Below are 72,089 nucleotides of genomic sequence, written 5' to 3'. Positions count from 1 at the left end.
GTGCCTTTATGATTAATGAAAATGCAATGCATGATTGCGTATCTAAAACCTTCTCGCATGCATGTATTTATTACTACATATAGTAACACATTTCCATTGGATCATACTTCCTCCGTTCCATATTAGTTATCCACGTTTCTAAGATTAATTATTTTAATATATAAAATCAAGATAGAAATTGATTATATTTTACCCATTTTACCCTTAGAGAACGTTAATTCTTTTTGAAAGTGTAAGCAAGTTTATAAAATTTCAAAAAAAATAATCTTAAAAGATAAATTAGTAAAATCATTTTTCTTATTTATGATTTCTAAAGTGGCGTGTCAAGGAGAAAATGAACAACATAATAATAAGAAACGAAAGGAGTATATTTGAAACACTCTTTCTTTTCATCCGCCGCAAGTATAACGTTATATATATTGATAGTGTAATTTTTTTCTCGGCATGCTAATTTAATTTCACCTATACGACAGCGGGTTAATACAATTTTAATTAAGAATGCTTATCATAAGAGGTTTATACATATACATAATTTTATAAGTGATCTGATTAAACGTAAATATTTTTTACACTGTCAATACATATAAATTAGAATTATTTTTATTGTAGTTTGTTGGAAGATGAGTTAGGTTTTGGTGAAGGGGGGTAAGTGATGGTGATGATGAGTGCGTCTGGCTTAGCACGCCATTTATCATCTTTTGAGCAACTCATGAATAACTATGAATGATGTTTCTCATTGCACGCCAAGATTTTCTTGCACAAGTTTTATTTTCTCAAAGTAATTTATTTGTTTCACTTCAATTTTTTTAAAGATAAAAAAACCCCTAATTTTGGGTATTTGTCTCCACTACACCTATGTGTTCAATCATCTTCTTTTATTCCTTTTTTAAATCTCTCTTTCCCCAAAGAAATATCCTATTTCACGTACGTATGATGACATTTTATAGTTATTTCATTTGTTGCTACTTAGTGCTTTTGACATCATCATGTCTTCTTTTCACAAAAAAAAAAAAATGTCACTACACTTGCTTTGCTAATTGCATTATATTATCCCTAAGTTTTATTATTTATTCGTGTATTCTTCTAACTAATGAAAGTGATACCATAAGACATGTGACGTAGTTTCTTCATTTTAATTTATTTATTTTAGTTATATCATAAAAATAAAGGATTTTTTATAATTATTTAGCGACAATAATATAATTATTGCTATACACAAAACACAACTTAAAAATTAATCGTTCACATACTCGCTTATATAATCATTTTTCGACCATCATGTTATATTGCATCGTTGCATTACCACTCCAACATATCATTATTACTCCACTATTCTTCTCACTTGTTATTACCATGATTTTGCAGAAAATAAAATGTGTTAAAGATAAAGGTCTCTAAAGCAAAAGCAGATGATGATCTATAAGTAGAACCAATAAAAATTCATATAATTACTATGTGGACAAGAATCAGTTGTATATATACTATGGTCATCTAACCACTATCGACAAATGTTATGATGAAATGGTAAGTATCTTATCACTATACGTAAAAACTAATAATTAATTTGCCTTCTAAGTATGTAATCGTCTATAGAAAAAAGTGTACCAAGTTAAATAAAAGTTAATGACGTGAATTCATATTCGTTTGACTTTAAAATAAGTACTAGACAACAAGCTAAAAATATATCAAAAAAAATCATTTAACAATCAAATAAAGGGTTTTAATCTGATAGCGTTGAGAGTACTAACGCCATAATAAATAGAGAATTTTGTGGCCATTGTATATAATTGTCGCTATATTATATTTAGTGACAATAATAAATATAAATATTTATAATCAACATTGTATATAAATATCACTAAAGATTTTAGAGACTCCGAATTCAATGACATTAATATAATTGCTGCTAAATGGAAAGTCTATAGTCACTTGTGACTTTTTTTTCTTTCTTAAACTATGTGTCAAGTCAAACAACATCAGATAAATTGGAACGAAGAAAGTACAAGTAATCTAAACGTTAGAAAATGAATAGTACGTAACAATACGAATAAAATAAATATAAAATAATAAATTATCTCCTAATTTTTTTAATTGAATAAATAAAAATAGACGGAGAAAATATTAAGAGAGTTAAAGAACTAGAGCCCCATAACATTGGTAAAAAGGAGTATATATTATTTTATATTCCAAATATACATAACACTTAGAGAACGCACGCGAGGAAATCAACCTAAAAATTCTCACTTATTATGATATTTTTTTGTATTCCATTTATATTGTTTTTTGGAATGTGTGTCTCGAAAATCCATGAGGATTTTATGTAACTTAAATGATTACTTTCTTCTTCTTTTTCCTCTTTATATTCTTCACTTACACTTCCAATTTTTTTCATCTTTCAACTTATTTGTCACTTAGCTTGTATCCTTTTCTTTGAGGTCTCATCACATTAAATTGTCCAATTAGTGTGTTTGAAGAAAAAAAATGGGTGAAATATCAGCAATCTCTAATGGTTTGAATAATGAAAATGGTCATGTAGTTGGAGGTCCAAGAAAGAGTTGTTGGTATGAAGAAGAGATTGATAATGACTTGAGATGGTGTTTTGCTCTCAATAGGTAACTTAATTAACTTATGAATAATGCTAATTCGATTTCATTAGACATATTATTTATTCAGTTTATTAAAAATAATTGTCCAACTTACTTGTTTAGTTTGAAAAGTATTCTAGAAATAATTTTTCATTTTGTGTCTATTTTATTCTTGCTGTTAAATTCTATTCATTTTTCTATATTTAAATTATTTATAATTAATAGTAGTGTTAAATCAAACATGGATAAGTAGAGATGAGTAGAGGGAGTTATTTGTGTCAATATTCAATCATATAACTTTTTTGTTTTACAATAGTCTGACTTGACATAAAATTTTAAAACTATATATTTTTAATAAATTTATAATCTTAAATATGTCATAAAAAAAGTTGTAATGCAAGACCCAAAAATACTTAAATTACTTGAATCCGAAATAAATGTATTCTTTTTTATTTGATTTTTTTTGTGCAGCATTTTGCACACTGGTGCTACTCAATATCAAGACATTCAACTCTTGGACACAAAGCCCTTTGGAAAGGTATTTACTAATTAGTACTTCATCACTACTTTATTTTCTGATACCAAAAAAGATCGAAACAAAATCATCGGTAACATAAAAATGTGACAAAAAAATTATCATATTTATTCAGCTTTTTTAATTTGAAAATTTGTCATTTTATTGTTTGAGAGTATTAAAATGAATTTTTGGCTAATGCAACAGGCTTTAGTGATCGACGGAAAGCTTCAAAGTGCAGAGATAGATGAATTTATCTACCATGAATGTCTTGTCCATCCACCTCTCCTTCATCATTCCAAGTAACAACTTTTTGATCACTCCCAAATAATTATTTCATTTTAATCGTATAAAAATTTGAAGGAGAATCTTGACCCATCTCACAGAAAATAGTTATAAAGCTCGCGCTCCACTAAGTGTATAGATTGAGATCCAGTAGAAGTGGGAGTGCCGCAAGGCTCTTGTAACTGATAAAGTTATTGTCATGTGATTAAGATTTCACAAATCCAAACAATGAAAATAACCTCTTGCACAAATGGAGTATAAGATTACATATAATAGGCTTTTGAAGTCCGGCCTTTCTTCTCTCTTTTTTTTGCGAAATACTCATTATGACTCTGTATTTTAACATTAAGTTCTTAAGCTTTTGAATAGTCTGCAAAATTAATTACATTTAATATTCACTTTAATTATCAGTCCTAGAAGCATATTCATTATGGGAGGAGGTGAAGGTTCTACAGCCAGAGAGTTATTAAGGCACAAAACAGTCGATAAAGTTGTAATGTGTGACATTGATGAAGTAAGTCTCTTATTTTCCCTCCTTTTTCGATCTTTCGATTGTGTAAATACATTTTACTCCGCTAATTAATGGAAAATTTAAATTCACACAAAAAAAAAAACAAATACTAATGTCAAAAAAATTATTGTAGGAGGTGGTGGAATTTTGCAAGTCATACTTGGAGGTTAACAAAGAAGCATTTTCCGATCCTAGACTTGACCTTATTATTAATGATGCCAGGTTCAATCCCCTAACTTTATGAACATGTTAAATTGACCCTTGATTAATATATATATTTGATAATTAATGAATCTTGATTAATAAAAATTGTTGTAATTTTGCAGGGCTGAGCTAGAAAGGAGGGAGGAACATTATGATATAATTGTAGGGGATTTAGCTGATCCTATAGAAGGAGGACCATGTTACCAACTTTATACAAAATCCTTTTATGAATTTATTGTTAAACCTAGGCTTAATCAAAATGGCATCTTTGTCACTCAGGTACATTATACTAATTATCTCTTAAATTTCATCGAAAACGCAACACTTCTAAGTATCGTTTAAATTAAATTAGCATAATACATTGTATTAGTGATTTGTAAGTACTAATTAATGCTGAAATATTGTGGATTAACACTTAACAGGCAGGACCAGCAGGAATTTTCAGCCATACAGAAGTCTTTTCTTGCATTTTCAATACTCTGAAACAAGTTTTCAAATGTAAGTTTCTTGACAGAAAAAGAAAAAAATAATCAAATGTCTGCTAATAATTTATTATATTATGTTATAATTAATTCTTGAAAACTTGATATATCTCAAAATGATATTTAACATTTATTAATTCTTTTGTCTTACAGATGTTGTGCCTTATTCAGCTCATATTCCATCCTATGCTGACACATGGGGATGGGTCATGGTATTATAACTATATTGTTTCAATAAGTCGGTCAAAATAACTATATTTGCTAGTTAAATATATTTTTAAAAAATTATTTTATATATATAAAATGTATATCTTATGTATATTAATACGATAAAAAAAATATACATTTATTGACTGTTATTTTTATGGGCGACTATACAATATAATTTTTTATTAAATTATGTATTATTTGGTATAGGCATCAGATACTCCTTTTGTTGCAAGTGTGGATGAATTGGACCAAAGAATCAAGCAAAGGATCAAGGGAGAAAATAGATATCTTGATGGGAAAACATTCACTTCAGCCTCTACATTGAGCAAAGCTGTTAGAAAATCGTAAGGAATATTCCAATTTTATTAATTATTGGTTTAGTAATTTAATTGTGTTATACACTCATAATTTAGCTTTAACTTAATTACCACAATAACAGTCAATAGGTAACTTTTCGTATACAATTAAAATTACGTATATTATAGTTCGTTTTTCGCGACTATCTCGATGATTATTGCTAAGATGAATATTTGAACAATGACAGATTGAACAATGAGACTCATGTTTACACAGAAGGGAATGCAAGATTTATTTATGGACATGGAAGACACAATCAAGCATGAGATTATGGAACAAAAATTGAAAGGGGAGCTACAAGATTATTGTAGCACATAAAAAAAAAAAACTTGGAAACTTTTCTAATTTTTTTGTTTTTGTTTTTGTTTTGTTTTCTCCTTATGGTTTTAACTCAAAAGTTATCTAGGATCTTATGTTTCTTATATATGTATTTTTGTTGGAAGTGGTGGGGTGCTATGTAGTTAGTCTTTCTTGTTGTTTTTGAATTACTATATGGTTTAATATGGAATATTATCTTTTAATTTTGAATCCCCAATTTTTTGTCACATTATAAAGTTTGTTTATTTTTTCGTACATTAAAAAAGACCAAATAAATATTTTTATATCTTTCATAAGCTACACAATTTAAATATGCCAAGAGAAAGAAACTTCATATCCTTGAACACATTTTCGTCAAACGAGAGCCAATGGGGTCAATTAGAATGTCCTTATTTCACAGAAAATTAGCATATTGATATATGCATCTACTTAATTTATCCCTTGTTTCTTCTTTTTCCTGTTGTTATTACTTGAGAATTGTACAAATAAAAGGTAGGCCATATTCCATTAAGCTTCTTCATAGCATATGACCACTCAAAAATACCTTAATTATGTTTTATAGTTGTAGTTTGTTAATTACAATTCCTAGCTATAGTTATAGCAGCGTTTGTATAATTCGCACAATATTTATATACGTTTGTATAATTCGCATTTTTTGTATAACGTTTGTATATTTCACTATAAAATTCATGCACAATGTTTGTACGATTCGCTATACAATTTGAAGTGTTTGTAAATTTCGCTATACAATTTAATTCGCGCACAACGTTTGTATAAATCACATGAATTATACAGAACTCAACTGTATAATCACGCGAATTATAGAAAACTCAAACTATAATTACAGCTAGATATTTACTGCGAGCCATAATTAATTCAAACTATATAGCTAATTAATTAATATATGCTTACTTATCCGCGTAATTTTTCCAAACCAAATAGGGATTAATTGGGCCAAGAAAATGTTAAAAGGAGACTCTATTGGACATGCAAAAATCCAAAACTAATCCTTAAGTGGTGATTGATAAAACACCCATTTTGGGTAGCTATGCTTGTGGGCTTGTGGCCACTCAAAGCAAAGATATATAACAAAATATCTCCAAATGATTTAGTGATGTATGTGTCATTTCTTGATACAAAATAATACATAAACTCACTAATTAAATTAGGTCTAGTGGTATATGTCGTGGAGCCTCACTTTCCATGCTGCTCTCCTTGCCTGCCAGTGTGTTGGCGTCGATGAAGGTTTAGTGATACTTGGGGAAGTCATTCAAAAAGATTGTTTTTTTTTTCAACTTTCTAATTGCAATTAAACTTTCTGCATATTATGTTCAATATTATAAGATTAAAGGACATATTTTAATATATTTGATATATATTTAATTTAAAATTATAAATATTTAAAAATTTTCTTTATTTTTTTGAGTTTCGCGTCAAATCAAAACAAGCTAAATAAATTGAAACATACGAAGTGCTCCATATACACAAAAATATAAAAATAAAAATAAAAATAGCAAAAGGAAAAACACTCTTTGGAATCATTTGCTTGTGTTTCATGTGGTGTGCCATATATATTCAATGATTATGCGTGCTGTGGTGGACTCTACTTGTATCGTCACCTTATAATAGTAATAATTAATAATATAAATAAGACGCCAAATCAGTCCTCTCAATTAGTAGTAGTACTAATAATTCATGGTTTTTTCATCCATCAGCATCAATCATTTAGGAAATATGAAATTTATCGATAATTTTTAGTTAATTCGTTGTTAATATATTCTTAGTTAATTGTATCTTTTTAAAATTCATCGTTAATTCATAACTAAATGAGATATATAAAATTTTTGTTATTTAGCTATAAAATTTTATTTGTCGCTAATTTTTTATTTTCTACAAATGAATATATAACTTTATTATATATGCACACCTAAATTCAGCCACTTCATTCATCTACTTGATGATGATGATATTTCTAATTGTTTTGAGTTTAGTGAGAAAGATATTATAGTAATATGCTAGTTCGGATACTTATGGATTTCTCCGTAGCATATGCGGATTTGCAGCAATCATGATTTGTATTATTTATCTTTGAAAATTCTCACAAAGCAAATGAACTTTTTTTTCCATATAGCATATATATCCTTTAGGAGATACATAATGTTTTTCTCTATTGGAAATCGTTATCTAATGTGGAAAAAAGATATTCATTTTTCCTACATTCATAATAATATATTTATACACTAATAAGTAGGGGTGTACATGGACCGGGTTGGTTCGGATTTTTTACAAACCAAACCAAACCATTTGTGTTGGATTATTAAATCTACAAACCAAACCAAACCAATAAAAGTCGGGTTTTACGATATCAATTTTTCTTGGATTTTTTGGGTTTTTTCGGATTTCTCAGGTTTTTCATAGTATCTAATAAAAAACACAAAGGAGTGCTTCTTAAAAAGAGTTCTAATACAAAATATCAACATATAAGATGGAGGCAGAACATTGTTTAAAGTTTTAACTTTATAATATAACTTTATAAGATGATTTTTTTTGTATATTATTTAGATGGGCTTCTCAAGTCCAAATCTAAATGTAAGAAAGAAAACAAAAATTATGAAATTTTTTTAAAAAATATTTATAAATTACATTTTATTTTAATAAATATTTTTATGTATAACATAATTTAAAAGTAGTATATCTATAATCGGGTCGGTTTGAGTTCGGTTTGATTTTTTTTAGTTAAAATCAAACCACCTTATAATGGTCGGATTTTTTTTCCAAACACCAAACCAAGTCAAACCAAACCACTAGTTGGGTTTTTTAACGGTTTGGTTCGGTTTGTCGATTTGGTGCGATTTATCAGTTTACCCTGTACAGCCCTACTAATAAGGACTAAAATTAAGAAAGACGACAAATGAATGAACTATCAGGTTAATTAAAAACTCTTATGACTGATCCGACTCAATAAATATTTCCAACAGATATACTAAAGCAAAATGAAATATCTTCTAGATTGGTCCCGGTAATTATCTCATCCCTTATGGTGCAATATGAAAAATCAGATCACATTCCTGGGTTAGCATCATTAATTTGTAGAACATAAATAGGTAGATTGGATATGACGCGGGAAGCGAGATTTAGATGATTTAGACATGTGAAGAAGAATTAATTATAGATAATTATAAGAGAGATATAAATAGATTGAAGAAGTCAGATATGACCTTGTATAGAAGTTTATGGAGGACACATGATGGAGGATTAATTAGCTAGTAATTGAGGGTTGCCACACTTAGTCTTTTAAACTAGCAGTCGTTGTATTCCTCTGGGAGTTTCTTGTTACTCCATCTCTGTTATTATTTATTATTTCTATTATTTCAATAATTATCGTGTTATTTTGTTATAGTGACTATTCCATATTTAGGTGGGGATGGGGGGTGATGGAGTTGGTATAAACAAGAGTAAATAGATTGGAATCTTTTAAAATCCATTGTTTCAAAGCTTAAATGGTCTAGCAAAAGTTATTTAAGTCCTGATGTACTATGAATATTATTTACCAGACAATTCATATGTACGGTATCAGCGTGAAGGACTGGGGTTGCAATTCCATTAATTTTCATGAATTTATGGACATGAATGGTAATAAAATGATTGAGATAAATTCCTTCGCTCTTAATAAGAGGCATCAAATTTGAACTCCTGAGGGCTGAGAATGAAAAAATCTTGTTAGAAGTGTCGTCGTTATAAATGAGTTCTACAATTCGTGAATTTGAATTTAATCAGATTTCAATATGTGGATGAATTTTTTTTTTAAAAAAACTTCTATGAATTATTGATTTTAAATTAACACACCTTTCACATGGATATTGAAAGTTCAAGGAAAGCTACTGGACAAGAGGCATCATAATTACTTCGTGCTTTCCCTCAAAATATTTTTTTTTGGTTAATTTAAATCATTGTTTTTGTTAATGTGAAACCGCGGTTTTTTTTTTTATTATTTTATTTTGACCTTAACTTTAGGTAAACATTCTATTAGTTCTAGATTGGGGAATTCTGATGAAATAATGAAGAACTTGTGAAATTTTTTTCTTGTATTTTCTGCTTTTCATCTTTACAATCTACTCTAAAATTTATATATATTTGTATGGAATCTAATCTTGTAACAGAATGGACAAGTGTCCCAATTTCTGTTGTAACCTCCTAACAACTTAAAAAATAAATAAATGCTGAAATTATAAATACACAAATAAAATAAACATTATATATGTACAGGTCATATAGTTATTGGGCCTTCATCTACTATCCATATAATATTTCCTGTCAGCCCAACTCAAAACTGAAATCCAAAATCTGGAAGCCCAAATATAAGCCCAATTAAAACCATATCCTCAGTTCATATCCTCTTGCCCTAACATGTAAAAATATCTGAAGAGGATCTAGACACTTTTATTTGTACGAAGTGGTCTCGAGCCTCTTCATCTTCTTATCTTCCTCCTTCAACATATCTCTGAGAGAGATAAATCACAATACCCCCCCCCCCTCAAGTTGGAGGGGAGGATGAAACACCCAACTTGTCTAATAATCGATGATGAAGCGGGCCAGTGAGCGATTTGGTAAACAGATCGGCAAGTTGTGAGTTCGATTTGACAAAAGAGAGGGAAATCAGACTAGCAAGGTATTGTTGACGGACGAAGTGACAGTCAAGTTCAACATGCTTCGTCCGTTCATGAAAAACTAGGTTCTTTGCTATGTGGATGACAACGAGGCTATCGGAATGTAAAGGAATAGGCAACGAAAGCGGAACAGACAGATCGTCAAATAGGCGGACTAACCAGGTAAGCTCAGCTACAACTCGTCGCATGGAACGATACTCAGCTTCAGCTGAGCTAAGAGAAATAGAAGCTTGCTTTTTAGATTTCCATGAAATAGGTGAAGAACCAAGTGAAATATAAAAATCACTAACAGATCGGCATGAATCTGGACAGGTCCCCCAATCAGAGTCACAAAAAGCGAGGAGTTTGTAGCAGGAGGAAGAAGTCATGTACAAACCAAGTCCTGGGTCCTTCAAAAGATAGCGCAACACCCGAAAGGCAGCAGTAAGATGTGGTTCACGAAGATCTTGCATAAACCGGCTCAAATGATGCACAGTGAAAGACAAATCAGGCCTGGTGTGAGTAAGGTAATTCAACTTACCCAATAAATGCCTATAGAGAGTGGGATCTGTGATGGGTGTGCCTGTTTGAGCTTGTAACTTGATGGTAGAATCCAAAGGAGCAGAAACAGGTTGAAGATTTAATGAATCAAACTCATGGAGTAGATCAAAAGTAAACTTCCTTTGAGATAGAACACGACCATGAGATTCTCGAACAACTTTCATACCAAGAAAAAAATACAAATTTCCCAAATCTTTGATGCGAAACTCCTTATCCAGAAACATCTTAAGGGAATGTAATTCGGCTGGATTGTTCCCAGTCATGATAATGTCATCCACTTAAACCGCAACAATAGAAATGAAATCACCTTCCTTCTTTATAAATAGAGAATAGTCATTTAAGGAGTTTTTGAATCCTTTGAAACTGAGAGCAGAGGTCAGCTTTGAATACCACTGTCTGGAAGCCTGTTTAAGTCCATAAATGGACTTTTGCAGCAAATAGACATGGTTAGGTGAAGGAGGTGAGATACCTGGTGGAAACTTCATGTAGACTTTCTCATCCAAATCCCCATGTAAAAAAGCGTTGTTAACATCTAGTTGAAAAAGACCCCATCCTTTCTTAATTGCCAAAGCCAAAATACACCTTATAGTCATCATTTTAACCACAGGTGAAAATGTCTCATTATAATCCACACCTTTTCGTTGAATATCTCCTCTAATCACCAATCTAGCTTTAAGTCTTTCAATACTCCCATCTGAATGCTGTTTGACCTTGTAAACCCATTTACAAGGTAAGGCTAGGCAGAACAACGACATCCTAGGTATTATTTAACTGTAAAGCTTCAATTTCCTTGTTCATAGCTTTTTGCCAACCAGGATGATAAGAAGCCTGTGCATAGCTAATAGGTTCTTGGATAGTAGATATAGATTTAAGCATGTCTTGATTAACAGAAGATAAGTGACTAAAAGAAAAACATGCAACATTAACTGGACTAAAAAAATTGTTGGAAGTCATGTATGTGTGTGTGATAGCATTGTAGATATAATCCTTGAGATAGGAAGGAGTTTTTGGAATCCTAGAGGACTGTCTAACTATGGTTTCAATAAGAGGTTCAGGAGAAATATGAAGAGGGAGTGAGAGATAGCAGAAGAGGTAGGACTAGTAAAAGGGGATATAAGATCTGTAGTGACATTACAATCATCAAAAGTAGTATCAGGACCTGGAGACATAAAATTATCAGTTGAAATGGTTTCTGGATCCTCATGAGAAAACAAATTTGGAGGATGGTGGGGAGTAGGAGAAGAGAAAGGATAAAATTCCTCATAAAAAACAACATTTCTAGATACTGAAATTTGCATAGTCTTAAGATTCAGAACCTTGTAGACTTTCTTATTGAAAAGGTATCCTATAAAGATACATGGCAGAGCCCTCGGATCAAATTTGAATCTGTGACTTGGTAGAGTAGACACAAAACACAAACAACCAAAGCACTTTAAATGAGAATACAAAGGCTTTGTGTTAAACAAAAATTCATAAGGTGTTTTATAGTGTAAAACTTTAGAAGGAAATCTGTTTATAAGATAAGTGGCTGTTAAAAGACATTCTCCCCAGTAGGTGATAGGTAAGTGAGATTGAAATAGCAAAGCCCTGGAGGTTTCAAGAAGATGCTTGTGTTTCCTCTCCACTACTCCATTTTGTTGTGGGGAAGATACATATGTGGTTTGGTGTATAATGCCTTTAGAAGATAGAAAATCTGATTGGATTTTACCACTTCCAAATTCAAAAACATTGTCTGATCTTATTATCTTTACATGAGAATGGAACTGCCTTTCCACCATACTTAAGAACGATTGCAATATTGAAAATGTATTTGACTTTGTGCTTAACAAATGAGTCCAAGTAGCTCTTGTAAAGTCATCTACAATAGTGATAAAATATTTAAAACCATCATGAGTAAGAGTTTTGTATAGTCCCCAAGTGTCTATGTGTATCAAGTCAAAAGCAGATTTGGATGTGATAGTGCTTAAAGGAAAAGGCTGCCTGATTTGTCTAGCCATAGGACAGATAATACAAGGCGAAGTAAATTTAGAACAAAGAGAAATTGGAACAATATTTTTCATATTACTCAAAGGAAGGTGACCCAACCTGTAATGCCACAGTTTCTCTTTTACACTTGGATCAAAAACACTAGAAAAGACAGAAAGCACAGACACTGAATTGGAAATACAAATGGACTGATCCTTAGGTAAGTTAAAACTAGAGCTAGACAAACAACTAGATACAGCCTTAGGAAAACTACTAGAAATTGCTAGCTGATTGGGCTTTAAGATGTAGAGTCCTCCTTGTTCTTTACCAAACGCCTGAGGGTTCCTCAGTGAAAGGTCCTGCAAAAGAAAACAGGCACTAGGTGTGAAGAGAAGAAATTTTTTGAGTTGTTTGCATAATTTATGTGCAGACAGCAGATTAAACCTGAAAGAGGGTATATAGAGTAGATCATGTAGAATAAACTTAGAGGAAAGGTAGACAGATCCTGAATAGGTTACTTTGACCCTTTGAGAATTTGGAAGATTTACCACAATAGGCTCAGAAAATGCTTTCAAATTAGTGAACAAACTTCTGTTAAAAGTCATATGCTCAGTTCCTCCACTATCTATTATCCAAGATCTACTATCAACATTGAATATGCAAGCATTGGAGTTAAAAAATTTAGTCATACCAGCACAAGTTAGATTTGTAGCATTTTCAGTGGAACCTGCAGTTTGTTGGTTCATTTTGACTTGTTCCAAAAATTGCAATAGCTGAGAAATATTGTCTTGACTCAAGGACTTTTCCTCACTATTCCCTCCTGATTGTTGTGGATCATCTGCTGAACTGAATGCATTGTTAGATTGAATACTATTTTGAAATTTTCTTTGCTTTGTAAATTTGAAATCAGCTGGAAAACCATGAATCTTGCAGTAGTTGCAGTAAACTGTGGTTTTCTTAATGTCATAGGCAAGTTTTTGATTCTTATAATCATTAAACCTCCTGGGTTGTTGGTTAGCTGCCATAAAAGAGGATGATTCCCCTGGATAATTAGGGGTTGCATGAATTTCTCTCTGTTTTTCATCTTGAATAACCAAAGAGTAATCCTGCCCAATACTAGGAAGGGGTGAAGACAACAAAATATTACTCCTTACTCCAATGAAAGTCTCATTCAAACCCATCAAAAATTGCAAGAGTCTCTCATCCTGATGTTCCTTCACAGTCTTCTATTTTGCACCACACTTACACTCACATACACATACTGAAAAAGTATTCATTGCATCTAGTTCATCCCATAAACTTTTCATTTTTGTGAAATAGGTAGAGATGCTAAGGTTTCCTTGTGTCAGTGCATTTAATTCCTTTTGAAGTTGAAATAATTTTTCCCTATTTGCCTGACCAAATCTATCTTCCAGGTCAGACCAGAGTACTTGTGCACTGTGGGAGTACAGCACACTTTCAGCAATTTCTTTTGATAAAGAGTTCAGCAACCAAGAGAGTACCATATTGTTGCATCTTTCCCAAGCTTTCTGGAGTATAAGATCAACAGCTGGAACAGTTAGGGATCCATCAATGAATCCTAACTTGTTCTTAGCTAAAAGGGCTATGATGACAACCCTTCTCCATCCTCCATAGCTTCTACCATCAAAGAGAGCACCCACCAAGTTCATTCCTGGATAATCTGATGGGTGTATGTAGTAAGGATGAGATGAATCCACAACATTAGTTGTAGTGGATCCTTCATTTCTTTCATCAGAAGAAAAAATATCTCTAGGCATTGTAAATTAGTTTATGGACTTATGAAAAAAAATGATTGACAGCAGAATGATTGAAATCAGACCTGCTCTGATACCATGATGAAATAATGAAGAACTTGTGAAATTTTCTTCTTGTATTTTCTACTCTTCATCTTTACAATCTACTCTAGAATTTATATCCATTTGTATGGAATCTAATCTTGTAACAGAATGGACAAGTGTCCCAATTTCTGTTGTAACCTCCTAACAACTTAAAAAATAAATAAATGCTGAAATTACAAATACACAAATAAAATAAACATTATGTATGTACAAGTCATATAGTTATTGGGCCTTCATCTACTATCCATATAATATTTCCTGTCAGCCCAACTCAAAACTGAAATCCAAAATCTGGAAGCCCAAATATAAGCCCAATTAAAACCATATCCTCAGTCCATATCCTCTTGCCCTAACATGTAAAAATATCTGAAGAGGATCTAGACACTTCTATTTGTACGAAGTGGTCTTGAGCCTCTTCATCTTCTTATCTTCATCCTTCAACATATCTCTGAGAGAGATAAATCACAACAAATTCTTCTTTTATTATTATTTATTTATTTAAATAAAAGGTTTCCTTTCAGTTTAGTTATTCATCTCTTTTATTTTCAATGCAAACAACTCAACGATAAAGGAAGACAAAATAAAATAATTGTTTGGGAGAAAAAAAATGGAACATTTTACTTCCTTCATCGAAATTATTCCAAGTATTTATGTTTTGGTACGATGGAAAATACCACAATTAATAACATGTTTGGCTAAGTTTTTAAAATTAATTTATTTTGAAAAGCATTTTTTTCAAAGGTTTACGTAAAATTATTTATAATAAGAACGAATTTGTCTTCGACTAATAAATATAAAAAAATAATTAAACAACAACTAATATTTTATCAAACTTTTAGGAAGTGCTTCTAAATATATTTTTCTCAAAAACTTTTTTAAGACGAATATTTTGTGGATTTAGCTTCTGAAAAATAACTTTTGCTACTCCTTATATTTATTTTTTCTCAAATGATCAAACGCTTTTTTTAAAAAAACATTTCTTTTTAAAAAAATTAACTTATCAAAATCTTGATCAAACGGGCTATAAATTCAAATCAAGAAAATGAAAGAAGGTTTATTTATTTGGTTTTCATTTTCTCTCTTTTGCACACAAGCTAAGCAAGAGCAACACGGAGATTTTGCTTTTCCTACTTTTTCAAAAGGTTGTTTAAGTCTTTGGTCGAAAAGAGAGCTTGAACCTTCTATTTTTCTTGTTTCTTGTTCTAATTGAATTCTTAATTAATTTAGAATCACGTTAGGTAAGATCCATTTAAAGAAGAAACAATCTCTAACAATTTTTCTCCTTCATATTTAGCTCAAATTCGAGACTTTTGATTAATGATTCTTATCAGTAAGACTTTGTAAAAATATGGCACTTGAGCCTAATTAACTTAACCTCAAAAGTTAGCCCATAAGGAGAGGTTTGTCCAAGTTCATATAAGAAGATCAATATCCCATCCCTCTATCGATGTGGACTTCTTAACACTCCCCGCACGCCCAAACCTCAACTGCAGCATAAACACTTATAAATGGGGGCCCAACATGGATTAACAACAATTGGGAGGAGTTTGACTCTTATACCATATAAAATTAGGTCTTGACCTAACTCACACCTCAAAAGATAGCTCATGAAGGGAGGATTGTCCAAGTCCATATAAAGAGTCAAATTTTCCATTCCTCTACCGATATGAGAATTCTTAACACTCCCTCGCGTGTCCAAATCTCAACTGGAGCGTGAACACTATAATATGAGGGGCCAATATTGGTGAACAAAGAATTAGAATAGACCTGATTCTTTTCATTAGTCTCATTAGACAGAGATGAAATTTGCAAGAGATTTGGGGAAGTTCTAATTAAGAAGAGAATGAAAAGAAAAACAGGGTAACCTAGTTAAATTAGTGAAAAGTTATCTTAGGCCAATTTCTTAATAAAATTTATTGGAGTTGCAAGGAAGATTTTATTCCTATTAATTTAAAAAGTAAAGCATCTTATTCTTAATCTTCAAAACGCGTAGAACGGTTAGGCAATAAACTATTAAAGGACGCAGTAAAATACTTCCCACGTCTTTTTTTATGTGAAACTGCTGGGAGTAAAAAATATAAAAGAAATACCAACTAAAAAAATTGACTTATGTCTGTAAGAGGAAAAACTATTTTTCTTGTTTAAGTGGAAAACCTTTTTAATGAATTTTTTTTTACTCATTTAAGTTAACAAAATCCGAAAATATTTTTCATACTTTCCCCCACACCAAAATCTCTTCTTATTGTTTTTTCATTCCCCTTTGGCCCTCATTTTATAAGGAACACACACATGACATTCAATAATTGATCTACTTTTTTTTTAAAAAAATAATTCATTATTTAATTTATATGATCTGAAATTCGTAGTTTTAAATATTTGATAACATCTGGTTCACCTTAAATGTTTCTCTTAAATTTATTATTTTTAACTTTTACAAATATCTTTTTTAATGGATTAAAAACTATCATTAAGCATTTGAGCTGATGATTTTTCGAAAATAACTTTTTATCTCCATGAGCTAGTGATAAGTTCTACGTACATTATACTCTCCCAAACCTCACTTATAGATTTCACTAAATATATTATTATTATTGTAAAAATTACCATTAAGGTGCATGAATGTAGTTACTCCTCCTTTAATTACAAATTTGAATTTTGAGTCCTGAATAAAATGTTTTTGATAAAGAACACTTGGAATGAATCCTAAGCGACTCAAAAATCTGAATTAATTGGGTTGCTAGGTGAATTTCGAAAAAAAAAGAGGCCAAAAAACAAAAAGGTATTCTCCCGAAATGCAGAGAGTATTAAAATAATCATAAGCAACGTGTTAATAATGGAAGCAGGGGCATTATTGTCCTTACCTTAATGTTTACATATCGCTTTTAATTGGACAACGTGTGGGTCCCACTTCCATCGTTACATCAGTTGTCAAATTACACACGTTGTCATCTGATGAGTCATCAAAAATATTTTATATTCCCATTCTTGTCCTTATCTTCTTCTACGGCCCTTCTTAACTCCTATAAATACCGGCTTTCCCTCCCTGTTTAAAAGCCTCCTCTTGTCTACTAATCGTCTCATAAAAAAATATTTTCAGCTAACATTTCCATATTTGCATTTATAATTTGTTCAATTTGTCCTTCTCTACTTATGGATTCTTGCTCCCCTTTTGACTCTATTATTTTCGGTAAGTTTGTTTCTTCAATTAGTTACTTTTCGTATTTCGAGACTTAAATATTTTAATGTAGAATATTTAAGTTTTTTTTTTTAATATTTTGAAATAATTTTTGTTTAGATTTGGATGATACTCTGTACTCATCTAAGACTGGAATTGGGCAATCCTTGAAGAAGAACATTGACGGTTTGAATTCTGTTTTTTCTTTCTTTGGTTAAATTTTGTGATTAATTAAACGTAATTCAACATCATGAGCTGTGATCGGTTACCTGAAACTGTTGTATTTGGCTGAAAACAGATTTTCTGGTGGAGAAATGCGGTTTTCCAGTGTCGAAAGCATCCCCTTTGCGTGTTGAGCTTTTCAAAACTTACGGCAGCTCTCTCGCTGGTTTACGAGTAATTATCCTATTTTTAGCCTTACTTAATACTTTCGTTTTCAATTAATCAGTTCTAGTTTAGTTAATTGTTTTCTTTAATTCATTTGCTTGCAGGCTATAGGCTATGATATTGATGCCGATGATTATCACAGGTGAAATATTTTCTGAAAAAAATTGAATTTTCATAGTTTGATTCCCTAATTCCTCAACTTAATTTTGGAGAAATTTAAAAAATGAATTATTGTTCTGAAAATGTTCCCTTTTGTTTCCCTCCTCCTCAACAGCTATGTGCACGGAAGATTACCGTATGATTTGATTAAACCGGATGCTAAGTTACGAAGCATTTTGCGTAGTATTAATCAAAGGAAAATCGTAAGTTTTTTTTACATAGCTGAGTGCAAAAATGGCATCGGAGTTCAAATTGCGATCTGCTGATCGCTATTGATATACTAAATTAGGCTTTGTTGATTGATTTTTGAAAGTAAATGTGCAGATTTTCACGAATTCGGATCGAATTCATGCGATTAAGGCACTGGATCGTCTTGGAATTAAGGATTGTTTTGAACAGATCATTTGTTTCGAGACGATGAATTTTAACCTCTCTGAGGCAACAAGGCCAGAAGAGATTCCAGTGATATTGAAACCTTCAATGGAGGCAATGAATATCGCCATCGAAGCTGCTCAGGTCGATCCTTGTCGCACGGTATGATCTATACTCTGCTTTTCAAGCTAATTACCTCTTTATTTTTTGCTAATTTTGTGATTCAGAGTTTGATTTTCTTTTCTTGTTTTTTTCTGTGAGTTTAGCTCTTCCTTGATGATAATGTTAAGAACATAGCCGCTGGGAAAGCTGTGGGGCTTCGAACAGTTTTGGTAAGTTCTTATTTAGTTTGGAAATTTATGTGTTTACCATTTTCTGTTGAAATAGGATGATCTTGTTAATAATGAGACTGAGAAGCTAATGTAGGAGAAAAACAGATTGATCAAAACTCCACTCCTACCCCTAAAAGATATGGGAACATATTTAGCGGCGTACGAAATTTCTCAAATCTATGAAGTATGATTTCGTTTGGACCCAAAACAGAATGTTATTTTTCTGTTTTTAAGAACGATCTTGGCCCGTCCAACTCGAATCTTGTGTGATTGAATTTGCTAAAATTCAACAAGTGCATTGGTACTAATTAAGTGACATAAACAACAACATAATACCACTGAAGGGTATGAGAATGATAGAACGTACACAAATTTTACTATTATTTTAGAGAGGTCTAGAAGGTATTTTCCGAAATCCCTACCAAATTAAGTGACAGAAACATATAACAAGAATAAGGCCGTACAAGAAGATATTTTAACTTGTGGTTATCTTAAATTGTACCATGTGGACCTTAGTGTCGTGCTATTCATTCAGTAATCAAATCTCTAAAACGTGGGTAATTGAAGCTCGTGCTTGTCATTATCTTATCTTTATCAATCAAAATATTTATCACCTTTTAAGGGTGAAAAGTTTAAGCTCTCATTTGATCATAGAAAGTAGATTTTCAACAAACGAAAAATTCAAAACATTGTTTGTTCATGATCGATCAAGTAATCTCTTGCAGAAATACAGAATAAAACTACGTATAATAGACTCTCGTTATATGAACTCTGATTAATGTGTTTATTTCGGCATATTGAAGGTTGGAAGATCAACCAAGACGAAAGAAGCTGACTATGCATTAGAGATGGTGACTAATCTGGTTCAAGTAGTACCAGCAATATGGTTCAAGGAAGAAGAAGAAAAAGATCAAAAAATAACACGTACAAGAAGTGAAATGGACTTTCACGCAACCACAGCTGTGGGTGCTTAATTTATGTCCAAAGACAAAAAAAGCCAGAGTCTTCTAGTCTTTGGACCACAGTACATATGTACAAGTGTGTCCATATTCGTAATAATAATCTTTAATGTATGTGAATGTATTTGTATATATGTATATAATCATATGAATAAATTAACAAAAGAAGAGCCACATGGAGGTGGTTTTTACGAGAACTTTCGTGTCGATTCGAGATAAGCTCAACGAATTTTAAATTTGGAAAATAGTTTAAATTTATGGGAAAACTAAGTTCATGCCCATAAAAGCAAAATAATTATAAATAAATATCCCAATACAATTTATATCCCAAAGCATGAGATTCGCGATCGAAATATCATCGAAGTATCAATATACTGATATGGTATCATTGAGGCTGCCTCAATCCAATCCTTTATGATACCACCACAGAATGTATATACTGTATCATTGATGTTTACTTCAATCCTTCAGCTACATCTCCATGAAATTATCATATACTGGCATGGTATCATTAAAGATCGTTTCATATAATCATTAAGGATCGTTTAATACAAATGTTGAATGATACCATCAGAGTATATACTCCGATGGTATCATAAAGGTTTTTCTAAGTCATTCGATATTACATGAATGATACTATCACAGTATATTCGTATATTATCATAATATTGAAAATCCTTAATGAGACACTTTTAAATCCTCAATGATACCATAACAATATATTGATAACTTATCGGTATCATATAGAGTTGAGCTCTTTTTTTAAGAAATAAAAATAAAATAATTAAGAGAAAAATATTAAAATCACAATTTTATTTATTAAACTAATTAGTAAATATATTCTTTGTGATACTCCGTTATGTTGATACCATATCGATATCATATAAGACTAAACTTAATCCTCTGTGATACTCATGTAGAATGGACGGTGACGTTAGCACGCGAATTTAAAAATAATTAAAAAGGTACAAGGATAATTAATTTGGCCTGAATGGGTACTAGAAGGAATTATTTTACGATAAAATATGGGGTTGTAAATAGTCTGTTTAAATGATTCATTTTATATAGTTTTCCCTAAATTTATTCTTGAAGTATTGGATTTGTTTTGCATTTGCTCCGTCTTTATTGATCGTTTTATAAAAGATCCATAATTGAAGCATGTTCCTTTCGAATATAACCATTAAGAGATATCGCAATTAGGTACCATAGCTGAAATAGGTACCCATACCATATTAGTGAAATCAGGTTGAATTTTTCACACAATTAGTAGGAGGGGAAAGATAGCAATAACGTTTTGATAAGTTGATAAGTACACTTACGAATAAATGTAAAATACTTTCTTCGTTTTAGTCATAACTCAGAGTCGTTGGGATATATTCTGAATATGTTCACCGCGTAAGAATCAAATACATTAAAGATTAGCCTTTACATATACTTTAGAATTTGTATATTTATTTTATTTGAATTTATATGGGTGTGAAACCAACAAGTAGTGTTGCTTTCAAAGCTAAAGTATATGTACTATATTTTAATTAACCTTCATTATTGCAAGCATATAGTATCGTATATCTTTTGATATCGTTATCTGCTGAGTCAGTAAGAGTTTTTAATAATATTTGTCCCAATTACGCAATTAAGAATGATTAATTAATGCATTAATGTTGATAGTATTTAGAAACATTTTACTTTTTGAGGTCCCTCGAAATATCATTGGTATTAGGTGCTTTGTTACGCATAAAACGAACAGAACAATTAACTATGAAATTTGTCATTAATCTACATAACTTATAGCAAACAAGATCGTTTTATACAACCTACTATTGTTAAAAAAGGACGAGTGACGGATTTTTATATTTAGCCACACAAGTTGAACAAAATATTTTATTGTAACACATTAACACACCATGGCTAAAACTGAATGATATTTAGCAAAGAATATATATATATATATATATATCGTGTATGCAATAGCATACAACAAATGATTCGATTTTGTTCCTTCCGCATATAACTCTTTATTGGACATCATTATAAGAAGACGGCTAAAGTCTACTTCAAATTATAGAGAGTACGTATATGCCTTAATTTCAAGCAAGTTGGTCGGGGTATATAAATCCTCAATATTTCATTTAAGTTTGTTTTAGTTAAATATAATTAATTAATTAGCTCGCTAAATTTTAAAAAAAAATCTATATATATATACACTCTTAACATATTCTTTGCGACATGTATATATGTTTTATTTTTTAATTATTTGATTGATATATTGGTGTGAAACCAACAAGTAGTGTTGCTCTTAATAACCAAAGACGTTGATGTTATATTTTAATTAACCAACGTTAGCACATTATGCCATTTTGATATCGTTATGATCTGATGAGTCAGTGGGTGCCTTAATTTATCCCTAAATAAATATATTTTACTCAATAAGTGTGGTTAATCACATATTGATATTGATCGTGTAGAAAAACATTTTCTTGAGGGATTAGATACTTTGTGAAGCATCCCAATTGTACATATTTTATATGTGCCTAAGTTATGGCTGAGCATGAAATAGCTAAAATTAAAGGTGGCGTTTAGGGCTATACAGGGTAAACCGATAAACCGCACCAAATCGATAAACCGAACCAAACCGTTAAAAAACCCAACTAGTGGTTTGGTTTGACTTGGTTTGGTGTTTGGAAAAAAAACCCGACCATTATAGGGTTGATTTGGTTTTAACTAAAAAAAGTCAAACCGAACTCAAACCGACCCGATTATAGATATACTACTTTTAAATTATGTTATACATAAAAATATTTATTAAAATATAATTTATAATTTTTTTTTTAAAAAAAATTCATAATTTTTATTTGCTTTCTTACATTTAGATTTGGACTTGAGAAGCTCATCTAAATAATATACAAAAAAAGCCATCTTATAAAGTTATATTATAAAGTTAAAACTTCAAACAGTGTTCTGCCTCCATCTTATACGTTGATATTTTGTACTAGAACTCTTTTTAAGAAGCAGTGCTCTGTGTTTTTTATTAGATACTATGAAAAAACCCGAGAAACCCGAAAAAACCCAAAAAACTCGAGAAAAATTAATATCAAAAAATCCGACTTTATTGGTTTGATTTGGTTTATAGATTTAATAACCCGACATAAATGGTTTGGTTTGGTTTGTAAAAAATCTGAACCAACTCAATCCATGTACACCCCTAGTGGCGTTAATGAGCGGTTAGAGTTGAATTTGGATTGATTAAAATGGACTGAGATAATCAATGAACGGATTATTGATTCATTTAAAAGTATGAATGAAATGAGTTAAAAACGAATTATAACTCAACTTGTCTAATTTTTACTAAGTTTTAATTTGTTTATTTGTTCCTTTTAATTTTTATTACATAAAAAATTATATTTTTCTTTATATGACTATATGTAATATATCATATAAAAAAAGAAAAATTTGTATCCATCATAACTTAATAGACTCTATATTATTAAACCTAAAAATATTTTTCTTATTTAACGAACATAACAAATATATTACATTTTATATCAGATTTGAGCTTTTTCTCTGTACTAGATTTTGCCATGATCTTAAGCTCAATTTGAGGAAAATTATAATATTGGGGCTCATTTTTTGGGCAATATCTCAATCACTTTGCCATCTTCATCTCATATATATAATACAAAATTTATACAGATTTTACACATGAGATCATGAGCGAGGCTTGAAACCCTGAACTGTCACGGGCCAAATTTATCAATCGTAATGGCACCTATGTTCCCAATCGATAGGTAAGCCAACCCAAACATTCTCATCAATTCAGTAAAATAAATAAGGTGAGGAGACATGTGACAAGTGGAATATCCAACACACTAAATCTGTCATAAGTATGAAATGCGGAAAGCTAAAATACCACCAAGATTTGGTGTCATAAGTACAAGAGCTTCTAAAATAGGATTCAAATATGAAACTAAAATGACCAGTTTAGACATAATAAAGATTCTGTCTGAATACTAAAATAACAGAATAAATGAAAGATAGAGAGAGGTGTGGATCACGGAATAGCCAAGCAGCTCACCACAACTCCAAGATAATTCAAGTTCGGACTCAAAAAGCTCCACGAGATGCGCTCGTATTCGGAATCAAATCTGCACCACAAAAGAGTGCAACAAATGTAGTATGAGTACAAAACCACGCGTACCTAGTACGTCTCATTGACCAACAATGAAGAAGTAGTGACAGGAGTATATATAAAATTCTTCCTCAAATTTTATAATTCTACATTATACTTACCAATCAAGTCTCACCAAAATAGGGGTAATCAAATGTCACAAAATATTTAACACATAATCAAGTAAAAGTGAAGAAGATAATGAGATGCAATGCAACACCATGAAATGATATGCCTCAAATACCAAGTAACTTCACAACCGTATATATACAATACTTCTCGAAATATACTTTGAGAGTTTGTGACCCATGGGGGACTCACGAGGTCCATATACCGACATGGATGATCTCCACGTGTCTGTGCGGACGATCTCAATGTACTATCATAAAATCAAACCATCCCAACACGAATGATCTCCACGTGCCCAACTTATAACCATAAAATGCTTTCTCACAAACGATTTCCCTTTTGTCAGACCTTTACTCATACCCAATCTCATGTCAATGCATATGCACAATATAATTTCAACAACATAGGGGATGATGATGCATCTCAATAAATTAAATATCAGTATGACATAAAATCACCTCAACTATCGCAATTATGAGGGTTCAAATAAGAAACACAATCACACAAAATAAATCAATCAATAACACATAAGCTAATGCCCATATGCTTTGGCATTCTCAAATTACAATCCTTCATTCTATAGTAATAAACTTTTCCTTTATAAACACCGGTACTCGTATTAATGCCCGTCACACCATTGATACGAGACCCCCATCTTTCATCCTTACCCGTTATCTATTTTAATTTTTAATCTTTAATTAGAAAAAAAATCCTTCAACGAAGTTTAAAAGTCTTAACATACCTCGAATGCAGACACGTGTCACAAATTCCCAAGATTTTACCTTCCCTTTTCGCAAGGTCTCAGAACGTTCCAATCTATTAAAAATGCATTATTCATAAGTAAACGAATTTGTAGACACCCATATTACTATATGTCTAGCTTAGACCCAAAATCTCACCCTAAATCTATAATTAATTACCTAAATTTCAAGCATAGGGTTAACTCTAAATTCCTTCAATACCATAGATGTGATGATATTCATATAATAAAGTACACCTAACATTTAATTACCTATCTTAATATACCAAACTTAAATCATAATGTAATAATAATAAAAAAAAAGAAGCTAAATTACAAACCTCTCACAAAAAAACCACAATCTAATAACCTCAAAATTCTACACCCTATATCTTTATATCAATTCTAATAATTACCCACTCATAATAATTATCACATATAATTGCCCATTTAAAACAAAAATGAACACAAATTGAAAACCACGTGCATAGTAACTTCCAATTCAATTTTTGTTTCTTCCTTCCTTCTGTTCAACATAATGATGCACTATATTTTTAGTTTTTTTTCCATTCTTTCGACCATACCTTGCTAACAATAAGCAATACTCTCCATTCCTATATAAAATTTACACGTTGCAGCAACAAGAAAAATTCCACATAGAATCTTTTCTTTCCCTAAACCCAACTCCCCAAATACTAATCATTAGTCATCAATTGACCCACCAATTAGCAACAACTAAGGGTGTACATGGACGGGTTGGTTCAGAGTTTTTACAAATTAAACTAAATTATTTGTGTCGGGTTATTAAATTTATAAACCAAACCAAATCAATAAAAGTCGGGTTTTTCGATATCAATTTTTCTCGGGTTTTTTTTGGTTTTTCGGATTTTTCATAGTATCTAATAAAAAACACAGGACAGTGCTTCTTAAAAAGAGTTCTAAGTACAAAATATCAACATATAAGATGGAGACAGAACACTCTTTGAAGTTTTAACTTTATAATATAACTTTATAAGATGATTTTTTTTTTGTATATTATTAAGATAGGTTTCTCAAGTCCAAATCTAAATGTAAGAAAGAAAATAAAAATTATGAAAAAATTTTAAAAAATATTTATAAATTACATTTTAATAAATATTTTTATGTATAACATAATTTAAAAGTAGTATATCTATAATCGGATCGGTTTGGGTTCGTTTTGACTTTTTTTAGTTAAAATCAAACCAAACCTATAATGGTCGGGTTTTTTTTCCAAACACCAAACCAAGTCAAACCAAACCACTAGTCGAGTTTTTTCCGATTTGGTTTGGTTTGTTGGTTTGCCCTGTACAACCCTAGCAACAACCATGCATGCAGCAACATCCATTTAAGGATTCCAATTCTTTTCACATCCAAATAGAATATCCCTATTGTTACATTCTGTATTTTTGCATTTTGGATTATTCATAAGCTAACGATTATAAATTCAAGGACTTTTAATTTTGAATTTAAAAAGGACATGATTTGTTGTAGATGCCAAGTTATATGAATAATTTATGTGTAGTAAAATACATCTCAAGAAGGACCCTTAAGCCAAATCAAAATAGAAGCCATCAAATATGTTTTTCTTAAAGTCACGTTTCGGGTAAGCTGACTTCGGGAGGCCATAACCTCTTTATAATTTGAGAATTTGGGAAAACTCTCAACATGAAAGTTATAGATAATTGAAATATCTTTCCAACCATAGGTCGTGGGACGAAATGTGATATCGGAGTAATAAGATATAGACGTTTTAAGTCTGACAGGCCAAACTAAATAGTGAATTCGGCCCAACCCAATTCTAATTCGGGTCAGGCCCAATACCCACGAAATTAATCCAATTTCTATGTCTTCCTTCATAGTTTAGACTAAGAAAATATCCAGAAAATTTCTAGAGAGAGAGAGGAGAAGTTCTTGAGAGAAAAACCAAATCCGACCAAAATTCGAGTCCCAAAATCCGAAGCTCATGAAGAGAAAATTGTTGTACGTCGCGTTGGCTTCAATTTGAGCTAGAAATCAGCCAATAAGGAGAAGATTTTATGTGGTGCTGCAAATTTAAGGTAATATTAAAGTCTCCTTTTCATTGTTAACAAGTTTAGTTAGAGTTTTAACGGATTAGAACAGAGAAAATAGTGTTATAAACTAGTTTGGTGAATTGTTGAGATTTATTGGTTAAAGGGTTGTTTTAGGTAGATTAAATGGATGGAATTATCTTAGTGATGATGTATAATAATGGTTGATATTGTTTTGATGTTGTTGATGAGTTGTTGTTCTTGAATTTGGAGGAAAAAGGTGTATGAAGATTGTGAATGTTCAAACCCGTTTTTGGAATTGAGTAGCTGGTAGTAATTCTGGAATATCTCATTGTGTAGACCTTCGATTTTAGATATTAAATATGTTTTGGAAAGCTAATACACGTACCTACAACTCTTATGTTTATGTCTTAGTCTATATCTGCTGTTATGATGTCGAAAACTGAGGATGAATCATAAGACAAATTCTGTCCAGATTCTGGAATGAAAAATCCTTCATGTATAGCTGTTCGTATTTTGATGATATCTCTTTGTAGAAAATGATTTTTGAGTTGATTTCTTTTGCATTGGAAACTTAAGACAGATATCTAAATGTTTTATGAAGGTAATAAATTCCAGTTTTGCCGTTTTCATTTTCAAAATTTAGATACAACGTGAGGTACCTGACTTTCTGAATTTACTGCTTTGGTAACATGAGTCGGGTGGAAATATTCTAGGCTTATTGTCAATAATAAATCTTATTTTGTGTCAATATTTTGGATTGTTGATGTTGATTGATGATTATATGGCTGGTTTGAAAGTGGGAAAAGTGAGCGGTGTAGGGGAGGTGTTGTCCAATTTTTTTAGAAATAACCTACTAACGATAGACTACGTTTTATTCTTGTCCATAGCTTAACCATAGTGCTTAACGTTTTAATATAGGTTGAGACAATATTGGACAACATATACGTATAAACGCTAAAGGTATGTAAAGTTAACATTTTCTTCTTTTGGCATGATCCATATGAAACGAACGAATGACGTATGCTTAAATTCCAAAGAAGCTCTTATTCGTAGATATACTCGGATGGCTACCGTTCTTGATTTTCAAAATTTATATTGTTATATCTTGACTCATGTGTATGATTCCAGCCATCCTAGTTGGTATAACTCATGTTGTGGTATAATTCATATTTTAGTATAATCCATAATTAGTGTGATTCATAATTACTATTGTCTTGGTTTTCAAATGATGGACTGTTTTGCTTATTCTATTAAGTCTCCGATAATGATTAAATTTCACAAGGTTGCTAATGATATCTTATTCGTGCATATTGTTATGGTATTATTCACCGAGTCCTACGATAGGCCGGGTATGTTATCATGTATGGATTCCACTACATTATTCACCGAGTCCCTTACTAGAGGGCCGGGTACGTGATATGATAATATGATATTATGATGATATGACGATATGATTATGGCACCGAGTCCCATAATGGGCCGGGTACGGTATCAGTGTACACTACTCTATTCACCGAGTCCCTTGCTAGAGGGCCGGGTATGGTATATATATACATATGACGATATATTGATATAATTGTGACACCAAGTTCCATAACGGGCCAGGTACGATATATGATGATGATATGCATGTCTTCATTTTATAAGACACAGGTACAGTGATTTATTGATTATGATACTTGACTCCTGAATCTTTATTTCAGATGTGATCTCCATTATGATATTTTATGCTTTATATACTCGATACATATTTCGTACTGACCCCCTTCTTCGGGGGGCTGCGTTTCGTGCCCGCAGGTACAAATACTCATTTTGGAGAGCCGTCAGCTTAGGATTCTACTCAACGGGTTTGAAGTGCTCCATTGTCTCAGAGCCCGAACTTTGGGTACTAATCCTTATAATGTATATATTTGTGTATTTAGGGGTACGACGGAGCCCTGTCCCGTCATATGCTATTGTTAATCCTCTTAGAGGTCTGTAGACATATGAGTGGGTTGTATATAGATGTTGTCCGGTGTACTAGTATGACTTATGTTTTTGGACGTTGACATTCAGAATGGAAGCCTTGTCGGCTTATATATTATGTTATCTTATTTTTGACTATTAAGACTCCCAAAAAAAATAGGTGATTTTGGTATATATATAAGTAACTGTTTGAGACGATGTGCTACCCATATAAATCTTATATCATGTTTAATTGCCAATTGACTATAGATAATAAGTGTGTATATGAGGGTCCAATTTGGACACTAGTCACGGGGTTAGGTCGTGACACCTATCCTCTAAGAACATATACCTACTAATTTATTATACCCTCAATGGATTGAGATTTTAAAACTCTCACCTGGATGCACTGCTCCTGTGTCGATGCTGCAAGTAAGTTTTTCGTCCTTTCTTGCTTTTTTTACTTTGCAGATTATAAAATAACTATTTCTATTTAATCTAACCTAGTTATATGAACTTAAGGAGTAGTGGGTATGACTCACTTTTAATTTATTTTTTTAAAAAAATTATTATCTTCCATTAATAATTATTTTTTAAAAAATTAAATCACCACATAAATTAATTATTTAAAAGGATACCCTTCAACTTAATAACCATAGTTAAATGGATAGCTCAAATTTTTATTTAAAATTTTACGGAAGAGCCAAAATAGTTTTAGTGCTCAAAACGACCTAACGGGTCGTTACATCATCTACCACTTAAACAAACGTTCGTCCTCAAACGGTTAAGAATTAGGAAGTACTTGAACTCTCAAAAAGCTGAGGATATCTAATCCTCATGTCTGACTCGATCTCCCATGTAACCTCCTCTATCGGACGATGCTTCCATTGAACCTTTACGAAAGCAATCTTTTTTGACCTTAACTTTCGAATTTGTCTATCTAAGATTTTTACTGGCTCCTCCTCAAAGGTCAAATTTTGATCAAGTAACATAGAGTCCCATTAAATCACATGAGCACTATCCTGATGATACTTCTTTCGCATCAAAATATGAAATACAAGGTGAACACCGAACAACCCAGGTGGCAAAGATAATTGATAAGCAATCTCACCAATACGCTCAATAATCTCGAAAGGACCAATATATCTCGGGCTCAACTTGCCCTTCTTCCCAAATCTCATCACACCCTTCATGGGTGAAACCTTCAATAGAACCCGTTCTCCAACCATGAACTCTAAATCACGAATCTTTCTATCTGCATAAGTCTTTTGCCTACTTTGAGCCATAAAAAGCCTATCTTGAATCAATTTGACCTTATCCAAGGACTCCCTCAATAGATCTGTACCCCACGACCTAACCTCAAATACATCAAGCTAACCAATTAGAAATCGACATCACCTACCATATAAAGCCTCAAATGGTGCCATCTCAATGCTCGATGATAACTATTGTTATATGCAAACTCCGCTAAAGGAAAAAATTGATCCCAATGACTACCAAAGTCGATAACACATGCCCGTAACATGTCCTCAAAGGACCTGAATAGTCTATTCAGACTGACCATCAGTATGAGGATGAAATGTTGTACTAAGATCCACCTGAGTACCCAACTCATTCAGCATAGACCGCCAGGAATGAATGTAAATTATGTGCCACGGTATGAAATGATAGAAATAGGCACCCCATGCAATCAAACTATCTTCCAAATATAGATCTTGGCTAACTTCTCTGAACTATAGGTAGTTTGAACTAGTAGGAAGTGAGTAGACTTGGTCAATCGATCCATAATGACCCATATAGCATCAAACTTACCTAAAGTACGCGACAATCCTGCCACAAATTCCATAGCAATACGCTCTCACTTCCACTCAGGTATGGGCATCCTTTGAGTCACACCTACAGGCTTTTGGTGTTCATACTTCACTTGTTGACAATTTAAACATCGATATACAAAATCTACTATGTACCTCTTCATACGACACCATCAATAATGTTGATTCAAGTCAGAATACATCTTAGTAGCCTCTAGATGAATAAAGTACCTCGAACTATGAGCCTCGTCCATGATCAGCCTAGTCAAATCACATGTTCGAGGAACACAAATATGACTTTTTATCCTCAAAACTCCCTCAACATCAAGAATTGCCTCCTTGACTTCTCCTTTTAACACTTTCTCTTGAATCTTACACAAATCACCATCATTAAAATGTTGAGCCTGAATCTTCTCCAATAAAGACGACATCGACTCTATGTAAGCCAAAACTTTACCAGGTTCTGAAATATCAAGTCTCACAAAGCTATTGGCTAAGGACTGGACATCTATGGCCAAAGGACGCTCTTCAACCTGTAACAAGGCTAGACTATCCATACTCACTGTCTTTTGACTCAAGGCATCTGCTACCACATTCGCCTTACCCGGATGATAAAGAATAGTCATGTTGTAGTCTTTAAGCAACTCCAACCGTCTTCGCTGCCTCAAATTAAGATCCCTCTGATTGAATATCTACTAGAGACTGTGATGATCTGTGAACACCTCATAATGCACACCATAAAGGTAATGTCTCCAAATCTTCAATGCGAATACTATAGCTGTCAACTCTAAGTCATGAGTCGGGTAGTTCTTCTCGTGAACCCTCAAATGCCTCGAAGCATAAGCTATTACCTTTACCTCCTGCATCAATACACAACCAAGACCAATTCGAGAAGCATGACAATATACAATAAAACTTTCTCCCTCCACAGGTAGAGTCAAAATCAGGGAAATAGTCAATAAAATTTTGAGCTTTTGAAAACTTGCCTCACACTCATCAGTGCACTAGGTTCATCGGTCTCACAAGTGCAAGAGCAATGTCTAGTAGAGTCTTGCGAATCGGTATAATGATGTCTATACTTATCTTCGAGAGGATATTGGACATTTAGGAAACTTCTATTCTTTTATTCCTTGTCGTGCATTTTTGACTTTGTTGGAATTCTAATATTGTTGGAATTTTTTTTAAAAATAATTATTAATGGAAGACAATAGTTTTTTTAAAAGAAAAAATATAAATCACCACATACATTAATTATTTAAAAGGATACCCTTCAACTTAATAACCATAGTTAAATGGATAGCTCAAATTTTTATTTAAAATTTTATGGGAAGAGCCAAAATAGTTTTAGTGCTCAAAACGACCTAACGGCTCGTTACATGAACGAGATTCAAAGCGTGTTTTTTCATATCAGTAACATGAAGTTTATATAAAATTCATAAATGTAATTGAGCCAGTTCTTTCAGATTTTCGTGGATTCATCTTAGCTCTTAGTCCTTTCCTTTCAGAATTAGATCCTTTAGACTATAGTTTTATATTTATTATTTTCAGGGTTACATCCCCTTATTCTAGACTGTTAGCTAGAGTTTTAGTACAATGACTTTCAAGTTTTAGGGAGTAATTTTTACATGATTTGATAAATATCTTGAGTTTATGGGAACTCATTTTAAAACTATTTATTTAAACTTTTTTCCCATATATTTAAATGAGTGTTTGGTTGATAGTATGGTTTAATTGAGTTAAGTATTGATTCTCCCATCGGAGGGTTACTGTAAGTGTAGATGTCACTCATGACGGGTCAGGATCGTGACAATTTTGAACCAATTTTATTCAATTTTTGTACACTAAATTGTGAGAAAAATTCTAAGTCTCGAGCGAGATATACATAATTCATACACGACAATTATGAGCAAAATTCTAAATCTTGAGTGAAATACATATATCTGTTATAAAATATTCTATATCTGAACAAATTTTAATGGAGAGAATAAGGAAACGGAAGGAAAACAGAGAAAGGGAAAACAAGGAAGAAATATAACGAAGCAGAAAATGTTTTTTCTCTACATCCGTTCATGCCAATATGGCATGTTTATATAGGAGTAATTTAGTGGGATACCCACTTTCAGTGAGCCCCACTTCATTTAAAAACATAAGTGGACATTCCACTTACTTAACACTCCCCCTTGGATGTCCACGTGTAATGTGCCTCTATAAAAAAACACTTTACAAGAAATAAAATATATAGTTATTGTGTCTCGTTAAAAACCTTCCGAGGAAAAACCCAGTGGGAAAAAAAAAACCTAGTGAAGGAAAAAAATACACACATATGGTAATACGCCTTGAATGTTGCCTCATTAAAAACCTTACCAGGAAAACCCAGTGGGACAAAACCTTGGTTAAGGAAAAAAGAGTGCAACGCGTATTTTACTCCCCCTGATGAAAGCTTCATTTGATATTTTGGAGACGGCGCATTCCAACTTTATATCTTAATTTCTCAAAAGTTGATGTAGGTAATGTCTTTGTGAATAAATCTGCAAGATTATCACTTGAGCGAACTTGTTGTACATCAATATCACCATTCTTCTGAAGATCATGTGTGAAGAATAATTTTGGTGAAATATGTTTCGTTCTGTCTCCTTTTATGAAGCCACCTTTCAATTGAGCTATGCACGCGGCATTGTCTTCGAATATAATTGTGGGTACTTTAACATCATTTTCCAGGCTACATCTTTCTTTGATGAACTGTATCATCGATCTCAACCACACACATTCTCTACTTGCTTCGTGAATTGCTATTATTTCAGCATGGTTTGAAGAAGTAGCAACAATGGACTGCTTTGTAGATCGCCATGATATAGCAGTTCCTCCGTGTGTAAATAGATAGCCTGTTTGAGATCGGGCTTTATGTGGGTCCGATAAATAACCTGCATCTGCATAACCAATAAGGTCTGCGCAACCTTTGTTAGTATAAAACAAACCCATATCAATCGTACCCTTCAGGTATCGCAAAATGTGTTTGATACCGTTCCAATGCCTTCGCGTTGGGGAAGAACTATACATTGCTAGCAAATTAACAGAAAATGTTATATCAGGCCTAGTTGTGTTAGCAAGATACATAAGTGCACCAATAGCACTAAGATATGGTACTTCAGGACCAAGAATTTCTTCATCCTCTTCTAGAGGTCAAAATTGATCTTTTTCCACTTCAAGTGATCGAACAACCACTGGAGTACTTAATGGATGTGCTTTGTCCATGTAAAATCTTTTTAAGATTTTCTCAGTGTAGGCAGATTGATGGACAAAAACTCCGTCTGCTAAATGTTCAATTTGCAGACCTAGACAAAGCTTTGTCTTTCCAAGGTCTTTCATTTCAAATTCTTTCTTTAGATATTCAATTGCCTTTTGGACCTCTTCAGGGGTTCCAATGAGATTTATGTCATCAACATAAACGGCGAGTATAACAAACTCTGATTCCGTTTTCTTAATAAAAACACATGGACAAATAATATCATTAATATAACCTTCATTTATTAAGTACTCACTTAGGCGATTATACCACATACACCCTGATTGTTTCAGACCATATAATAATCTTTCGAGTTTTATTGAGTATACTTCCCGAGACTTTTTACATGCTTCAGGCAATTTTAATCCTTCTGGGATTTTCATGTAAATTTCATTATCAAGTGAACCATAAAGATAAGCTATAACCACATCCATTAGGTGTATTTCAAGATTTTTATGTACAGCTAAACTGATGAGATATCGAAATGTTATTCCATCCATAACTGGTAAATATGTTTCTTCATAGTTGACTCCCGATCTTTGAGAAAATCCTTGTGCAACAAAGCGTGCCTTGTATCTTACAATTTCATTTTTCTCATTTCGTTTTCGCACAAAAACCCATTTATAGCCAACTGGTTTTACACCTTTAGGGGTTTGGACTACAGGTCCAAAAACCTCACGTTTAGCAAGTGAGTCTAATTCTGATTGAATTGCCTTTTGTCATTCTGGCCAATCACATCTACGTCGACAATCTTCGATGGATTTAGGTTCAAGACTTTCACTATCTTGCATGAGGTTAATTGCAACATTATACGCAAAAACATTATCCACCATAATTTTTGATCGATCTAAATTTATCTCATCACCGGTAGAACTTATTGAAAGTTCTTCATTCACTTGAGTATCAGGTTCACTGATTTCTTCAGGAATATCAGGATTACTCAAACCTTGACCTTCTTCAGGAAGTTCATGTGTAGTATCATCTTTATTATTTCTTATGCTTCTTTTTCTAGGATTTTTATCCTTTGAACCCAACGGTCTACCACGTTTCTGGCGTGTTTGAGATTCAGAAGCTATGATACTTGTAGATGGTCCTTTTGGGACATTAATTCGGATAGGTACATTCACTGCAGGGATATGTGACTTAGTTATCCGTTTCAAATCAGTAAATGCATCTGACATTTGATTTGTTATTTTCTGTAAATGGATGATCTTCTGGACCTCCTGCTCACATGTGCAGGTACGTGGATCAAAATGTGATAGTGATGAAACTTTCCACGCAATTTCTTTTTGTTTTTCGGGTTCCTTTTTCTCTCCCCCTAATGGCGGGAAAATTATTTCATCAAACCGACAATCTGCAAATCGAGCAGTGAATAAATCTCCAGTCAACGGTTCAAAGTATCGAATTATGGAGGGTGAGTCAAACCCAACATATATGCCCAACCTTCGTTGAGGGCCCATTTTTGTACGTTGTGGTGGTGCTACAAGCACGTATACTGCACAACCAAAAATTCTTAAATGGGCTATATTTGGTTCATGACCAAATACTAATTGTGACGGAGAGTATTTATTATAATATGTCGGTCTTAGACGTACAAGTGCTGCTGCATGTAAGATAGCATGACCCTAAAGAGTAATGGGCAATTTTGTTTTCATTAGTAGAGGTTGTGCTACCAATTGTAGGCGCTTTATAAATGACTCTGCAAGGCCATTTTGAGTATGAACATAAGCAACAGAATGTTCAATTTTTATCCCAATTGATAAGCAATAATCATTAAAAGCTTGGGATGTAAATTCTCCAGCATTATCAAGGCGAATGGCCTTAATTGGATAATCTGAGAATTGCGCCCTTAATCTTATTATTTGTGCTAACAACTTTGCAAATGCCAGGTTGCGAGATGATAATAAGCACACATGAGACCATCTAGATGATGCATCTATTAGGACCATAAAATATCTAAACAATCCACTAGGTGGATGAATAGGTCCACATATATCTCCATGTATACGCTCTAAAAAACCAGGAGATTCGATGCCAACCTTCAGGGTCGATGGTCTGGCAATTAATTTGCCTTGATAACAAGCAACACATGAAAATTCATCATTTGTAAGAATCTTCTCGTTCTTTAACGGATGTCCAGTTGAATTTTCAAGAATTCGTCTCATCATTATTGATCCAGGATGACCTATTCGATCATGCCATATCACAAATGTATTTGGATCAGTAAACTTCTGGTTTACGATCATATGTGCTTCAATTGCACTAATTTTTGCATAATATAGGCAGATGACAAAGTTGGTAATTTTTCCAAAATATATTTCTGGCCTGAGACACTTTGGTTATATCAAGATATTCAATATTTATTTCATTTAGTGTCTCAACATGATATCCATTTCTGCGGATATCTTTAAAACTTAACAAGTTTCTTGGGGATTTAGAAGAAAATAGTGCATCTTCTATAACAATTTTTGTTCCCTTAGGCAGAATTATAATAGCTCTTCCGGAGCCTTCTATTATTTTTGAATTACCAGAAATTGTAGTAACATTAGCTTTTCTTCTAAGTAAATTGGAAAAATATTTCTCGTCTTTAAATATAACATGGGTTGTTCCACTATCAATTACACAAATATCCTCGTGATTTATCATTGATCCAAACAAGATTTGACGCATTTCCATATTTTCTTCACAAAGAAAGAAAGTAAATATTATAATAAATACATAATTTATTATACAAAATTTTATTTTATTACATGGATCTAAAAAAATACAAACATAATATTTAATAAATACAACAACAAAGAAAATTGTTTAAATATTATCTGGCTTATCAACATTCATATTTACTTCTGAAAAATTAAAGAAATCAGCTATATCCAGATGCATGGGCTCAATATTGTCCTCAGAGATAAAATTTGTCTCTGGATTATTTTCTGCCCTCTTTAACGATGCCTGATATAGCTGAACTAAGCGTTTTGATGACCGGCAAATCCGCGACCAGTGTCCCACACCTCCACATCTATGACATATTGTTTCTGAATTATTCTTCGGTAAAGCTTTTGGCTTTTTACCCTGTCTTTTATATTGCTGGTTATTTCTCGGTGCCAGCCGAGCATCATAATTAAAATTTCTTCTTTGACTACGACCACGACCACGACTGGGGCCATGGCCTCTTTCTCGTTGGTTAGAATTTGCCTGATTCACTTCAGGGAGTGGCAAAGAACCAACTGGCCGACTATCATGATTTTTCATTAATAGTTCATTATGTCTTTCAGCAATAAGAAGGTGAGAAAGTAATTCAGAATATTTTTTAAAGCCTTTTTCGCGATATTGCTGCTGCAGGAGCATATTCGCGGGTGGAAATGTGGAGTATGTTTTTTCAAGTTTATCTTGTTCCGTGATTTCATCTCCGCATAAAGTTAACTGAGCTATAATTCTAAATAAAGCAGAATTATATTCAGTTATATTTTTAAAGTCCATCAGTCTCAGATTTAACCAGTCATAACGTGCTTGTGGAAGCATGACCAACTTCAAGTGGTCATACCTTTCTTTTAAATTTTTCCACAATTTCAAGGGATCTTTTAATGTAAGATATTGTAATTTAAGACCCTCGTCGAGATGGTGGCGGAGGAAAATCATAGTTTTTGCACGGTCTTGACTAGATGCCGTGTTATCATCTTTGATGGTGTCTGCCATACCCATCGATTCAAGATGAATTTCGGCATCTAGTGCCCATGAGGAGTAATCTTTTCCAGAGATATCCAAAACAACAAATTCAATTTTTAAAATATTTGCCATTTTATGAAAATAAATTTAAATAAAACTCTTACCATTTTTTGTTACCTTGAAAAATTAGCCGGAGCCTCGTGCTGATAACGTGTTATAAAATATTCTATATCTGAACAAATTTTAACGGAGAGAATAAGGAAACAGAAGGGAAACAGAGAAAGGGAAAACAAGGAAGAAATATAACGAAGCAGAAAATATTTTTTCTCTACATCCGTTCATGCCAATATGGCATGTTTATATAGGAGTAATTTAGTGGGATGCCCACTTTCAGTGAGCCCACTTCATTTAAAAACATAAGTGGACATTCCACTTACTTAACAATATCAAACTAATTGCAATTATTGCAAATAACCATCTTTATTTTTCAGCTATAAAGATAATTAAACATTATTTTTTATGAGTTGTGAATTAAATTTAGATAATATGACAGTTAAATCATATAACTTAAATTATAAATTGTATAACCAAATTTATGTTCACCAAATTATAATCTAATATGTTGTAAATTCTAGTGAAAATTTTGGCTATAAATAATAACATTACTTTGTTTTAATCAAACATTTAAGATACAAAAGATAGATTTTAAATGAAGACCAATTTTATTTATTGTTATCACAAAATTTGAGAAAAATGCTAAGTGTAAACATTAGAATTATATTGGATTTAAATTCGTAAATTAATTTAGACTATATTAAATTTAAGAAAATAGTCCAAATGATGTGGCAATCCAAGTCAAATTAAATGAGCCATTAGAATCATGCCATGTGCCAAAATTATGTGGTAATCCAAGTCAAATTAAATAAGCCACTAAAATCATGCCACGTGTCGAAGTTATGTGGCAATCTAAGTCAAATTAAATAAGCCACTAAAATCATGCCACGTGTCGAAGTTATGTGGCAATCTAAGTCAAATTAAATGACCCACTAGAATAATGCCACGTGTATATGTGATATCTTCTGACCAATCAAATTAAATCTCTTCACCAAAGAAATCTGATTGGTCAGTTCAAACCAACCAATCAAATCACACCCTCGTACCACTTCCTACAACTATAAATAGGGGTCCTCATTATTCTGATAGGTTTTTTTTTTCAAGAACAAGAAGCAAGAAGAGAGCTCGTGGATCAAAGACCGCAAATTCTCTACAAAGCTACAAAGTTCAAGTAATCAAATTCAAGTTCAAGTTCAAGATCAAGAACGAAGAAGAATATCAAGAAGATCAAGATCAAGTTACTTGTTCACATTTACTATTCGCCATAACCATACAAGTGTTCGTGACGAATAATTCAAATTCAAATTTGAAGACGAAGATTCAAGATCAAGCTATTCAAATCCTTGACTCTAAATCAAATTCAAGTTCAACGTGTTTCATATTATTTGAAGAATCAGAGAATTATCATAGAGATTGTAACTCGCACTACATTTTAACATCAAATATTACACTTTGTTACTCCAATTTTCCGGTCTTGATTATTTATTTTTTTCGGCTCGAAAATTTGTTGTTTACACTAAGTTTTGAGCGACATATACATATTTAATTTCATTAACAAAAACTGTGAGTAAAATTCTAAAATATTGAATGACAAATACATATTTCAAACTAATTGCAATTATTGCAAATAAATACCTTTATTTTTCAGTTGGTAAAGATAATCAAAGATTAATTTGTATGAGCTGTCAATTAAATTTAGATAATATGACAGTTAAATCATATAAATTAAACTATAAATTGTATCATTTAATTTATTTTGACCAAATTATTATAGTATAATATGTAACAGATTCTAGTGAAAACTCTGGCTATAAATAATAACATTAGTTTGCTTTAATCATACATCTAAGATACAAAAGGAAAACATATTCTACTGAGTAAAAGAAGTGAATATATAATATTACAAATCATGAGCTTCACAAAGATTCTATTGACAATCTTTTTCATTGTGATTGTTTCAACAAATGTTGAAGCAATTGGTGAAGAAAAAATGTCTTGCAAAGCAAAATGCATACTTGCATGTGCCTTAAGTAGAACGCCTGGTTGCTTTGAGGATTGTATGAAACAATGTCAACAACACATTTCTTTTGAAGATTTGAATGTTGCTCCAAATTTAAAGAAGGTATAATTTTAATTGACTAACTTTTTTTTATTTTAATAATTATTTATGTTAATAGCATTTAATTTGTGACATATGTTTTGATGAATTTTATGTAGATTCAAAGCTAATGGAGAGCTGCTTTGTAAGAATGTTCAACAGAGTATTACATCAAAAAAGACGTTTAATCTTATGTTTGTTGTTATTCAAAAGCAAAAGTAGTGAAATTAAACTAGAAGTAATATTTATGCTATATATCGTATTACTCCAACTGTATTGATTTACATTTTATTTAAATGAAGTGGAGTAATAGTTTGGATAATTCCATCTTTTAGTTTTTCACCGTCCATTATTGTTTCATAAAATTTCAAGAGAATTAAAACATTCTCTTTTCTTTTTTATTCTATCTACGTTTCTGTCCAATAACAGTTGTCCATTATTGACTTGACACATGAATTAAAAAGCAATAAATGATAGATGTAATTTTATCAAATCACCCTTATTAAATATAAGTCATCTAAACATTGAAAAATGAATAGTATTTAATAGCCAGAGTAAAATAAGCACATCATGATAAATTATTCATTGATTTTATAAATTGGACAAATATTGCTAGGAATTCTAAAATAGTATAGTAGACAAATAAACATAGGAAAAACCTTGTTTCAGATTCTTAAACTTATTTATGAATTCCGCTTCGACATCACCTGGTAAAAAATTCTCTTTAAACTTCAGAACTTCTTGTTCTTCGTAGCGCAAGTAATAAATAATTAATAGATCTTTTAGTACCTTGTATGTTCAACTTACTCAAATTGAGTTAAAACTTGTTTGCTAACTTGACTTGATGGATAAATTTAAAATTTCTCATCAAATTATTCGATTAAAAGCGTGTGACTTAATCAAATTTTGTTTTATCAGCAATAATAACACTCATTGTTCTAAGACTCATGGCAATTCGTTCTGGCTCGTCTTCTACAGTTAGTTTATATTTAATGAGATTTTTGAATCTCATAAACTAAATTTAATTAAAGATATGTATAATGTATCAATAAGTTTTTGAATTTGTAACCTTAGATATGTCATATACCCTCTCCGTTCAATTTTATTTGTTCGTATCATCTGCGAGAGTAAGAAAACCAGCTTTTCAGCACTTGCTAAGATAGAATATACCAGATTCCAATAGAAGAATATCACAAATTAGTCTGCAATATGTTGTTAAAGTATTCAGATAATGTACATATACCATATCTATAAAACAACCAAAAACTAAAAACTATAAAGAAATTAATTGATGTGATTGTGAATATATTGTACAATAGACCCTTGCATTTCACTACATTTATACCAGAGAAAAGTATGTTCGTGAATGTTATCCTCTGCTTTTAGGCATCATTTCTCTACAGAACTTCCTATATTTGGTCTCACAGTACACATCAAATATTATGGATTCAACAAAAAATAATGTACCATATCTAGCCCTTGTGGTCGGGCCCTTCCTCGGACCCTGCGCATAGCGGGAGCTTTAGTGCACCGGGCTGCTCTTTTTTTTAGAAGCAATAGCTGGCTGCAATTGATAAGTATTTGACAAAGATACGACTTCGAATCACCGACAAAAACAGATTGTTACGATCTCTTGTTGTTGCCTTTCAGGTAATGATTTTCTTGTTTATTTGCTACTACTTCTTGTGTGTTGGGATAAAGATTTTTCATACATACTTTTTTATGCTGTTAAATTGACCAAGAGTCATCAGGAGGTGTAATGTAGTCTGAGTAATGTAACAAACCCGATTTCTTCAATATATTAGTAAGAGAGTTGGAATGCGATTACAATTTTAAATTCGTAACTAACAATACTCAAATTACTGAATTACAATGGAAATGTTGAAATAACAAAGTAACTAAGATAGATATAAGAATAAGATGAGAAGATTAGACTCTAGGAAGAAGATGGGAGGAACAGACAATTTTTTCACAATTGGCATAAACCGTTCTTTCTCATATGTCGTCCTTTTAGGTAGTTGTTAATTGGGCCTGAGTCCCAAATCAACCTTTGAAAGGCCTTCCAATTCTCTTTCTTCTTCTCAGCCCAACAACTAGTTGTGTGACATCCATGTAGATATCGACATTGGGCCAAGGCTGGTTCATAACAGATTCATGTACAACAAACCATTTTAATGTCATGTAACTTCATATTGAGACACTATTGGGGATTCCCTTGCCAGTAAGTCCTGTTGCACTCTTGTCACCTGTGGCATTTGGATATAGTAATGTATAAGGCATCTGTACAGGTCCATTTCTGTTCTTTAATATACTGTCATTGTTCCTTTCAATTATTCTGTTTTCAATTTCAACTAATTTGTCACTGAATGTCTGCAATGCTTGTCGTGGTTGTCGATCACAAGTCCATTCAGGAGTGTCTCGTTGCCCGAGATAAATCTCATCTGTAGAATGCATGGATAACATCTCTATCAATGAGATGCCCATAAGAGTTTGTAACTGAGCTGTGATTGTGTTTAGGTAGGCGCGCTCATGGTTTGACTCAAGCTCAGCATACTCAGGGGTGCCTGGCTCAGGCATGAATCTTCGACTTACTGTTGGACGATTTGGGAGGTAACCAGCATAAGGATATTGCCCGAAGTTGACAGCTGCATGAAGAGCAGAAGCCACCCATATAATAATTGTGCATGTTTCGATGAGTTCAGCTCGTGTCTGCATTAGAGGCCACCATGGTTCATCTTTCAAGTCACCGTGACCTTCATCGCGAACTTCCATCCACCATGACTGTAGTTCAGTGTCATCACGGATCATGTCATCAGTTGAGTAATAGAATGAACAGTATTCATCAACCCAGGCTTCGATTGCTGACCAAATCTCAAGTCCATCAACTGCGAAAGGATAATCCTTTATCAGAAGTTTAAGGCCATGAGGTTGGCTTGGGTCTGGCACTGCAACTCCTCTGAAATTGAAAAAAGGAAAAATGAGAGTGTTTCTTGGAAAAGATGGATGATGACATTGAGTTTTAAGTCGTCGTAACGTAACGACTACTGGCCTACCTTTTAAGTAGATCTGCAGGGAGTGACTGCTCAGTGAACACCCAATTCTTATAGATGACAGAAGACATTTCCATGGCATACTTGGATGGGAATACTGTCAATTCAAGTATTCCACCTGCATTAATGAGGATCTGCCGAGCCAAAGCATTGACATACAATGTATCGCGGAAGTGGGGTTGTAGAAGCTTATAGATTGGATGAATCACACTCAATTGTCTGTTTGCTGCTATAATGAATGGCTCTATCACTGCATGAGTGTTCAGCCTGGAAGCAATTAAAGTAGTATCATTAATAGAGTGACTTCAAGAGGTGATATGCATCTAAATTCTACAATTTTAAGTCGCATACCAGTGACTGATGAGCTGATGATATCCAGAGTCATTTACAGCAACATAAGCTTTGGCCAGATGCCAGACATATCCTTCGATGCTGTCATCATTACATGGGGTAAATACTTGACTGCTGGAACCATGTTTATCTCCTTGTGGATGTGGTAAGCTCAGTTCAATTGCAAGTGGCTTCAATGTTCCATCGTCTTGGAGTAAAAGGAGGGTACGACTAGCATAGGTCTTTGTGGTTGTTGAGTTAACCCGTTTAAGATAAGGCAAAAGTTTGTCATGATAATTCAAGATGAATAGCCTGTTATTCTCTATTGCCTGTGTCCACAAAAGATAAACGAGTAAATATATAACATCTAAAGTACTCGAGACAGATGAATAGTGTCCCAATACAGAGAATGCTTTCGTTTTCTCTTCTTTTATATATGATAAATCACTAGAGAAAGATGAAGAGGATTACATCATCCACAGTTAGTCCATCCATGTATTTCTCAATCTGCTCCCTTGTTATTTTACTGGTCTGATTGCCATATACTTCAGGATTTAGCTTGCTTGTGGGTGGAAATTCCTGATATGCATTTAGTCTTTCAGTACTTTTCATTCAGAGTGAAAGAATATCATACATAAACACACATTCAAACTTGGCTTCAGCTGTCAAGTAAGCACTCCAACTTTGAGAGTGCACGTCCAGACACCTCAACATAGTCTGAACTAGCAACTTAACACTCCAACTTGTCTCCATTGTGTCTCGTAGATACCTGATGCTGACATGGTACATAAATTTTGGAGGTGTCTAGATGATCATTTTGTAGGTTGGAGTGTTCAACTTACACAATTGAAATGAGTTGAGGTTTCTGGATATGCATACTCATAGTTGGAGTATTTACTTGTCAGTTGATGTCAAGTTAGAGTGTATGTTTATGTGTTATGCCAAAAAAAGAAGATTAGTAATTGATATTTTACCTGTAGACGCTGGATAATCACAGGGTTAACTCCGGCCAGCATTTCACGTCCAAATTCTTCATCTGTCCTCCATGCTGAGTTATCTTCTGTAGTTTTCTCAAAAGTGTTCACAATTAGTATCTATCTTTTCACCTTAGGAAGTACTCAGAGGCTAAACTTAGTTGTGGAGCCATAGAAAGAGAACACATAGGTACCTTCAATCACATGAGGAATTGGATACTTATGAAATTGCCCTTTGAGTATTTTCCATGGCATGCATTCCCTGGACCTTTCCTCAGCGCTATCTTTGTAGACTTCTAGTACATGTTTGAAGCTGTTAAACTCGTTAAAAGGTCTGGCTAACACAGACGCCATCTCTGGAATTATGACCCGAACAATTGCTGTGCCACCATATGTAAGGAAATCTTTAAACTTCACATGGTTGAAAAGCTCATCTCGCGGAACATAAATGTTCAAACTCAGAGGTGGCAACCGTCTCTCTAAGTTAGAATCTGCAACAGCAAACTTAAACTCTATTCAGCTTATTCCTTTGGTGGTTCTAAGAGAACATACTATCTACACTACCTGTAAATATGATTGACACTAAATGTTTTGTGACCTAACCTCTTTTAGTCAGTGGACGGCTTGTTCTGGCTCTACGCGGATATGGATAATCCTTAGATCGACCAAGCACAGGTCGATCATAGCCTAAATCATTGTAGACAGCATAGTCATAAACCCTGTCCCATTCCTTGAGCATGCCAGAACCTGTACCCCGAAGATTAACGAGCTCTTCATTCCTGTATGACTGAAGTAGTTCTGGTGTGTTGCATGGCAGGTATGTCTAATAACACCAAAAGTTAAAATTTTTGAATTAAGTCCTTTACATGCTAGCTTGGTTAAGATTTAGTATGTCAGTGCAGGTATGGATACCTTGTTGCTGAAAAATACACGATCATAGTTGTAGCGATGTGGTGGATACACCCAAGAATTGCAGACAAAATGAACTTCACCATGTCCAGGAACATCTTCTAAAGTGAGAGTCTTCAGGTAAAACTGGCTATGGTGATTGTTCTTTATAACGAAAGCACCAGGAACTCCTATTGACTCATCCCAGTCAAATATAATATTGAATGCTGCTTCTTCCACTGATATCCAAGTCTTGGAGGATGCCCATTCCAATATTGCTGGTTTTCCCAACTTCCCTTTTGATCCATTTCCTAAGAAGAGTACACAAATTTATTAATGCTTCCAAGGTGGTTGTACAGAATAACATACATTGTGCAGGATTGCAGGTAATTCGTCGAGACTTCTGAGTTACTCCCTCCATTTCAAAATAAGTGGTGTTTTTAGATTCGGCACACCCCCTTAAGAAAACTACTCACTCCTAGAAAGTATGTTGTATTTTACTTACTTACCCCTTAATAAATACCTTGGAAAAGATCTAGCCAGCTTCTTTGGTTATGTAAAACTTTATTTATTTAAATAAGGGTAAAACTGAAAGAATATCTTTAATGTCTTCTTGATTATGTAAAACACCACTTATTTTGAAACAAAATGAAAAAAAGTAAAAACACTACTTATTTTGAAATGCAGGTCGCAGCAATTGAGTTAATCAATGATTCTTTCAAATATATAAGGGCATCTCCTAGAGATCAATGAAGTGTCTTAAAAACCATGAAGTCTCATGTTCACATTCTAGCGGAGACAAAAACACTAGATATATTTCTTCACATATGTCCAAGTCCTAATATACAGAGTTACTTAGTACCTCTACTGGTGGGAGGTTGCATTTATCTCCTAGAATTAGTTGAGATGCCGACAAATTGACCCAGGCATCGCGTTATTAGCTTATACTAACCTTATTAATTAAAAATGGGAAGGAAACCATGGAAATAATTTTTTTTAGCTCTATTCAGCCTCATGCTTCTTTATTGGCTAAAAAGGACTAATCAAACATACAAAATTTCAGGATTTACACAAGTTTTATTACTCTGCATAATATCCACTATATAAAACGACTAACAAGTTTTCTTGCATCTCTTTTCTCAGCTCTAGGATCTGCATATATATATAAACTGTTAGAGATATATACTATTAATCATGGAATATATATTATTAACCATGAGTTTGGATATAGTATTTATTACAGAACAATTGTTTATTCAATTTTAATAGATCATATATTCGTTTATGTGTGCATTTACTTATACAGTAGATGATTTAGTGTACAGAGTTTTAGCTTATACACAGAGGATTAAATCATCGATTCTTATAAGTATAAAGTATTTTTGTTCACAATCTAAGATGAAAATTGGACAAGTCATCGGTATGATTGTAGCACAAAATTATATATAATTTATCTTGATTATGGGAGCGGTGTAGTTCCAACTTCTTGTACTAGTGCATTTTGTATGTATTGAACGGGACCGAGTAGAGATAGTTGTTTTAGACTGACTGACAAAAACATATTCTCTAAACTGTTAAATGTACTTATATTCTTAATCTTGATATAACTATTATGATTTGTATATATTAATTATCGTTTTGATTTATTAAAAGGTGAGATTCTGAGATGGATCAATATGCCTGCTAGATTGGATGTTAATAATATATATTGGTGAAATAATAAGTTAGTTGATGAAATCCATGTCTCGATATAGAAATTGATGATATGCCTTTTTGAAAAGCTTATAAATTTTTATCGTGTCAAACCTTGCAAGTGGATTTATAAATCCGACACATGAAATAAGTTAAGCAGTGCTCTAAAGAAAATTAATCTTTACATTAAATTCATCAGTAATTTAATTTATTAATTAGTATCTGTAATCTTAACATGGAGAATTACATAAGTGTTTAATGGGGAACTTTAAAATATAAATAGAGGAGTGCATAATAATTCAAATTAATTAGAATCCTATTTTCTTCTCCTTTTTGGACTGGGAAAATGTCCCTATTTATAAATAGGGTTCTCCTAACCTAAAAGATGAGAGGTAGGGTTTTCTATACAATACTTGCCCATCCAAATGTTGGGAGAGTTCGGTTGTGAACTTGGGATCAAGAGGTATTTATCGAATTAAATTTTAAAAAATTTATGTGTTCTAGCATAAACGTATGTATTATCTATTTTTTATTTAAGCAGTGTGATTCTTGTATGCTCCTATGCATATAATTTTCCAACATAAACAAATCAGAAGAAAGCGTAAATTACCAGGATCAGGCTGTACAGCACTGATGAGCTGTAGGGAAACGCGTTTGCCAAAGAGCTCGTGCATTCGATCAAGAAATGCAGAACCAGCATCCTTAAAGTTCAAAACATTTTTCTTCATCAATACAACAATCCCCTTGATCTTAATGGAATCACGTTCTACTGGAACATCGCGCTGCTTTCCGCAAACTGTTTCCAGCAATTTCTCCAGTATCTCTGCACAACCCATTGAACAAAATGGACAAAGTGCTAAAGAGATGTTTTGAGCTCAAATGAAGAAAGAATATGAGCTTTTGTTGAGGCAAAGGTATAACTTCCTCCTGTAGACTTGTGTCCTTTTATAATTTATGTTGGTCGGACTCTTAAAAAATGTCTGACATGTGCATTTCAAATCATCCTAAATTATAAAAAGTAGTGCATTTTTTGAAAGTCCGAGCAACCGTACTTGTATATTATTGGATTCCCAACTTGGTTCAATTGAGGCAACCACGTTGGTTTTTAAAATTGCCAATTATCTTAGTTGGAGAAGTTGACTTGATCTAAAGAAATAATACGATCCTGCAACATATAAAATATTCTCACATTGACTAGTAAGCCTTGTTTGGATAGCTGTTACCTGTATTGTATTATAATAAAATATTTGTTTTGATTGTTACTTGAATTTTGTATCGTATCGATAAATTTATTGTAAATAATGATGAAAAGTTCCATTCTATCGCTATTAGAGATAGAGGCTTTTCGTACTGCGAATCAATGAAAAACTTGTATTATAAAACATGATTTTCCCATTTTTTACCAGTCTAGCTCAATGAAAAATACATGTGAAAAACAGTCCTATATTGAAAAATTTTTCTAATTTTTTCATGTGAGAACTACTATTTATTTTTACTGATTCAATTAAATATTTATGAAAATAGCCGTTCAATATTTTTTTATTGGAAAATAGAATACTTCTTGTGATCTGACATAAATGATACTGATGTAACAAGTGCTCTTGAAAACTTGTCAACAGACTATGTATGTGAACAAAAGGATGATAACATATTCTAAAGTTTTAAACTATTCCAATTTCTCCCCCATCATTAGCCAACGATAAACATCCGGTTAACAAGTTGTTGATCAGATTTTATTAAATATTCCACATGCTGTACACGTTAAATATTAGAAGTTGTAAATTAATTTAATTTTAATTAAATAAATGAAAGGGAATGAAAGAGAAGTTGCTGCAAGTGTGTTAAAATTAATGAAGTGCTGGTCAAATCATACTATTCTTTGCAAATCCTACTATCATTGGTCACGATTTGAAAAATAGTTAGTGACTATTTCGCAGATATTTTGATTGAATTAGTGAGAAAAAAAAGTATTATTTTTATATGAAAAAATTAGAAAGTTTTTTATTATTTCAGAGGAGAATTTATTTTTTGCCCTTCATTTTTCTAGTGAACTGGTTCGATTAGAAATGAAAAGTAGTTAGTGACTATTCCGCAAATATTTTGATTGTATTAGTGAGGAAAAAAAGTATAATTTTCATATGAAAAAATTAGAAAGTTTTTTATTAGTTCAACAAGAATTTATTTTTTGCGCTTCATTTTTCTAGTGAATTGGTTCGATTAGAAATGAAAACAATAGTACTATATGTTAATACCACAAATAAATTTTTTTAAAAAAAGTAGTTGGTGCTAAAACAATCCACATTCACGCAAAATCCAAAAAAGAGCCGCACCCCATAGGAGTGTAATATAGGTGGCCTGACGCCCTCCATGGAATGTAATGTAGGCAGTCTAACTAGTTGATTTCATGGCTCGAACTATGACCCATGAATCTGTAGACAACTTAACTGTTGCTCCAAGACTCCCTTCATGTTAATATCACAGATAAGGAAACATATTTGGATTTGTTTTTATGCTCAAGGTGGATGTTTCCATTCTTCAATCTAATCTCGGCAAAACTCATCGGTGGCCCCCTAAAGTTGGCACTAACTTTCACTTAGACACCTAAACCAGGAGATGTTCATTTTAAACACCTCAAGTAAGGGTCGAATGTGTCATCTTGACTCTTTTTTGACAATCACCAAAATATATTAAGTGTGTGTAATACACTCGCCTGACGTGTCAAAAGCAGCAAATTAAATAAATACACGTGACATATATATATATATATATATATATATATATATATATATATATATATATATCAAAAATAATTATCAAATAATGACTTTTGAATAGAAAAAAATGACCAATAATTTGATGACACGTGGCGTTTCTTTTATCAAAAAAAATAAAAATTAACAACTATTAACCCCTACCCACCCCGCCGTCATCTTCTCCAACCCCACCCACCCCAACCCTTCCCCACCCCACCAAATCTTCTTCTCCTCCAACACCCACCCAACGCAATTCATATCATCTAAAGAGAAAAATATGGAGCTATAATGGCAAAAGAAAATATAAATCAAATTGGGTCAAAAAATCCGATGAACCTCTATTTTTTTCCGGTAAGATTAATACAAATCTAAAATTACTCACTAATTGACCCCCACCCCCACACCCTATCAGTGGTCTTCCAACATCACTCACCCCGCCGTCGTCATCTCCAAAATCGATATGCTTCGTTGTTCGAGGTTTTTTTTTCGGAAGATGGTTAAGTCGCCGAAAAATCTTGACAGAAATCCGAGCATAAAAAATAAACTTAAGAATTTAAAAGTAACAAGAACTAAAACAAGTAACTATAAATACTGATGGATACATGTAACAATATTAAAAAATGAAGAAGAAGAAGAAGAAGAAAAATAAAATATATATATATATATATATATATATTTTAAGAAAAAACAGCTTCTACGTGCCTCAGATAGGTGAAAAACACGCGAGGTGCCATGTGACACCTCAAAAATTTCTACGCTAAGATTCAGACCGTTCTTCATATGTCGTATGCGTATAGGCTTGAACTCGAAGGCTAAAAATTTTATATATGATCTATGATTGATTCATAAGTATTTAAAGTATATTAGATGTGATTTAGGGTCATAAGGGATCCCAAAAATCAAGCCAAGTCCAAAGAATTCCTCTCGGCTAAGTTTCCGAATGAGTTCGTATAAGGGTTAACTTCAAATAACCATATCTCCTAAAATATGACGAATTGGGTGGCACATGACCTATCAAATTAAAGGTCTTTGAGTCTTCTTTCCAACGCCACCAAGATTTTATTTTTCTGAGTTCGGAGTCAAAAGTTATACTTGGTCGAACAGAGAGGACCTGCAGCGAACTTTGGCCGATTTTCCAGATTTTGTAGGGATATTTTGGTAAAATTACCTAATATCTATATACACAACTGGACGCGTTTTGGATTATAATTTCAGTCTTTTGCCTCTCCAAACAACCCTAATCTTCATCCCCTTCTCTCTCAAATTATCTCCAAAGTTTGAGATTCAAGTTTCCCATTAAAAATCTAACATCAAGGTTTCTTCAAAATCTACACTAAGGAATGTAAGGCTACTAAAAACAATGGATTGAATTCACCATGTGCCCTACATCTTCTTTGAGATTTAATTTTCATAGGAATTGAGTTTTCTTGATAGATTTATGTCCTAATGAGTTCATACATCTATTAACTTGATTTTGTTATGTTGATATTGATAAGTTGAGAAATTGATAAATGCTTCATGTTTAATATGAGTTGATTGATATGAGTTGTTAAATATATTTTTGTTATAAACTTAAATATTTAAGTATCCTAAATTGTTGAGTTTCATTAACTTGGAATCCGTTGGTACGTTACAGTTTAATTCAATTAACAAACGATGGAGCATAGAAAGAATACTGAAATGTTGGTTAGGATGTTTTCATTAATTTAACACCTTCACAGATCCAAATTGCTAGAAACAAGATGAGGACAATATTTAATTTAACCTTTTAGTTATACAACATGAACCCAGTCTCTGTAAGTTGTTGCCTCAATGGAATTCTATTAGCATTATGAAATTAATTTATATTTAAGAAAAAGTTATATTCCTATTATTATATTCATATAATACTTCCACTTTGATGTATTCTAATAATATAGAAAAAGCTAAACTCTATCATTATTAAATTCCTAATTTCACGTGAAGTGTTTGGTTTGGTCTAGGACAAACTTGGATAGTTATTAAATAATAATGTTTGGCAAAAGAACATTATGGAAAGACATTCTTTCTAGTCAAAGATGATGACAGAAAGTAAAATAAGCAAGCACTCGACATATGAATTGACAAGGGTCCAAATGAGACTGGTCGATATGATTAGATTGAATTGATTGGATAGAGTTTTATGAGCATTGAGTCTTGGGAGGAGTATCGAGCACCGAATTGGGTAAGAGTAAGTAATAACTCGAATTCAATAACTATGTCGCCAAACATAGGAAGGGATTGGACCATTAAAGTCGGATGTTTCCCAAATTACTATCCTGATATAATAGGACTTGATTGGTTATGGATCCATGATTTGTTGATTCGTTCTTACCTTGACAAGGTATGAACGAACTGGCAACAACGTCGGCTTGTTGTACTATCACTGGCTCATAAGTGATGGTTGTCGGATAAGAGAAACTTCCATATAGGTTTTGATTGTACTCTGAGTCGGATTGGGATGGATTGGGTTGGATTGTATGTGATTGGTCTTGTCTAAATCATATTTTGTTTAGACTCATGACATCTTGATTGAGTTGTACCTTCTTCTGAGTTGAAATTCTGAGTTGATTTGATCCCACCTTGATGCATGTTTCATTCGGCCATTTTACATACTCGTACATTCCATGCAGAGATAGCTACTAGAGGTCATCAACAGGCGCACCGTTGAAGATCCATTCACTTCCATCTAGTTGGTGAGTCCTCCTTATTTCCGGAGGATACCGTAGTCATCTTTTCAACTTCGAGTTAATTTTCCTTTATTTTGATTTGTGGTAGCCATGAACCTGTCATGGGCACCTCTTATATTGTTGATAGAGGCTTCATAGACTAGAGTGTGGATGATGCTGAATTGTTTCGTTGTGACTAGTTTTATTTTTTTCTAGCTGTTGAATGGAGATGTGGTTGGCCTTTGGCCTTATTATGAATAGTATTCTTATGATTTGAGTCTTCCACTGATAGAATGTAACTGAATGAAAATGTAATTGGACCAAGTGGTTCGCTTGAAGGCCAGAAATGGTTTTCGAGTGCCGGCCACGTCTAGGGTACCCTCCCGAGGTGTGACATGCCAACTGTGTAAAAAGTGTGAAGATGACACATTCGACTCTTACTTGAGGTGTCTAAAATGAACATCTCCTGGTTTAGGTGTCTAAGTGAAAGTTGGTGCCAACTTTAGGGGGACACTGATGGTTTCGCCATCTAATCTCATATGAATTTGCATTCATCTCCTTGATGTGTTTCTTTCTTCTTTTTAAGTAGTGCTGTTTAGCAGATATGCTTTTAGCAGCATTCCATATATATATATACGATCATTATTCAGCAACGTGTTAGAAATTGGGTTTCAGTTACTGAAGTAATTTTTTGCCATGATAAATTGTTAGTTTTAAGATGAATATGAATTTTAAATTTTGCTTAGTTTATTGAGATATTTTAGTTTTATTGAATTTTTAATTATATAGATTTTTGTTTTGAGTTGATTATTTAAAACCCTCTTATACTTAATAAAATTATTGAGAGACAATTTCAATCAATACTTTCAACCTCTTTGCCGCACAATCTTTTAAAAAACCACAGTGGTATCATGATCCTAATTAGGCTTACGGGATCTGTGAGTTCTTCCTAGAGTCTCCATTGATCTTAATGGATATGTGAGCTCAATGAAGAACAACGTTCATCACTTTCAACCATACCTATTTTCAATCCATTTTAACTCGTGCTTACATTTAATGCGGAAGCTATTATCAACCAATACCAATAGGTTTAGCGTATGTGCTTTTAGCTGCATTCAATATATAGGATCATTATACAGAAACCATCAAATCATTTGTAGTTACAGAAAAAATAGGAAAAAGTTAAGACTGCTGTGATGTGTTTAACAAATACAATGATGCAGTGCTTCCTTTTCCCTTCTTGGGCTTTGTCATGAATCCATTGAATTCCTCCTCCTTTAATTTAAGCAAAAACACACGCTAACAATGAATGGGATTGGGCTAAACAAATATTGACATAAAAAAATGGATATACACACTATATGTTGCCACTCCTGCTTAAGTTCTGGTGATTTCTCATTGCTGAAGAGGGCTGCAAAAGTTACTATATATCAGGCTGTTCATGTTGTAGAACACGTCAAATTGAGACACTATTGGGAATTCCTTTTCCAGTAAGTCCACTTTCACTGTTGTCACCTGAGGCATTGGGGTACATCAACATATATGGCACCTTTACTGGTCCATTGCGATTCTTCCATCTGCTGTCATTGTTCCTTTCCACTATTCTGTTCTCAACGTCTACTAATCTATCATGGAATCTTTGAAATGATTGTCGTGGTTGAACATCTGAAGTCCACTCTGGATTTTCTCTCTGTCCCAGATATATCTCATCTGAAGAATGTCGTGACAATATTTCTATTAATGAAACACCTAGCAGAGTTTGGAACTGAGCTGTAATTGTCTTTAGGTAGGCAACGTCAGGATTTGACTCAAGCTCAGCATACTCAGGGGTGCCTGGCTCAGGCATGAATCGGCGGCTAACTGTTGGGCGATTTGGGAGGTAACCAGCATAAGGATACTGCCCGAAATTGACAGCTGCGTGAAGAGCAGAAGCCACCCATATAATAATTGTGCATGATTCGACTAGTTCAGCTCGTGTCTGCATTTGAGGCCACCATGGTTCATCTTTCAAGTCACCATGACCTTCATTGCGAACTTCCATCCACCACGACTGGAGTTCAGTGTCATCACGGATCATGTCATCTGTGGGGTAATAGAATGAACAGTATTCATCAACCCAGGCTTCGATTGCTGCCCAGACCTCAAGCCCATCAACAGCAAAAGGATAATCCTCAATTAGAAGTCTAAGGCCATAGGGCTGACTTGAGTCTGGCACTGCTACTCCTCTGCGATAAAGAAAGTGGGAGTGTTAGATTTTGGTCAAGATTGATACTGAGATGGAGTTTATAAATCAAAGCTTTGGACACACCTCTTAAGCAGATCAGCAGGGAGTCCTTGCTCGGTGAACACCCAGTTTTTATAGACAATAGATGACATTTCCATGGCATATTTCCCTGGAAAAACTGTCAGCTCAAGTATTCCACCTGCATTGATGAGTATCTGCCGAGCCAAAGCATTTATATACATGGTATCACGGAAGTGAGGTTGTAAAAGCTTAAATATTGGATGAAGTACGCTCAAATGTCTATTTGTAGCAATCACAAATGGCTCTATTGCTGCGTGAGTATTTAACCTGCAAGTTGAGTTAATGAATTAAACTTATTTGGAATACCACCAAATATTTACATCTTTACATCTACTTTTGCTAAGAAGCTTACCAATGACTGATAAGCTGATGATAGCCAGAATCATTTACAGCAGCATAAGCTTTGGCCAGCTGCCAGACAGTGCCTTCAACACCCTCATCGGCTGGTGTAAATACAAGGCTGGTGGCACCATGTTTATCTCCTTGTGGATGAGGTAAGCTCAACTCAATTGCAAGTGGCCTCAATGTTCCATTATCTTGAAGAAAAAGGAGAGTCCGACTGGCATAAGTCTTCGTGTTTGTTGTATTAATCCGTCTTAGGTAAGGCAACAATGCATCATGATGGTCTAAAATGAACAGCTTATTATACTCGATTGCCTGCACCCACAAGTTTAGATAATCTTTACTGTGTTTTCTTAGACAAAAGTCAAGTTATTTCAGGAAATAAAGAAAACCTTTGTTATATTTTCCCAAGGCTTCTTTAGTATATTAAAGTACAAGAGGAAAATATGTCAGGAATTTACTTCATCTACAGTTAGTCCATCCATGTTTTTCTCTATGTGTTCCCTTTTGATTGAACTGGTCTGATTACCATATACTTCAGGATCCAACTTGCTAGCCGGGGGAAACTCCTGATAAGCGTTTAATGGGTTAGGAACATGCATGAGAGCAAAAATCATTAAACCAACTAGGACAGTGAATCTTGTTTGATACCTGAAGACGTCGAATGATAACAGGGTTGACTCCAGCTAGCATTTCCCGTCCAAACTCTTCATCTGTCCTCCAGGCAGACCTATCAACTGCAGTAATTTTAAAAAGATGCTCATAATTAGTTATCATTTATGATTCAACATCTAACACCTCAGGAAGTATCTATGATCTAAATAGTTGGAAGAGTAAGATTGAGAGCCCTTTGATACCTTTGATTACATCAGGCATCGGAAATTTGAGAAATGGTTCACCATCGGAGCGGACTAGTTCTTTGAGCATCTCCCATGGGATGCATTGCCTGAGTTTGTTTAAATGATGCTCAGGCAATTTAACCCCACCTTCATAGAGCTTGAGTACGTCTTCAAAGCTATCAAACTCGTTGATGGTTTTGTCAAATAAAGCAACAATCTCAGGAACGAGGACCTGACCCAAAGATTTAACAGCATATGCAAGGAAATCTGAAAGCTTCACATGTGTGAAACGCTCATCTCGTGGAACATAAATGTCCAAACCTAAAGGTGGCAACCGGCTCTCTGACTTAGGATCTGCAAAGACAACAGGAATAACAGCTGCTTATTAATTATTATCCATAGTACTTCATTGGTCTTTAATTCATTTCACTCTAATAAAGTTTCTACAGCAATGCAAATCATAACCTTCTTATATGATGATATGTGATCTAACCTGTTTTAGTTGCTCGACGGCTTGTCCTGCCTCTACGAGGATATGGGTATTCCTTCGACCCACCAAGCACAGGCCGAACATATTCTGGCCCCTTATCTGGTAATCCAAGATCATTGTAGAAAGCATAATCATACACTCTGTCCCACTCCTTGAGCATGCCTGATCCGCTTCCACGAAGACTAAGAAGCTCCTGTTCCCTGTATGGTCGGAGGGGCTCCGGTGTGTTGCTTGGCAGGTATGTCTGGAAAACCAGAAAATTTTGATTTCAGCATATCTTATCATATTGCGAACCTATCTACTGTATACAATAGTTTGGTTAGCAGAAAAACTCCAAGTTTCTAGATGTCAATATGTGGCTATCCTATCAAAGCTTAGAAATGGCTGTTCACTTATCATTATATAGTTAGTTAAAGATTTTCACAACTCCTGTCTATTTAGAACAAAGAATTAATCTTTTAAGCTCTTAAATCATAAAGAGAATGCCCCAAAAAATTATACACGTAAATTTCACGAAGTTTCATCAGTATGTCTGGTTGTTGCTAACAAACATAAGTCCAACTGTGAGGCCTGAACCTCAAGGTTACTTTTCTTTATTTAACTCACCACTAGAATTTCTAGTTTAATGCTAAAGATACCTTGTTTGCAAAAAAAACACGGTTGTATTTGTAACGATGTGCCGGATACACCCATGAATTGCACACAAAATGAAGTTCACCATGTCCAGGAACATCTTCTAAAACGACTGTCCTAAGGTAAAACTGGCTGTGATGATAGCTCTTGATTATGAAAGCTCCAGGAACTCCCATGGACTCATCCCAGTCAAATGTCACATTAAATGTAGCATCTCCCGCTGATATTGACGTCCATGTGGAAATCCATTTTTCCAGGAATGCTGGTTTTCCCAACTTCCCTTTACATCCATTACCTACAAAAATTAAACATAGCAGTATGCTTAAAGGTGTCTGTATTAAACATACAAACTTTACTTTTTTTCTTTTACACCCTTCTAACAATTGAAGCTTTTAGATGAGGTCAGACACACTCAGAAAATTGGACTAGGAATCAACTTAACTTGAATAAGCCACACGAAAAAGGCAAGGGATTCAACGTTTATTATATATATATAAATAATAATTTTGACATGTAATTTTTCAGCGAAAGGGTTCAGAAGAAAAAGAAGATACCAAGTTCTGCATTGTCTGCACTGATGAGCTGCAGAGAAACACCTTTGCCAATGACTTCATGAAATCGATCGAGGAAAGAAGCACCAACATCCGTCAAGTCCATGACATTTTTCTTCATCAATACAACTTTCCCTCTAATCTTTTTCCCATTGATAGGAACATTGTTGCAGTTGTTCTCATCTGCAGTGTCATGGTTCCTACCACAAACCACTTGAAGCAATTTCTCCAGCATCTCTGTAGAACATAGTGGAAAGATCCCCATTGAGCAAAATTTGATAGTCAGTAGAATTTATTTATTTTTGAGTTAAAATAAAGGTACAAATATGAGTATTTATAACGCAAGGTAGCACCTTACTTCCAAATTGGAGATACTGTAGCAGTGGAAGACTTGACAATGTGTATATGTTCACAACTTCTTGACCAATAATTTGGTATTCTTCTACACCCAACTTGTATACTTCTTATACAAATCACACATGGAAATGTTGGTGTATAAGAAAGTTGCAATCTTTATTACTAAAAGTTTAAAGAACTTATTCCATCTTGGGCAAATCCCAACTGGCATTTTTGATTAAATTATTATCATGTTGACCTCACAAATAATATTTACAAACCTTTCTACGATAACAACAAATCCAGCAGCCTTACCATTGTCTCTCTTAGCTAGAGGGTTGTTTCCGATTGACTAGATTGATTAAAGGAAAAGCATTACAGCTAAAAATAAAATGGTGCGAAACATAAATGCAAGGAACCATCACAAAATAATGCTGAACTAAATATTAATTGCTTTGAATTTTCTTTCTTTTCCCTGTTATGCTGGATCTCTCTATATTCTTCTTGTTTCCCACTTCTGATTCACACACTTATCAGCAGAAACTTTACAACTTGACCACTAGATATGATTAAAGGCAATAATAGCCTTTTTTTTTTTGTCTAGAAAAGAAAAGTAAAAGGCCACTGCCCACTGGGGCCCCTCCCACCCCCACCCCTTCAAAACACCCCACCACCCTACTCCACTTAAATGTCTCAGAAAAGGGTCACATGTTAGGTTGTTAAAGGAGTGAACAAATCCCTTATGGTGCATCCTCTGTTTTAGGGTGGGTGGGTATGGGTTAAGTAAATCATATATTTATACTCTCCCCATTTCATATTAATTGAATTTTTGAGAAATTTTTAATTATTCAAAATTTAAGATGGATGTTTAAATTTTTTTTTATATTTGTCCTTTCATTTATTAAAATTTTATATTTTCTAGGAGATAAGTCATACTACTTGCAAAGTTATATTTAGTGAAAAATATAATTCAAATTATAACTTTGATTATTTTTCTTAATACATGAGCATTTCCCCACAAATTCAGTTAATATGGGACAGAGGGAATACATTTTATTAAATGTGAGAACATGCAGCTGTCAAGAAAGGGAATGGGAATGTCATCAATCGAATGCTAGAGAGGAAATTTCTTAGAAGATAGAAATGAAAATGATAGTTGACCGGAAAAAATATTGGATTCTTGATTTACCGGCGAAGTAAAAGTTCGCCGCGGAGGCGAACTAAGGAATCCTGTTCTTTTAAGAGTCAAACAAAAGACAAAATAACTTTAAAAAGAAAGGTGCACGTGCCACGTGGTGATGGCTCATTGGAAAATGTGGATTATTCCTTGGGAATATTAAAACTACCATTCAACAAATTTGCCTTTCTAAATCTAGGTGGAAAGTGTTTAAACACGTTAAAGATGGTTAGATTTAGTGTAATTTTCATTCAAAACTTACAAATAACTTTCAACCCGAATAGTGTATAAAAGCTACACAACGTGTTACCATTTGGTAATATCATGTGCCCTTATGACATATATTTGTTTGTTTGTTTAACATGATTCTTTTAAGCGTCCTAGTAATATATTTGTTCGTGTGCTTTGGTATGGGGTATTAAAAAGCCTAAGAAATACCAAATGCATATATAAACATTCAAATACAAATTAGTGACCCTAATGAACTGAATATGACTGAAGGCCGGGGCAAAGCTACAATATTAATTGGGGATTTGTATATATTTGATATTTTTTGTTTATTACTAAGAATTATAAATACTTGACAGTAAACTCATTTATTATCTTATAATATTAACTTGAGGTTCAGAAACATAAAACATTAAAGAATTTCACTAATGTTATCCTATAGTATTGCTTTGGTTATCCTTATCCTAAGCCAGAAGCTAAGAATAACTATGATAGTGATTACTACTTAAAAAAGGAGTCACCCCCAATATAAAGAAACAAAGAAATAACTTTAGTTAGGTTCTTAATTTAAAAAGTTGTACAATTAGTAGCCATTGATTGCAACAGTTTATACTAATGGAGTCCTATTTAATTATTGACAAGTCATATCATGTGCTTAGGCATTTTGTCCATAGGATTGTTAGAAATCTTACCGAAAATGTTTGATCACTAACATGTATATGAAATTCTTGAAAGCTTGAGGCGTGTTAAAGATAATGTCCTTAAACTAACAAAAAAAATAGTTTAATAGAAAATTCAGCATAGGTTAATATAGGAAGAAGAATTTATCTGAACTTGAATGTATATTGATATAAAAAAAAACCTCTCAGAGGAATGGCAAGCACCAACTATTAGATTAAAGGTAAATAAAGAGGTTTAAAGGCTAATTATAAGGCAAAGATCTATTACTATTTTTGCATAGATTAATATTAACCATAGGAATTGTAACAAACAATTGCTACTTAATATTATGGCAGGCACCAACTATATATTAGATTAAAGGGAAATAAAGAAGACTAAAAGCTAATTATGAGACAGGTTTGTTAGTACTATTTTTGCATATGCATAGAACTAACATTGACCATAGGAATTGTAACAAACAATTGTTGCTCAATATTAATATTGGTTGAATAAATTGTCATAATTATAATAACGGCTAGAAACGATTAAAATAAAGGCTCATTGATAAAGTTATTATGACACATTAATAATTAATTGAATTTAACTATTTCATAGTCAATGATAACATTTTAAAAAAAATATATTCTGATTTTGACAAAAAGGATTTGTGACTCAATTTGAAATTTTTATGTGAAATTAGTGTTTATTTATGAGATGTGAACAAAACTTCAACTTCAATTTTAAATCATGATTTGAAATCTTAAATTTTTCTTAGAGTAGAATTTCAAATTTCAACTTTCAATTAGTGATTTTTATTTTTTAAAAAATATAAAATTTGACTCAGAAATTTATATTTTGTATAAAAAGACCCATCATTTTAAGAAAAGTGGTGAGAACTTTTCTTTCATTTACGTGATACTCCTCGGGTCCACTTTACTTACCTCCTTGCTAATGCTCTGTTTGAACATAATTTGAAATCAGATTAATTTGAAATTAAAGTTTTGTTTGAATTTATAATTTGAAATTCTTAAGTTGTATTCTTACCAAATTAGTAAATCGTAATTCATAAATAAAATGTCGGAATATCTTAAGTCGCTAGATTGATAAATTACATATCTCCATATTCCTTTTATGACTAAATATTCATGATTACAAACTTTACATATACATATTTTTTAAAAGATTCACTGATCAGTAATAATAGTAACTAGTTATTCTTTAATATGATATTTCACATGATACAAATAATCACTCACGCCAAGCATGGATCCTTTTTTTGCAAAGTTTAAAATACCGGGCCTTTTTTTTAACAATCTTATAAGTTAAATTTTACATTTGAAAAAATTAAACTCATGGTTTGAAATCTCAATCTTGCTTTTTGGAAAGTTTTAATTTGAAATTATAATTTAAAATCGTGGTAACATGTTAATATCCAAATGCTTGCTAAAAATATATTTAGATGCTATTTCCTCCTGTTCATGTAATCATTACCAATCATATATTAATGTTCTTTTGGATAACAACATTATAAATTATAGGACGATATTTATCCCCCAAAAAGATGAATAAAGGAAACTAATTATTCTCTCGCATGCATTTTACTTTTCATAATTATTAAAACTAAATGATCTAAATATTTATCATTTTAAATAATTGAGATAAAATTATTTTTTTGCACCTTTACCCTTAATTTAATATATATATAGAGAGAGATTATTATATTATATAGTAAAAGGAAGAGTAGTAGTCCTTCTGCTTTTATTTATTTATTTATTTTCTTATTTAATTAATTTTAAAAAATATCACTTTGTATGTTCAGTACGAACTTTTTATTCTCACCATTCTACATGATATATTTAAGATTTAAAAAATTAAAAAATATTTTAATGCATTGCAAACATTTTTAGTTTAAAAGGCAGCCACAACAGTTAATTTTTTTTAAAAAAATTTGCATCGACAAGTAAATAAATAAATTGAAATGAGAAAAGTATTAGATTGAGGTTTAAAAATAAATAAAAGTAAATTTAATGAAATTATCTTTTGAATTTGTATTTTCTTAAGAAATTTGAAGGAAAAAAAATATGACAAGTAAAAGAAACCAAAATGAGTATTTTATTTACTTCTACTCTTATAGTTTTTCATGAAATTAAACAGATTGATTACAAATCAATTTGACAGGTACATTAGTATCCAAATTATATATATACATAAAAAAAAATTACTCCTACCTTATATACACATTATACAATGCGATTTTTTATCGAAAGAATTCGAGTAAACAACCTGACAATTCCTAGACCCATTTGTATAATTCTCAAAACCATTGTTGAATGCAAATTGTATAATATATACACTTTACCAAGAACATATTTGATTTTACTTACAGTTTTGAATATTATTTGAACTTGTCATGAGCCGATATCGAGATTCTACTCTAAACGGTCATCTCTGACCACCCGGACGATCGGAGTAGAAGGGGATGCCCCTGGTGAATCCTACCCAATATCGAAATTGAATTGTTGAAATAAATGATAAAAGGTATAGGAAGTAGTGGACCAAATGAAGAAAAAAAAATATGAGAAGGGACAATATTATCGTAGCAATTTATCTTATATATGTTTTTCAGTTTTAATTTGTTTATCTTACTTTTTTTTGTACATTTCAAAAATCTATATTTTGATAATTTTTTAATTCTATTTTTTTCACATAACATGTTTAAATTCATAAAATTTAAGAATATTTTAGTACATTTCTTCATATTTTTAGTTTAAAATCACATGAATCAAAAGCCCTCTCTGCTTTTTAAAATTAAACTTCTTCGTGTCAAATCAAAAATCAAATAAATAAATTAAAACGGAGGAGTATGTTTCACGGATATACAGACCCAATTTTTAATTAATTCGTCAATTGAAATCTTAGATTTGTTATGAAGTGTGAAAAAGTCGAACACAATAATAAAGTAGCTGTTTAACATCAATCCAACATGTTTCGTGTAATGGCTTCTACTAAGTGTTTAATAATAACTTCTTGTAAAGAATTAGGAGTATAAATTAAAGCCTAGTCAAATTTTCTTCCCTTTTATTCTTTTTTATTATTCGCTATTCTCTCCGTTTCAAAATATTAATCGTAATTTTTTTTTACATGCTTTTAAAAAAATATTAATTAGAAGAGATGTTTGACTATTTTACTCTTATTTACTCCATGTGTTCTTATTTATTTGTCAAAAAGTTCCTAATTTGATTTCCCTTTTTACTTGTCAATTTTGACAAATCAAGAAAGGATAAAAAAAAATCCCTATTATACCCTCAATTTATTGACATTGAGTTAATGTCCTTGAAAAATGTAGTGAGTAAACATGTTCAAAACTCTAGCAATTAATAGGGATAAAATGATAAACTCACTTTAACAATCATTATTTTCTTAATAGGTGTGCCAAGTCAAAATTTGACAAGCATAAAGAAACGAAGGGAGTATGTTTTAAGATATAATCTCCTCTTCTTGAATATTTACTCTATTTATGTGTCATAATTGAGGTATTTATAGTCTTCAAGAACAATTCCTACTAATGGTAAAATGGAAAAAAATTAATTTTTGTATTGAACTTTTAAAATAATACTTCCTCTATTCCATATTACTTAATTTCTAAGGTAATGCACACATATTAAGGAAAGCATTCAAGGACAAAATTTAAATTATACTTTCTTCTATTACCTTTTTGTTTAATCAGCATCATAAAGATGATTAAATGTGAAATCATAAATATAAGTAATCCTGGTTGGAGTATAACTTTGTAAGTAATATAATTTACTCCTAGAAAATTACAAAAACTTCATTAATGGAAAGTATAAACATTGAATGCAAGTTGTTAATTGATTAGTCATACGTTTGAGCGATAACATTATGAAAATCCTAAAGAACGTCTAATTAATTACAATTTGCAATTTCATAGGATTAACCAAACGTTTTATAATTGGAAAACTGTCATCATCTTGAGGATTATATTTGAATGAAATTTTTATTTATTTATTTTTGAAGTGATAAACTTAACCAAAACTAACCATATTCATGCATCTTGGGATAGTAGTCATTTTCTTTTGGCCAATTTTTTGTTTTTTTTTTGACAACTTACTTATAACAAAATATTGGTAAGTTGACATTTGAAAAATGAACTCAAACAACTTGTTCTAGAATATTTCATTCATATATGGCTGCTAACTATTTTAACACCAATGAACTAATAAAATTAGTAAAAGAAAGAAGTTAATTAATTACAATTAGCAATTTTTTGAAGTGGTCCAAGACTTTGGATTATTTTTGCAAGATTTTATCTACTTGTACGAAAATTATTTGGTGCAAAATAAACTAATATCTCTCACTTTACGATTCCAAAGTCATTTTATTGTCACCGTCTAAGTTCATGGCATGACACATACCCGTAGAGATTTATCTTTCGGATTATGTCATATTTGTCACGATCCAAAATTGGGTGTGATGACACTCGCCTAACCTATCCAGACGAGTCAGCCTAAGAGTCTGAACAATTCTAATTAAGCGAGAATAAAAATGGAAATATAAAGTCTAAAACGATATAAATAAGGATAAGCGAAAAATAGATTCTAAACTACCCAAGACTTGGTGTCACATGTACAAGTCAATATTTCAACAGAAATGAAAGAGATACAAGTATATATGTCTCAGTTTCCAAGTAGAACCAAACATAAAGTAAATGACGGCGAAAGTCTGCCGAAGGAGACAAGCTGCTATCTCTCACACGCCTAGAAGCTCGGTCCAATCAACAGGGAAGCTCTGAACAGGAGGCACCGGGCTCGGATCCTACAGTGTGTAGAAGTAAGGGGTGAGCACCAACAACACGGTATTCAATAAAATGGAAACTAAGCCCTAAATAAAGCAATGCGGAACACAAGTGGTCCTGACTCCCAACCACAATCCTCCACAACTACACACTTGTACTCAAACAGGTCAATCTATACAGTTTATATCATAATGGCACTAAAAATACTAGACAGTCTACAATAGAAGCACCAATACATTCTCACCACTATACTCAGGCAAACTCATGTAATCTGATAAATACTAGACAGTCCACAATAGAAGCACTAATACATTCTCACCACTATACTCATTCAAACCCATATAATCTCAGGTCATAATCAATCACAGGAATAAATGAATGCAAATATAATGTCAAATATTGTGATGCATGTGTTTCTTACGATACACATCCGCTGATCACCTCAGACTGGAACCCATGGAAGCCTCACATAGCCCATGTATTCACCGGAAATGACCGCGACCAATATCTTTCGGAAGAGAACTCGTCCCTAATATTCGCCAGAAGAGACCTAGGCCATAATATTCACCGGAAGAGACCTCGACCGTCGGAAGAAACCTCGATAAATTACCTCGACCGTAGAAACCTCGATTTCAATATCCAGTACCATACTCATATCATTTCTCAGTCATCGCAGATGCAATATATGCACAAATAAAAAGTGAAGCAAGATAAATATTCACAATGATGTCATATAAACCACAATCACACAATAGATCACTCTCTTGAAATCCATAACACTTAGACAAGTAACCCATATTCAAATCCACTATCACTGTTCAACTCATATAATTCAATTCAATCTAATGACCCAACACACCCTAATCACCTCACATAGGAAATACAAGGTTCAACATGCTTAACAAATGTTAGAATTTCACTTTCCTTAGCCAAAAAGTCACGAACAATTCAAAATCGCCGTTTTTCCTCTCCAAAGATACTCTAAATCACCATAATCTAATCAGATATAGACTCACAATCACTTTTCGGATCTATTGACACTGAAATCAAGAAATTTGGGTGAAAAGGGATAAAATGGTCAAAAATCTCATATCAAAAATCGAACTCGAAATCTGATTATTTTTAGATAAAAATGTTCCCCAAGTAATCGAAATCTAATGGTAAAATCCATTTCAAAAATAGAGTCAAAATGAGTTGAAAATCATTAGAAAACCAAATTCACATCGTTCTTGAAAAAACCCCATTTTCTCCAATTTGAAATCTACAATTTGAAGTCAAAATACGAAATTATTCAATGAAAATTAAGGAGAAATGTTAGAAATACATTACCTAATAGTTTCCCACGAAAAATCCCCTTGAAATTCGCCTCCACAGAGCTTAGAATGTCAAAATGGAGGAATTTGGTCCTAATCCCGTCTTTTTGAAAAAGACACTATTCAGGTCGAATTTGTTCTCCGCTAACGCGGACAACTTACTCCGCAAATGCTGAGACAGCGGAGACATACCTCCGCGAACGCGGACCACCTTCCGCGAACGGGGAGAAGGGATTTGGTACTCTCTGCGAACGCGACCTGTCCTCCGCGAATACGAAGAAGGAAAATGTCACACTCCGCGAACGTGGAGAGAGTGTCGCGAACGCGGAGAAGAAATCACCAGATAGCAGATTTTTTGCAAGTCTCAAACCTTTGACAAAGGTTTATTGTTTAGAATTTTAAAAAAAATACTAGATATCTAATTCATACATCCAAGGTCCATCACTAGAAAAATAAGAATTAGCGGTGGACAAATTCGATAACTAAACAACAAAATCTGCTTTTAATTCTACTTAGCAATGGATTATTTTAAGGGCACAAGAGTTAAAACTGTTCTCTAAAAAATCAAACTAAAACAAACACATTGATATAAAAAGAGTATAAATTGAGGCTAAAATATATATATAATACTTAGTAAATTTAATCAAATTAACTTTTGAATTAGTATTTTCTTAAAAAGATTGAAAAAGATAAATATAACTAATAAAATAGATCGAAATTAGTATTTCATAAGATAAATATAAGTAGTAAAATAGATCGAAATGAGTACTTCATGAAATTAAATAGTAGATTGATTACAAATCAATTTGACAGGTAGAATAGTATCCAAATCTTTCTTAGCCTTTACAAACCTAGCATATTTTATTAGGAAGTCATGTCTTTTTCTGATCTTCGTGGTGCTTACTGTAATTATTATAAGGCCCCAGTTGTTTCACTTTTCTTGGGAAGTGAAAGAAAAGGTTTTAGCGAAGCCGCTAAAAAAAAATCTATTGGTATAGTGTATGCTTATTAATTAAATGGAGAAAATTATCTTGATTTTATAAATTAATAAGTAATTTCTCCGCTCTCTTTTATTTGTCTATTATTTTAAAAATAGATTTTTATATTTATTTGTTATTTTTAACATATCAAGAAAAGATAAAAAAAATCATGTTTTATCCTTAATTAAATATAAATTACTTATTTCTCAAATCATTTTTCAAGACCTAATAAATATCAATTAATATGAGTATTATGGTATAATACTATATCAATAATTAATCCCTCTAGTTCATATTAAGTGAATTTGTTCAAAATTCAAGAGAATTATTAATACTTTTTTCATATTTATCCTTCATTTAATGAGTTTTATTTAACTACTTTCTATTTTTAGGAGAATAGTACTCCCTCCGTTCACTCTTTACTTGTTATGTTTGGACTTGACACACCTATTAAGAAAATAATGATTGACATGACTATTTTACTATACTATCCCTATTAATTGATGCTTAGTATTAGGTATTGAAAAATATTTTGAGAATAAGTAATTAATCCTAAAGATAAAATATGGAAAATAATAATTATCTTTTTTGATATGTTGAACGTGAGGAGTAAAAGTGAAATTCTATTTTTGGAATAGTAAATGTCACGATCCAATCCACCGGACCGTGCGGACACCCACTCTATGACCTAAGCAAGAGAACCCTTAACCCTTATATGAAATAAGCATTGCGGAAGTTATAAAAACTTTTAAATAATAAGCCAAGAAGTTTTACTAAGCCTTTATTAATTCAAAAACTCCGATTTTACACAAGATATTGTCTAAAACCCAAGGATACTAGTCTAAAATAGGTACAAGAGCTCTATGGAACAGGACATGAGATAAATGAAAAGACACAGCTCCAACCACAAGAGAGAAAAAGTAGGAGCTACCGGAAGATCATCTTCGCCTTCACCTAGGGAACTCCATTGACCCTATAACCAGACTATGCCAAGTGGCATAGCAAGAGTAATATCAGTAAAAACAACACGTAGTCAATCTGATACCCACCCCATAATATATATACAAGAAAATAAGAGAGATCATGAACAATTAAGCCCTATATATCTGTTTAACTTACCTATCACTCCTTACTCTCACCTTTATAGTTCTTCACCCATTTAATAACCACGAGTTCATTACCAACTCAAATTTATGAAATCGAGATCGGTGGGTTATGGGACCACCATGCCTCAAGGTACACCCTAACATTTATCCAGCCGGCAACCTTAGTCACTCACGGACAACATAACTACTACTAGCCTGGACCTATTTACCACATCAGACACGACCTAGTCATTTCATAACCACACCTCCTAACTAACTCTAACTCTCATGCAACAATTAAAACGACTACTATCACTTGATCGAAGCCCAAATGAGGATAACTCCCCACCAACATTCAACTCCCTTTTGTATTCCGCCTGAAGGTATCATAAATTACACATGTCACAACATGGACTCACCAACTTTCGAAGTCTTACCCACAAATAGGCCTTTACTGACTAGTCCCCAACTAATACCACCCATGAAATCGAAGGGGTTCTTTCATAAAAATCTTACTCTTTAGTTCATTAATATCTACACTCATTATTCCACAAATAACAGATACTATCAAGTAGTCTCATGGGACCATCCACACACACATTTGTCCCTCTAATGGGATCCAGACTCAACCATATATGTATCGGAATGTGACATTCGATCCACTTATGTGTCAGAATGTGACACTTGATCCAATTATATGTCGGAATGTGACACCCGATCCTTACAACCACAAAATCAACATTTATAATCAAAATAAGCAAACAGAAACAATGTATTTACCATCACTCAAGTCTTGCACGCAATTAAGAAAGGTTGCTAACCCCTAAGATTTATCATAGTCCTTCTCATTTTCCTTACCAATATATGTACAATTATGGCATTTACAAACACACAAGTCTAAATGGGGTAGTATTGCCATCAATTTCCCCAAAATTATTATACAACTTCCTTACCCAGGTCGCCTCAAGTTAGACCACTGATAACACCAGAATATCTATCCATGACTCGTGGCCAAGAGCCTAATTATGAAATCTCTCATTAAAAATTCTTTATACTACGCAATAGGTACAGATTTACTATTCAGATAAAAGAAGTCTAGCCTACCTGAACGCCAAGCAGCTCTAGAGAGGTAAATCGGCTTTCCAATCCTTGTTTCCAGATATTAGGTGGGTAAAACATGCTTGAATTCTACCGATTGAAATTTCTCTGGGGCTGAAATTCCTTCTTCCCTCCTTCCCAAGTCTTGAGCAACTTTTTTGAGGGTTTTTCAATAACCCTCGCCCATAACCCGCACTTTAGGAGCAGTAGTGAAATATACATTCACGAAATAAGTTTCTGTCCCACAATTTTCTACTCTGGCGGCAAGAATCCCGCGGGAGTGGCCCCGCTGTGGTAGGACTATCCCGCTCTGGCGGGATTGTGGGGCCTAGTTGACTTATTTTTTTTGCGATTTCTCCCGCCCCTAATTAACCACGATTCGAGTCGTTACAGTAAACAAATAAAAGTGAATAAAGGGAGTAGTTTGAGAATAATCAAAAGGTCAATAGTGGAAAATAACATTATATTTATTTCCTAAAATTCTTAAGGAATGTACCCATATTTTAACAATTTACTTAATATGAATTAGAAAAAATATTTCTTAAAGACGTACAAATTAAAGTCAAGTGAACGAAAAAAGTAATTTGAGATCATTATTTTTAGACACATGGCCAATTAATATGAAACGGAGGACATAAAATAATATTTTAGCGTGTGCTATTTTTAACATGATCTCGAATAGTTACATCTCATAATGACTATAACATGTGATGTATTTACCCTCTGATGAAATAATTATCACATTTACAACTTACAAGTCTTGCATTTCAAGATTACCTATTTCGTCAATTAATCTTTACCATTACTGAAAAAACAAAAAAATAAAAGGTACACTTGATCATTTTTTTTCTATAAGTATACGTACTTGATGCATTATTTTTTAAGAAAACATTATTACATGTGATATCAAAGCCAATAATTAAGGCCTACATCAATATGACTAAAGTGCGAAACGTTATAAACGTTGCGTTTGGTCATCAAGGTTTTGATTATTATTTTTTAACATTTTCTTTTTCCTATTGTTTTTAGGAACATTATCTGTTTTAGGAACATATATTCTATAAATCCTTTAATTTTAGGTGCTATAATAATAATGTATTTTTCATATGTTTTTAACCTTGTGAATCAGTAAACTCAATTATTAATTCATTTAGTTTATTGGTTTACAGTATATTAATAATGATAATATCCAATCTTAGACACGTTATATATGAAACGTCAAAAAAGTCATAAGCAATGGCAGCATGTATTAAAGTCACAAGTGTTTTAACATTATTATCTCTTCTAAAGAATAACATATAAAGCTTAAATACTTTTTATTTGCTAGTAATCGGAAAAAAAAAATTAGGCAATTTTTGAAAATGAACGTTGAATCAAGTGTTGATTAATTAGTCATAAGTCTGACTAATAATTACAATGTGCAATTTCATAGGATTAACCAAACGTTTTGCCAACGTGAGTTGTGTCGTTATCCCAATACAAAAAGTTATGGGTTCGAGCTTTGAAAATGGAAAGAATCTCGTAATTGGAAGCGCTCCTCCACACCCCCCTTCCAAACCAACAAAAAGTATGGGCTTTGCAAATTGTGAATACAAATAAGATCGTCGAACTTTAATGAAGTTACTGAACACCGGACGAAAACGCAAAAAAACAAACGTTTTAAGTGGAAAACTGTCATCATCTTCAGGATGAGATTTGAATGAGTTTCAATTTTTAAATTTTTTGAAATGATAAACGTAAAAAAATTCTATAGCCAAATTCATGTATCTTGGGGCAGTAGTCATTTTCATTTTTGTCAAGTTTTTTTCTTCAAGTTACCAATAAAAAAATTATTCGTAGGTTGACATTTAATTAAGAATTACTTGTTCAAGAACGTTTCATTCATATGCTGCTAACTATTATCACCAATTAGCTAATAAAATTTAGTAAAAGAAAGAAGTTAATTAATTACAACTTGTAGTTCTTTTGAAGTGGTCCAAAACTTTGGATTATTTGGGGGGTTTTATTTTGCAAGATTCGTCTAGTATAGTTGTTGACTTGCATAACATTACCAAAAAAAAAAAAAAAACAATATATTAGGCGGTTTTCAATAGCCGCTAGTATAATAATATGAAAATGGTACATAGTTTTAGATTAATCAATGGCCATATATTATAGTTTACATTTTTAATACGACAGTTTTATGAATATTGCGACGTTTTAAAACACCATTATAGTACTTATACGAAATTTATTTGGCGCAAAATACACCAAAAATCTCACACTTAACAATTCCAAGGACACTCATTGTCGCAACTTAGATCCATGGTACGCTATTATTCGCTTTGAATTTAGGTCCATAGAGATTTATCTTTCGGGTGACGCCATATCGAGTCCTAAAAATGTGTACCCTGTGAATTTATTTTATAGTTCTTCATTTTTCTTTGGGATTTTCTCAAGAAATCATGTGTACCTGATCTTCAGAAGCTTGTAAGTCCGTCAGTTCTATTTGACCCGATTGACCTCCATCAAAGACATCACACTTTACAATAAGTATTATATAGTATATTATATTTTGTATTATCGATGTATATAACTAAAGTTCTTAAAAAGTACTCGAAAACTCCCGTCAATTGTAAGGTTCAACCATTATCTTTTCCACCGAGAAAAATGAAAAGGGAAAAATAAAATAAGAAAAAAAAACGCAATATTCCCTTTTGCATGCATATTAACTTAAAATTTGCAATTACTTAATTAGCTTTTGAACTGAAAAAGTATTGACAGAATCTCCTTTAATTTCTTGTTTAAACGGATAAGCCAGATTCCACCGTTCTTTGTGTTTTTTCGTTTGTAATTCTTCCCTAGTTGCATTATCTCGATTTCACTTTTTTCTATATATTCCCTAACATGCACTACCTATTTATTATATTAATTAAAATTTTATATTTGATTTCTTTGAAAAAATAATCAACTTTTAGGTATAGAGGCTAGAAATTAGTGATGAA

At 32.6% G+C, this 72,089-nt stretch overlaps 4 protein-coding genes and 1 long non-coding RNA gene across 7 annotated transcripts; 3 read left to right on the top strand and 2 right to left on the bottom strand.

Annotated features, from left to right (window-relative positions):
* The first annotated feature begins 2,394 nt into the window (after window positions 1-2,394).
* Window positions 2,395-5,669, top strand: LOC129881810 (thermospermine synthase ACAULIS5-like). The gene is made up of 10 exons (XM_055955916.1): window positions 2,395-2,612; window positions 3,057-3,123; window positions 3,307-3,401; window positions 3,796-3,898; window positions 4,029-4,117; window positions 4,222-4,378; window positions 4,522-4,597; window positions 4,735-4,793; window positions 4,999-5,135; window positions 5,336-5,669. The coding sequence occupies exons 1-10, from the start codon at window positions 2,482-2,484 to the stop codon at window positions 5,412-5,414; spliced, it is 993 nt and encodes a 330-aa protein (XP_055811891.1). The 5' UTR covers window positions 2,395-2,481; the 3' UTR covers window positions 5,415-5,669.
* An 11,887-nt stretch (window positions 5,670-17,556) lies between these two features.
* On the top strand, window positions 17,557-20,078 carry LOC129882997 (uncharacterized). The gene is made up of 8 exons (XM_055957531.1): window positions 17,557-17,684; window positions 17,793-17,858; window positions 17,971-18,068; window positions 18,164-18,201; window positions 18,334-18,421; window positions 18,543-18,752; window positions 18,857-18,922; window positions 19,726-20,078. Exons 1-8 carry the CDS (start codon window positions 17,648-17,650, stop codon window positions 19,894-19,896), a joined length of 774 nt encoding a protein of 257 aa, XP_055813506.1. The 5' UTR covers window positions 17,557-17,647; the 3' UTR covers window positions 19,897-20,078.
* A 6,744-nt stretch (window positions 20,079-26,822) lies between these two features.
* Window positions 26,823-29,085, top strand: LOC129881809 (uncharacterized). Its single transcript, XR_008765699.1, has 3 exons — window positions 26,823-26,992; window positions 27,887-27,928; window positions 28,766-29,085. It is a non-coding gene; the product is annotated as an uncharacterized LOC129881809 (long non-coding RNA).
* A 12,586-nt stretch (window positions 29,086-41,671) lies between these two features.
* On the bottom strand, window positions 41,672-47,981 carry LOC129881808 (probable linoleate 9S-lipoxygenase 5). The gene is made up of 9 exons (XM_055955914.1): window positions 47,426-47,981; window positions 45,148-45,434; window positions 44,839-45,058; window positions 44,430-44,726; window positions 44,236-44,321; window positions 43,733-43,840; window positions 43,283-43,590; window positions 42,935-43,198; window positions 41,672-42,837 (listed from the first exon to the last, which is right to left on the bottom strand). The coding sequence occupies exons 1-9, from the start codon at window positions 47,649-47,651 to the stop codon at window positions 42,069-42,071; spliced, it is 2,565 nt and encodes an 854-aa protein (XP_055811889.1). The 5' UTR covers window positions 47,652-47,981; the 3' UTR covers window positions 41,672-42,068.
* A 5,363-nt stretch (window positions 47,982-53,344) lies between these two features.
* Window positions 53,345-58,300, bottom strand: LOC129882996 (probable linoleate 9S-lipoxygenase 5). Of its 3 annotated transcripts, none has more exons than XM_055957530.1 (10): window positions 57,769-58,300; window positions 57,419-57,652; window positions 56,870-57,159; window positions 56,235-56,475; window positions 55,760-56,095; window positions 55,554-55,639; window positions 55,364-55,471; window positions 54,913-55,217; window positions 54,564-54,827; window positions 53,345-54,480 (listed from the first exon to the last, which is right to left on the bottom strand). In XM_055957530.1, the coding sequence occupies exons 2-10, from the start codon at window positions 57,648-57,650 to the stop codon at window positions 53,712-53,714; spliced, it is 2,631 nt and encodes an 876-aa protein (XP_055813505.1). In that variant the 5' UTR covers window positions 57,651-57,652; window positions 57,769-58,300; the 3' UTR covers window positions 53,345-53,711. The 3 variants fall into 3 exon arrangements, with proteins under 3 accessions (XP_055813505.1, XP_055813504.1, XP_055813503.1); XM_055957529.1 differs by having other exon boundaries at window positions 57,774-58,300; XM_055957528.1 differs by lacking the exon at window positions 57,769-58,300 and having other exon boundaries at window positions 57,419-57,724.
* Window positions 58,301-72,089: the final 13,789 nt, after the last annotated feature.

Source organism: Solanum dulcamara, chromosome 3, assembly GCF_947179165.1.
Source record: "Solanum dulcamara chromosome 3, daSolDulc1.2, whole genome shotgun sequence".
NCBI classification, from domain to species: Eukaryota; Viridiplantae; Streptophyta; class Magnoliopsida; order Solanales; family Solanaceae; genus Solanum; species Solanum dulcamara.
This window is presented reverse-complemented; position numbering and strand designations above follow the sequence as displayed.

Excerpts from the sequence above, each read along its gene's own strand:
- LOC129881810 (XM_055955916.1), top strand. The coding sequence starts at position 2,482 with ATGGGTGAAATATCAGCAATCTCTAATGGTTTGAATAATGAAAATGGT. Across the intron at positions 3,124-3,306 it reads ACACAAAGCCCTTTGGAAAG|GCTTTAGTGATCGACGGAAA; the intron begins GTATTTACTAAT and ends CTAATGCAACAG. Across the intron at positions 4,598-4,734 it reads TCTGAAACAAGTTTTCAAAT|ATGTTGTGCCTTATTCAGCT; the intron begins GTAAGTTTCTTG and ends TTTGTCTTACAG.
- LOC129881808 (XM_055955914.1), bottom strand. The coding sequence starts at position 47,651 with ATGGGTTGTGCAGAGATACTGGAGAAATTGCTGGAAACAGTTTGCGGA. Across the intron at positions 44,322-44,429 it reads AATTCCTCATGTGATTGAAG|AAGATAACTCAGCATGGAGG; the intron begins GTACCTATGTGT and ends AGAAAACTACAG. Across the intron at positions 43,841-44,235 it reads TGATTATCCAGCGTCTACAG|GAATTTCCACCCACAAGCAA; the intron begins GTAAAATATCAA and ends AATGCATATCAG.
- LOC129882996 (XM_055957528.1), bottom strand. The coding sequence starts at position 57,680 with ATGGGGATCTTTCCACTATGTTCTACAGAGATGCTGGAGAAATTGCTT. Across the intron at positions 56,476-56,869 it reads GTGTTTTTTTTGCAAACAAG|ACATACCTGCCAAGCAACAC; the intron begins GTATCTTTAGCA and ends CTGGTTTTCCAG. Across the intron at positions 54,481-54,563 it reads CCTGCTGATCTGCTTAAGAG|AGGAGTAGCAGTGCCAGACT; the intron begins GTGTGTCCAAAG and ends TCTTTATCGCAG.
- LOC129882997 (XM_055957531.1), top strand. The coding sequence starts at position 17,648 with ATGGATTCTTGCTCCCCTTTTGACTCTATTATTTTCG. Across the intron at positions 18,422-18,542 it reads GTATTAATCAAAGGAAAATC|ATTTTCACGAATTCGGATCG; the intron begins GTAAGTTTTTTT and ends GTAAATGTGCAG. Across the intron at positions 18,753-18,856 it reads AGGTCGATCCTTGTCGCACG|CTCTTCCTTGATGATAATGT; the intron begins GTATGATCTATA and ends CTGTGAGTTTAG.